General features: G+C 42.7%; 1 protein-coding gene across 1 annotated transcript; it reads left to right on the forward strand.

Annotated features, from left to right (window-relative positions):
• The first annotated feature begins 41,817 nt into the window (after positions 1–41,817).
• LOC124616513 (trypsin-7-like) lies at positions 41,818–53,950 on the forward strand. Its single transcript, XM_047144826.1, has 2 exons — positions 41,818–42,201; positions 53,507–53,950. Exons 1-2 carry the CDS (start codon positions 41,818–41,820, stop codon positions 53,897–53,899), a joined length of 777 nt encoding a protein of 258 aa, XP_047000782.1. The 3' UTR covers positions 53,900–53,950.
• Positions 53,951–72,089: the final 18,139 nt, after the last annotated feature.

A 72,089-nucleotide genomic window follows, 5' to 3' on the forward strand; every position in this document is an offset into this window, starting at 1 on the left:
ATATACATAATTTCAGAAGTTATAAAAACACAAGACAAAACCCTTAACCCACGGACGAACAGTGGTTTCTCTAAGAGAAAATTATATTGAAAATCATACGTTAAAACACGATATCACTAAACTCACATATCATACAAGGTTCTAAACTATGGAGTAATAAATCTGAAAACGTAAGGGTGCACTGAAATGATGAGTGGATTGAGGGCAAAAGTGAACGCTACATACTAAGGTTTTACTTGCGAGGGTGTAGAGAAAAATCGTATGACATACTAACTGAAACTGTCTATCAAACATAATAGTTAAACTAATTTATTACAAAATTGAAGGTGGTCCAAAATCCAGTTCCTTCTTGTGTCTATTGTCGTCTACAAGATCTCATTGAGAAAGCTTGTAAAGAGGTTTATAGACAGAAAATGATAGCATAGGTTGTTATTTTTTACTAGCAAGCCTTACATTCCATAAGAAGCATTGACAACAAAACAAGTAGTTAATTAATGTCGCTGACTGCCTTCCGAATGGTTCGGGTAATTTATTGTTACGAGCTCGGTACAAAAAATTCACTGCAAAAAATATTCAAGTTGGGTAAGGAAACCTAAAGCAAATAAAGAAAGACTAGGCACTGCGTATTACAGAATAACATCAACGTTCACGCTAATACACGAAGATAATCCACCAACATGTTAGTATTCTGAATTTTGTAAGAACATATTCCTCTTTAAGACAATCAGTACTTTGACAAGTCTTCACCAACAGCATATTCAAAAAGAGATTCTTCAGGAGTTGATCTGTTACAGAGAGCTAAAACACGGAAATGCTGATCACTTTAACCTTGAGGCCGAGCATTACAGGATGAAAAAAAAAGAAATTGCAAAGTGCGTCTGTTTGCGTTCAAGCATCAGTTACTCCAGAGCTAGTGCGAATAAGGCTGGGTGTACAAGTGATATGTATAAAGAAACTCATAACAGCGGCGATAATTAACGCTATCAAATGGTTCAAATGGCTGTTAGCACTATGGGACTTAACATCTCAAGTCATCAGTCCCCTAGAACTTAGAACTACTTAAACCTAACTACCTTAGGACATCAGACACATCCATGCCCGAGGCAGGATTCGAACCTGCGACCGTAGCAGTCGCGCGGTGCCAGACTGAAGCGCCTAGAACCGCACGGTCACCAGCGGCCGACAATTAACGCTACCCAATTCGAAAAAGCCTTAAGACCAATTACAGACACCATCGTTGATTAAGGGCCGGAATATCTCAGTATGAAACACAATGTAGAAACAAAGAGATTAATAGAAGCAAGACGTGCCATTTTTTCATCTTGGCTTCACGCTCATGGTGATCCTCGCTGGAATCGAACCGTCTCCACGAGCCTGTATTCATTTGTCCACAATGAATACAATACTTGAGCATGTGTATGGGAATGATTAAATCTCATATCCACATTGCTGGAAAGTAAAATAGACAAAAGTGTTACCTTGTCTGATGTCTGCAAATTTACTGGCTACCACGTGAATGGTTTGTGCCTCACTATTTTATGAAGTTCACCCTTATCTCATGCCACGTTGTTCTTAAAATTAGAGGTAATTCACTTCTGGCACTATTCATCTAGCATAAGTTCTACAAGATGGCAATAGCCGGTTCACCCTCTAGCTAAGCAAAACATGAATAAAGGAAGTGACCGGAGAGAAATGATTGACTACCATCAGTGTCTAATGTGAATATATTAAATCTAAAACAAAATGAAAGCACAAAATGATAGTGTCCTAGAGAGAATCATGGACATATTTGACCTTACAACACAGTCTTAAAAACTGCAAATCTCAATCAGATACCATGTATAAGACCAATCTTCTGTTTCTGGTTTAAATTAGGATGAAGGAATTAGACACACAATCGACTAAAATAAACCTTAAACATGAGCTGTAACCAACTCTCCGATGCAGAATGCTTAGTCGCCTATTATAGCTTATACAACTGTATATAGATACGTGTACGCGAGAACAGGCGCGCTTTAGGATACTAGATCGCCCCCCTATCATTTACCTCATCCTTTACTACAGAATTTGTCCGTATAAATTGACTTGAAATTGTTTTAACGATAAGCTAATGCGTCGCACAACACTTCAACAACGCAAACAGTAATTTCATCATAGCAATCTTTCCTTCAGATATGGCACCAATACAAAGGAGGTCACATCTGTCATGGATATACTACACGCCTCTGCAGCACAAGCATTACTACCAGAGCGAATGAAGAAAGAAGAGTAATGGTTGACATCCTTTTTGAACCCTAGAACATGACCAGCACTGAGGTAGGATGATGGTGGTCCACTCACCAGAGACAATGTTTCCGATGCGATGTTTATGCAAAGGATCTACTGACGTACCAAAATCGAATTTTAATGAAACTGACAAACTTAAAATCATAGAGATAGCTATACACTACATATTACAGATTTTCATAAAGACGAAATACGTGGTGAGAAAACGAGAGATCCAACAACAGGTACCTTTTAAGTTACATCATTACTAGTAAATGTTATGTCACTCGCGATGAATACATTAAATTGATGAATGAAACCGAGTTTTAAAACAGTGATTAAAATGTAAGGATAGTACCAAATGGCTAATTATGTACAATTGTTTCTCATGATACATAATTTGTACTTCTGAAGAATACTAACATAAAATCGTTCAGTAAAGTGTAAGAGATATGTGTTAAGAAATGTAAAGTTGTGCTTGAAGCGCTGTGAATCCTACTAAGACAACATTAATAAATATTCAATCATAACACATCAAGCTACATAAATACTGAATGGTAATTGCTGCAGAAAGAGTGAATTACAATACCGACTGGGAAAAATCATTCATATCTTTCAAAGACGTAGAAAAAATAGTGGTAGGTAATGAAACTATCCCAAAAATTATACATGTGAACTGAACATCAACGTCAAAATAAAGGAACATTCAAAGGACTAATTTTGTTTCCAATTTTAATTGATATGTACACCTGACGAAATACATTCAATAACACTCTGCCGGCCGCTGTGACCTAGCGGTTCTCGGCGCTTCAGTCCGGAACCGCGCTGCTGCAACGGTCGAAGGTTCGAATCCAGCCTCGGGCATGGATGTGTGTGATGTCTTTAGGTTAGTTAGGTTTAAGTAGTTGTAAGTTCTTGGGGACTGATGACTTCAGATGTTAGGTCCCATAGTGCCTAGAGCCATTTGAACCATTTGAATAATACCACAAATCATAACACCAAAGTAAAGAAATAGCCGAATCTTCTCAGAGAGGGAGAGAGAGAGCTAACTTTTTTTCGTAAATGTGGGTATGTCAGTGAATACACTAAACAGCAAAAGTATCAGTTCTGAGGCAGTGACACAACACTTTTGTTAAACGAGGGAGGATATAGATGTATGTCTTGGAAATCATTGGCATGGTAAATTGACTGTAGACACATGGAATATTGCACAACAATATTGATTCGCAGCTGAGCAAAAGAGGTAGACCACATCCACAAAATCAGGTTTTCTGTTTGGCGCGAGCTGCATCCAGCGAACTATAAAAATCCTTAAGCTACGTTTTCCTAGCTGCGTGAATTTGTCGCAGCGTGCTGCGGAATACGCTAGCATCTTCTGCTGTACGATGCCGGTCTCAGGGCGTTGTTTGGAACGTTTTCCGAGGCGCGGAGGGGTGCTCGTCAAAACTTAAAAAAGCAATTTTTTTCAGATTTTGGCAACTGCACCTGATAGGGAGAATTACCTCCTGATACCTTTTTTCTTAATGAAAACTTTTTGCTATTGAAATAGATAAATATTTAACATTTTAAGAAAATATTGATTTTTCGGAGTACTCGATATTTATTACGCCATATATCCTACACAAAGTGCCGTGCAACAACACAACTTTATAGTTGCCTTCAGTAGTAAATGTCGATAACATTTTCAAGTTCTGGTCAATAACGTCGGTAATAGTGAAGTAAATGTAAATTTCGTGTGACTAGGGCCTCCCGTCGGGTAGACCGTTCGCCGGGTGCAAGTGTTTCGATATGACGCCACTCTGGCGACTTGCGCGTCGATGGGGATTAGATGATGACGATTTAGACAACACAACACCCAGTCCTTGAGCGGAGAAAATCTCCGACCCAGCCGGGAATCGAACCATGGCTCTTAGGATTGACATTCTATCGCGCTGACCACTCAGCTATTGTGGGTGGACAATAGTGAAGTAATAAATTAAAATGTAACGTCTGACGCGAAACTTTTACCAAACCAACGTCCAAATTCCGGTTACACTTTTTGTAGGGGGGGGGGGGGGGGGTGAAAGCGAGATAAGTTTCGCGAAAGTTTGAAATAATTTTTACAGTTTGCTGGAAGAAGGTGGGTGCTATTGTTTCTCTAGACGAGAGCGGTTTCTTGCGGTTCACTGGCGGGGCGCTATTTCCTGCGCACTGCGAGGAGCTTTCTGCTAGGGTCGGGGCAGTGCAGCGTGACAGTAGCAGCGGAGACAATGAAGGCCAAACATTCACCGCAGTGCTCGAGTAAAAAAAAACTGTTAGTTTTGTAAGTCCCGAGCTACATGGAAGTTAGGGAACAGGAGGAGGACCGTAAGTTTTTGGAAAGAGTGCTTAGGAAGCGCAAAGCAGTGAGAGAAATGTTCTTGCATCGTGAAAAAGGAGCATATAAAATTTCAGTTTCAAAACATTTGCACAACGATGAGAAGTTTAGGGCATTTTTCAGACTCACACCCAACCAGTTTCATTATTTCCATTCGTTAATTGAAGACAAACTGAGAAGTAGTTCCTGTAACTGAGTGGCAAAACCGATTACAGCAGCAGAAAAATTCGCAGTTAGGTAAGATTCTCAGTAATAAATAACGTTAATGTAAATTGTTAGACGACGTGATGTAGTAATGATTGTTGTATCTACGGCTGTGCGATTCTTTCAGTAAGATCGATTGTTATAATACAGTTTGCACTACTTTGCTATTGTTCCAGTAAAGTAAATGCTAATCTGCCGAAATTCTGTTACGTGTGGTTTACACTGTTTCCGAGGGCAGCAAATGTGACTGAGGATGGGATAAAAATATTGACTCTGTAGTTTGAAAAAAACGTATTGCAGCAGAAAGAAAGAAAATAATACTACATGGTATACTATAGAAAGCATGTTCCATTTATTTTAGGTATCAAAGCTTGCAGCAGTGGCATTATTGTCGTAGTTTGTAGCGCCTTGCTCACTGTCAAGACTTGGGATGTAAGCAGGAAGGCTGTTTTTAGCGTACCGAAACGTGGTGCTGTTGCCCTATTCTTCATCTCTCTGGTTTGTGGTTTCTATGTCAATCACAATATTGCAAATCTGTTCCTTGGTTTCACATATAAGATCGGGTCTAAATTATTTTACTGTTGCTACCATGGATTTGAAGAATAAATCACTTTCGTTCTCAGTTACAGGCTCCATTAGCTTGTAGACAAATTTAGAAAAATATGTCGATATTCACATCTTTCTTTGACGACTTTCTGTAGCACGCTATCAATGACGAGTTTTGGTTTCTATGCTGCGGGTTTATGGACAAGTGGAGGAGAGCTGTTAGGTTCTTGAATGGTTCATTCGCCACTACAAAATGAAGCTGTGGTATCATCCTCTGGTTGGTGGCTTTTGCCTGCCTCTCTTCATTGGTCTCCATATACTCCGTGTAGACAATGGAAAACGTTTTCCTTTCATCCTCCAAGCTAATATGGAAACGAAGTCTGTCCCAATACAAGGCTCTTTTCATCGTGGTTGCTGATAAATTTGTGGCAGACATTTCTAGTTTCCTATATTTCCTAAAATGATCTCGGATGTTTATCCATCGCCCTTTGCCCTGAGCACCTGAAACCACAACCGTTAACGATCTTGAAAAGAGTGAACACTTAAAGTACGTCTAAATACGTTCTATTCATAACGTTAGCATTGTTCCTCAATTTCAGAAATGTTGTTATGTATTCAATTTTGTGTCAGTTTCTAATACAAGTGTTTACTTTTCATCCAAACTAATTTACTTCCATAATTTTTTCAGGTGTCTTGGAACTGGGGAATCTACCAAGTCTCTACAATTCTCACAGCGCATTTCAGTGTCTACAATAAGTACATTTGAGGAACTCGAACAAACGTTGTTACCTAAATTTTTACCTCCTCCTGATCAGATAGACTGGGGGAGGAAGCCAGAAGAATTGTGGACTCGGAAATTTCCTAATGCTGCTGCCGCACTTGATGGTAAACACTTTAGGACTGTACCACCTAAAAAAACGGGAACTCTATATTACAACTACTTAGGCTACTTTGAAGTAGTTCTCCTAGCCATGTTGGATGCGAATTACATGCCGGCCGGGGTGGCCGAGCGGTTCTAGGCGCTACAGTGTGGAACCGCGCGACCGCTACGGTCGCAGGTTCGAATCCTGCCTCGGGCATGGATGTGTGTGATGTCCTTAGGTTAGTTAGGTTTAAATAGTTCTAAGTTCTAGGGGACTGTTGACCTCAGAAGTTAAGTCCCGTAGTGCTCAGAGCCATTTGAACCATTTTGATGCGAATTACAAGTTTCTTGTCGTTGAAATAGGCTCTTATAGCAAAGAGGGAGACGCCGGAGTATTTAGTAAATCGGAAAAAATTGGAAATTTGTGGTAAGATCCTGTGGGACCAAACTGCTAAGGTCATCGGTCCATAAGCTTAAACAGTACTTTCTCTATCTTAAACTAACTTATGCTAAGGGCAACACACACATCCATGCCCGAGGGAGGGCTCGAACCACCGACGGAGGGAGCCACGCGAACCGTGACGAGGCGTCCGAGACCGCACTGCTAACCCGCGCAGCCAGTAAATTGGAAGTTGGGAGTCTAGTAAAAAATGAATCAATTTTCCTTCCACCACTGGTATTGGCACAATCATACCTGCTGTTGCCTCATGTCACACTTTGCGACGAGGCCTTCAGATCAGATGAACAAATGATGAAACCTTACTGCAAACAACAAACGCTAGAAGATGCAGTTAAGCAAAACATGAAGAGTTTCTGAGAACACTTTTGGTATCATGTATTACACGTTCAGAGATTTCTTTACGCCTGTAAATATTAAAGTTCAATCTGTAGAAAAAGTCATTTCAGTTTGTTGCTGCTTGCACAACTATCTTAGAGAGGAATACCAGTACGCACAAACCTCATAAAGCACAACTATCAGAAGTTAATGAACTGCCTAAGACAACTCAAGTATCCTTGGCCGGAGTTGCTGGTTACGCCGAAGCTGAGGGATTCAGTGTGAGAAGCACATTCACTGATTACTTCAATGGACCGAATTTCATCGACGTTTACAGTATTGATCACAATAACAACATTCAACTCATGATAACTATGGTTAAAAATCAGTACGAATATACACTACTGGCCGTTAAAATTGCTACGCCAAGAAGAAATGCAGATGATAAACGGGTATTCATTGGACAAATATATTGTACTAGAACTGACATGTGATTACATTTTCACCCAGTTTGGGTGCATAGATCCTGAGAAATCAGTACCCAGAACAACCACCTCTGGCCGTAATAACGGCCTTGATATGCCTGAGCATTGAGTCAAACAGAGCTTCGATGGCGTGTACAGGTACAGCCGCCCATGCAGCTTCAACACGATACCGCAGTTCATCAAGAGTAGTGACTGGCGTATTGTTACGACGCAGTTGCTCGGCCACCATTGACCAGACGTTTTCAATTGGTGAGAGATCTGGAGAATGTGCTGGCCCGGGCAGCAGTCGAACATTTTCTGTATCCAGAAAGGCCCGTACAGGACCTGAAACATGCGGTCGTGCATTATGCTGCTGAAATGTAGGGTTTCGCAGGGACAGAATGAAGCTTAGGGCCACGGGTCGTAACACATCTGAAATGTAGCGTCCACTGTTCATAGTGCCTTCAATGCGAACAAGAGGTGACCGAGACGTTTAACCAATGGCACCCCATACCATAACGCCGAGTGATACACCAGTATGACGATGACGAATACACACTTCCAATGTGCGTTCACCGCGATGTCGACAAACATGGATGCGGCCATCATGAGCTTTAAACAGAACCTGGATTCATCCGAAAATATGACCTTTTGCCATTCGTGCACCCAGGTTCGTCGTTGAATACACCATCACACGCGCTCCTGTCTGTTATGCAGCGTCAAGGGTAACCGCAGCCATGGTCTCCGAGCTGATAGTCCATGCTGCTGCAATGCACCGTCAAGGGTAACCGCAGCCATGGTCTCCGAGCTGATAGTCCATGCTGCTGCAAACGTCGTCGAACTGTTCGTGCAGATGGTTGTTGTCTTGCAAACCTCCCAATCTGTTGACTCATGGATCGAGACGTGGCTGCACGATCCGTTACAGCCATGCGGATAAGATGCCTGTAATCTCGACTGCTAGTTATACGAGGCCGTTGGGATCCAGCAGGGTGGTTCGTATTAACCTCCTGAACCCACCAATTCCATATTCTGCTAACAGCCATTGGATCTCGACCAACGCGAGCAACAGTGTCGCGATACGATAAACCGCAATCGAGGTAGGCTGCAATCCGATCTGTATCAAAGTCGGCTACGTGCTGATACGCATTTCTCTTCCTTACACGAGGCATCACAACAACGTTTCACCAGGCAACGCAGGTCAACTGCTGTTTGTCTGTGAGAGATCGGTTGGAATCTTTCCTCATGTCAGCACGTTGTAGGTGTCGCCACCGGCGCCAAACTTGTGTGAATGCTCTGAAAAGCTAATCATTTGCATATCACAGCATCTTCTTCCTATCGGTTAAATTTCGCGCCTGTAGCACGTCGTCTTCGTGGTGCAGCAATTTTAATGGCCAGTAGTGTATTTATAAATGTCTTACATTGGACATAATTAAAGACATTTCTGCTTACTTGTCCTATTCATTTTTCTTCCGATTTATCCCCACTCCGCGTCGGTCATATTCCACAAAAATCTGCTTTCGGAAACAAATTCGATAAGTTGCTCATCCTCTGAGTCAGAGAAGCGGTCAGCCTATATTTCTGATGGTTGTTTCTATAAAACTCTGTTAAAAATTGTGTGTTGTTGTCTGTGCACGAGAAACAGTGCAGCTGTCGTCTCACTGCTGCCCAGTTCGATTACCCTGACTCCTCCGGCCAAGTAAATCGCTGCTACGTGAGCGACAGACTCTTCCGAAGCACACAAGCGTTACTCGCAGGCGGAGCCCGCTGCGACACTGCGTTGTCCGCACCCTAGGAAAAGTCTCGTATGTTTGCACTGTGCGAGTGGGCAACTGGGTCTCGCACACGTTTTACGCAGCACACTGCTGGAAATTCCCGCAGCTAAGAAAACGCAGCTGTATGGTCTCGGCTCTAAAAAACCGTCGCTTTCCATTAAATAAAATGGAAATGTCGTGTGGCTAGGGCCTCCCGTCTAAACGTATCCTTCTCAGCTGTGAGGAGGCTCATTCCGTTTTCTTCAAGCCTTGATCTGCAGGTCGGAAATTCTGTGTGAGTTGTTGAAATAACTGATGGCGATGATTATCAGATCTCATCGTCTCAATTCAGTCAAACTTGAAAGATATGATGCCAAGGCTGTCGTTATTTCGTCAGCTACCGTTAGCTAAAATAAGATAACCTTTGATTCAATGGCGTGCTCTAGATGACATTGGCTAAGGTTATATTTCAAAACAAATCAGTGAGAAACATTATCTCGATAACATCTGAAGCGATTAGTTACCATGTACCACCTTATCTCTTTCTGACAAAAGCTATTAATTTGTCAAGTACCAAATACTTACGTCCATACAGACGGAGAGAAATGCAAGACCTCAAGTACAAGGCCACTCCATTGAGAAGAGATGTGACAGGTAGTTCATTAGTGTACGAGTATATGATAACAAGTTCAGACCAAGTGAGACACCCATGTAATCCTGTGATAGACTCTCTCAAGCAGCTGTCGTATTTTATTTCAGTTCCTCAGTGGTTCTTGCAGCTTTAGGAGAAAGAGTAAATTCCCACCTCACCATGTATCAGGCGTGTTCAGCTGGTGTGAGGTCTGATGATCTTGTCGGTCAGGACATATGTTGTTCATGACGGAAAGAGAACGCTGCCTCGCAGTAGGCACATGTGGACGTGCACTGTCCTGCTGAAAAGGCACGTGACGTTCCAGTCGAAGAAATGGCAATTACACGGGGGTAACAACCTATGTAAAGTTACCAGCCCTCGTTACACTTCACCCTCAAGAAATACTCATTGTGACTACGAGCTGCACCCGATGCCCCATTCTGCCCCCTATGATCACACACACACACACACACACACACACACACACACACACCACGACGCCTGGAGTGTGACCTGTGTGTCGTGAACGAATCCACTCCAGCATAATTTACATCTTACAAGTGTATGTCCATCACTCAATTATAGACACAACCTGCTCTCATCACTGAAGATAACAACCCTCCAATCGACTATTTCACGACACCAGAGTAGCCATGCTTGGTGGTGTCGTGGTGTCAATGGTAATCTGGGCAGAGGTACAACTGATCTTAGTCCTGCAGCATGTGAATGGTTTCTGTTGGTCCTTTGTGACACGCCAAGTACAATATGAGCCGAGACTGTTCTTTCCTGGATGATGTTCGGGCGACCACTGGTGTTCCTAAAATATGCCGATCCCGACGGGCGTCTGTACTATGCAGGTATCCAGAGCCTGGTCTACGGATGTTGGAATGCTTCACAGACTAAGGCTGAAGGTAGCGACAAACCGTCGATACATTGTGCAACAACCGGTCGACACGCCTCATCCAGCTTAGTGCAGGTCAATAGTGCGACCCTGTCCAACAGTCTGAAGTTGTCCAACACGAGTGCATACTCTTCCGCGGAACATGGTTGAACCGCAGAATGAATGTTGCACACAATGCTCGCCTCTAAACTCACTACAGTCAGTCACTGCGTGCAGAATCAAACCAGAGGGTGGACAGGTAGGCCTATAGCGAGCCATCTGGCCGCCGATGGCCGTGAGAAATAAATCAGTAACACTACAGCCCCTCAGTACGCACTTATAAGGTTGGTGCATGATTCGCAGCGTTTTTCCATATTTAATAAACGCAAGAGGTGAACATAACAAAGAATTTAGTCATAAATAATATACATATTCTCCTTCAATATTTACAACAGTCTTCAAACGCTAGAGCAGCTTTTCGATTCCGCGACTGCACAAATCATGTGGTTTTGAGGCGAAGAACTCGTCGAGACGTGTTCGGAGACCATTTTAGTTCGTGAAGGAACTTCCCTGAAGGTTGTTTGATAGAGATCGGAAAAAGTAAAAATGTGAGGGTGCAAAATCAGGAGAATAAGGTGGCTGCGGAATGACTTCCCAGCCAAACTCTAGTGTAGTGCTTTTTGTCAGTCTAGCAGAATGCGGGTGAGGCGTGGAGTAGCGTCACTTCACGCATTCTTCCTGGTCGTTCTTTAAGTACTTCTGCAGACATCTCGGGTGTTGCCAATAAATATGAGCGTTGATGGTTACACCTCGGGGAAGCAATTCGTTGTACACCACACCGTGGCTGTTCCACTACATGTATAACATAACATTTGTGGATGAGCGCTGGCCTTTGTACATAAAGTTTCTGCTTTATTTGGGATCCTACCATTCCATTACTCCCATATGTTACATATAGAGACCATATCTCGTCACCAGTAACGATCCAGGAAAGCAATAGTTGCTGTTGTTCACCAGCCATGTGATGAGGAGCAAGCGGATATGGACATATGGCCGTACACTGATTTTTGTGATTATCCCATACACCTGTTTTTGGAACCTTCCCCAGTGAATGTAAACGTCTCACGATGGTAGAATGATCAAAGTTCACTTCATTTGCCAATTCTCGAGTACACTGTGGTGAATCATTGAGGATAAATAACGATCTTCATCAAACCCCAAGGTTCCTTAAAATGAGGAAACCGTCTTCTTGCTATAGTCTGTCCAACGTCGTTATCGTTATAAATGGCACAAATGTTTCATCTTCCGCTGCTTCCCTTCCTCTGCTGAACTCAGACAAAGAAATACGACAACAAAGTATCTCCACTAGGCACACCATTTTCTAGCGCCCACAGCTCGAAATGACAAAACAACAATACACCAAACTCAAATAGCAACAGTGAACTACAGAAAAATAGAAGTCGACAAACAAACGCACAGCAACCGGAGCAGCAGCATGCAAAACAAAAACGCTTCGAACTTATGTACAAATCTTAATAAGTTATTAGTATTGAAAATGCTACAGGTCATATCACGCATCCTAGTGGCCCACCAAATGCTACTTTCGTTTCTGTAGAACAATGGCTACACAGCATAATACTTGTTTCCCATAATTTATTAATTCGTAATACACTCTAAGACAGAAGAAAACGACTCACCAAGAAAGAATTATCCGAATGCGATGGATATCGGTAGGTGTGATGTACACGTAGAAACAAACAAATGATAAAAATTTCAGAAAACTGAATGATTTATTCAAAATAAAGTGCTTCGCAAATTGAGTAGGCCAGTCCCACGCTCGTGCCTTATCAGATAGTTATTTGGCTTGGCATGATTCAAAGAGTTGTCGCAAGTCTTGGTGAGGGATACTGTACTAAATTCTGTCCATTTGGCGTAATAGATAGTGAAAATCCCGAATGGGTTGCACGGCCTTTCCCATAATGCTCAAAACGTCATCGGTTAGGGGGAGTAGGGTTTCGCAAGCACGAAGACAAGCGGGCATTATCTTGCTGAAATGTAGGTCCAGGACGTCTTACTGTGAAGGGCAACAAAACGACGTAGGAAATGTCGCCGGTGATAACCAAAGGGGCACTGCTATGAAACTAAATGGCATCCCAAACTAATGGTTGTCGAGTCATATGGCTGGCGACAGTCGAGGTAGTATATCGCCGCTGTCAGATGCGTCTCCTGACACGTGTTCTCTGTTCATTGGCGCTCAGTTTGAATCGGCACTCAACCCTGAAGGGATGTGTACTCCAGGTCGAACGTACACGCTGGCTTCTTGGCATACAGAGGGTGATGAAAGTCGGCGCAGGGGGTGCCGTGAACTCAGCCTCCGTCCCGTGATCAGCCTTTTAATGGTCCTCTTGGTCGCTGAAGCATCGGTTGATGATAGTGATGAATCTGAGACTATGACTGTCTCTCTGTGACTGTTAGGTTGTCACTTCCGTCGCCTCTACAGGTCGACCTCTTCCTTCCTGAGGCTGGGTTCGGCCATGGTACACCCATTAATGCCAGTATCGTCGAACAGCAGCATCGCTGCTTTTCAGATGTCGAGCGATGCGCCTCTTACCGCAACCGGCTTCTTTTAGCCCACTACACGTCCTCTCTCAAATGCTGATATCTGCTAATACGAGTAGTAGCGCCCATGCGCCTGCTGTCTGCGAGGCATGGTTAATGTCCAGGTATTAGCGCCCATGCGCCTGCTGTCTGCGAGGCATGGTTAATGTCCAGTTGAGTACGAGGAATTAATTTCGATATGACTTGGGGCCAAGGTATCGATATGTCTCCTGATTACTACCTCTTCCAGCTTAAGAAACTGCATAACTGATTTGCGTAACTCCTTAGTGTTGCCTCGTTATTGCTTTTTTTTTTCAAGCGTGTGTATTCCATCTGCCTTCGAGATTTCCTTTTATACGTCTTTTTATTGCAGTTCACATTGCTCCCAATGAGAAGTTCACTTAGGTGTCATGTTCAGTGCTTTGGTGTCTAGTTTTAGTTTCTATATTTGTTACGTCCTTGTGCTAGAAGTTCAAATAATTTCCCAACAGAACTTAGCTTACAGTATCTATATTAATGTGTTCATTAATATCCCTATATTGTTTTTGGAGGATATACCATACTTCGTTGTGTGTTCCATAATGTTCTGATTCCACAGTTTTAGTGTATCGCTTCCCGTAATCGTCCTTTTATTTTTCGGATATGCGCCTTCACCCTGTTACGAATGGTCTCATGCTCTATACACTCGCCAAGGCTTTGACTGAATTTCTTCTTCGGAATATCTAATTCCTTAATATCTAGCTTAATGGATGGTATTCTGTACGTTGTGCTGCCATGTATTACATTTACTCTTCTCGAATATAAAGCGTCTCGTACTGTCTCTTGTGTATTCGATCTGCCTTCTACCCATCCCCGGTAGCTGAGAGGTGCCGGCACGGCAGCTCCCCGTCTTCGGTCAGACCTGGCGTGTCTCTGTAATAAAAAAGATCAACAACGAACTTCATTGGATGTCATGTGATGTGCGCTTCGACCAAATACAACGAAAAAAAGAAAGTGGTCAGCGTGACAGAATGTCAATCCCAAAGGCCCGTGTTCGATTCCCGTCTGGGTCGGAGATTTTTTCCGCCTAGGGACTGGGTGTTGTGTTGTCCTAATTATCATCATTTCGTCCCCATCGACGAGCAAGTCGCCGAAGTGGCGTCAAATCGAAAGACTTTTACCCAGCGAACGGTCTACCCGACGGGAGGCCCTAGTCACACGACATTTATTTTTATTTATCTACCTTCTACATCTTGTTCCTTTACTCATGGTTACTGAAAATTTTCTGCTTTCGTATATTTTGACACAGCTTCTTAGTACCCGCATTCTCCACCACATCCGTTTTAATCCTTTCGTCAGAGAGCGTCTTAATCTTTTTCTTTTTCGGTCTAAGTTTCAGGTTCAATTTACAAATCACCAGCCCATGATCCTACCAAGAAGAGGCCAAGAAACATAGAACCAGAAAAGGTTCTGTCAAGAAAACGCAATTATATTTTTGCTTCACTGTGGCTGAGTACTGAACAGTCATCCTTCTTACCTTGATAGAGGAGATTTACGCTTTGTAGTACCTAGTATCATGGAGATGATTCCACGATGCCCCTGTCCGTCCTTCTTCACGGTGTTTTCCGTACATTCCTCTCTTCACCGATTTTACAGAGGACGTACTCACTCCATACCTTAACAGTTCACGTGCTTGTCAACATTCTTCTTTAGCATAACATTTAACACCCATCAATTCTCTTCTGGTTTCCCCAGTCCATAATTCACTATCTTACAATGCTGTGCCCCAACTGTACATTCTCAGAAACTTTTCCTGGAATGAAGGCCTATGACTGACACCGATAGACTTCTCTTGGGCATTATTCCGTCTTTACATGAGCTAGTCTGCTCCTTATGTCGTTCATGCTTGGTCGTCATAGCTTATTTCGCTTTCAACGTAGCAGAGTTTACTAACATCGTCTACTTTACTGTCAGGCCATGTTTCGTACTCATTAGACTGTTCATGCCATTCGATATGTATTTTAATGCCAAAATGTCATCACCGAATGTTATCGTTCATATTCTTTCAACCTGAATTGCAGTCCCAATCTTGAACTTTTCTTTTATATTTGTAAATACTTATAAACATTGAGCAGCGAAAAACTGCATCTCTGTCTTAAACCCATATAAAACGTGCACTTCGTTCTTGGTCTTCCTCTTTTATTGTTCCCATTTTGTTCTTACACATAATGAATGTCTTCTGTCTTTCATACAACTTATTGCTATTTGTCTCAGAATTTCGAACATCTCCCACCGTTTTAAATTATCGAACATTTTATGAGTCTAAACATCCTCTGAATGTATCTTAATTTATTTTTTTGAACGTAATTTTTCATTGACAAGTGAGCATCCACCATCATGTTCTGTCCCTCAGAATCAAACTCTACAACGCGACACCTGAAATCGTCTCCAGTACCAGAAACACCCAGGTGAGAAAGAAAGCATTCTAAAGATTCATCTCTGGCGTCAGACGCTATCGTGCATCTCAGTAAACGTAATCCTGTGGCAGTCTCATGCGGAGAGATTTGCAAAATACAATAGCAGTGAAAATCTAATCACTTAACCAAAAGAACGATTGGATACAAACACATTTTATTTGACTATCAGTCTAAAACTTTCCCGTAGTTCAACGTTATTGCACTACTTAAATGGGCTGTCGAAGCCTGCTAGTGTAACCGCGGAAAAAGAGACAAGTGTGAAATGCTAATAGGATAATTTACATTGTAGCAATGTAATTATAGTGTTGTTTTTCCCAAACCCGATTCATTTGCAGTAGCTCAAAATCACTTGTACTTAATAGAAGAGGATTGAAACTAACTTCATAACACACATTTTATGTTACTGTTTCCCTGATCTTTTAATTTTTATACGAAAGTGATTCTGTATGTTTCACCAAATTTGGGCTGTTTATACATCAGTGATTTTGTTCTAGTAAAACTGTGTGCGTTCATACAAAACTAATATTTTGACAAACGGCATTTATTGCTAATTCCATTCTGAATATTATCGAACATACAGATTATCAGTATACATTAATAGGTGGTTTTGGCATACAACCTCTTACCTACATGTAGTAGGAGACACACTAAATATACTTACACACAACGACAGTTTTCAAAGGACTCGTCCCTGCCTTAGGCTTGATAATCTTAAACAGTGGGAAGCCTGTGTTTTCATCTGTCTTAAAGCTATAAGCTTCAACCACGTGTGGCAACCATTGTGATGGCTGTTCACATAATGCTTCAGTATTGCCTTATCCACCATCTCTGATCCATCATTTACAGTCAGATGTAACGCATTTGTTGTTAATTTGCGAATACTGTGGTCGTAATATAGCCACCCCCCGCTGAGATTTAACCAAATCGCCGTAAAATGTGCATACCAGTCATTTAAAATGGCTAATTTGCTTCGCTTAACATTTCTACTGGAACACACTGACGAGTCAACTCGAACCACTGTGATTATGGTAAACATTTTGTCGCATGTTGTTACACGTCCTGTTTATGTGTACATCAGCAATAATGCCCAGGTGTAGGCCGTTCTATCATTCCTCAACCCTCCTTGCTCGATAACACGTGATCATCTGCATGTTTTAATACTTTCTTTCTTAATGAGACTGAATTTAGTTCTTCAGCATAATATCAAAAGATTCATATTAAACTATGGCTTTATTGAAGATATCTTCATTCGTTGTCAACAGCTTGCATATTTTAAGAGTCAACAACGGTACAACCCTTTATCTTTAACACTCAAGGCATGCTATGGGGCACTCTAAGTCCTTGTGATTCTTAGCAGATTTACAGATTGCTTCAAAATCTAACTAGTTTCAGCACCCGCCACATTAATCTACTACATGGATTCTTTACCGTGATAACCAATGAAATCATGTGTGACCCATTACCATACACGTAACATTGGAAGTGCATCACTGCATGTACGAGGCTCAGGATTTCCTACTCTGCGGTAGACTGTTCCTCACTACTCGATGTGAAGAATAGGCGACTAGATGTTCCATCCCCTCTACTCCTTAACACACCATCCAGCACATGATTACTTGCATTACAAGATAATGTGAGCTCGTTTTAGAAATTTAGAAAGGTCAGTACGACGTTAGTCAACAACCCATTTAGTTTTCCAGATTCACCTTCATGTCCTCATATCCAGTGGATCTTTACACCTCTTTTCAGTAAATGTTTGAGCAGTCATGATGTTTCTGTAAGTTACGCGATAAATTGGTTATAGTAATTTGAATATCCTAAAAATGACTTTAACTCCGTTTCTATCTGAGGAATATGGAAACAAGGCGTGGCATTCACAAGTCTAGTATATATCTGTTCACAATTATAACTAATTTAATGCCCTAAATAACTCACCTTCCATAGTACAAATCTACACTTCTCCATATTGAGAGTCAAGTGAGCTGTGCATAACCTCCAAAACAACTCCCGTAATGAGAGTTTCACTCTGCGCTGATATGAAACTTCCTGGCAGATTAAAACTGTGTGCCGGACCGAGACTCGAACTCGGGACCTTTGCCTTTCGCGGGCAAGTGCTCTACCAACTGAGCTACCCACAGCTTTACTTCTGCCAGAGCACTTGCCCGCGAAAGGCAAAGGTCCCGAGTTCCAGTCCCGGTCCGGCACACAGTTTTAATCTGTCAGGTAGTTTCAACTCCCGTAATTGTTGTGCACTGTCTTCCATACCTTCCACAAAAACAATTATGTCATACAAAGGTGGCATACTTTGTCTTGATTTCAGTCGTCCTTTAACTCCGTCCAACAAATGCTGCAATGTAGGTAGCGCTTTCTTTAACTCAAATGGTAAACGAAAATACAGCTATTTTTCTCAAGGAATCATACATTCCATGCTCGAGTAGTCGTCTGGTGAAACTTTTGCCTATTTATGATGGAAAAATACCGACAATGCCCGCAGTTATCCTAAGTTCCTATTATATTTTATTGGCTGTGTGTCCATAACCGTTCGAATACTGAGGTATATATATAGTTGGAGTGAAACAGATATGCCTTCATTCTGTTTGTCCACTTTTTGATAAATCACGACTTGTGGAGCCAATGGGCTGGTAGTTTCCTCAATACTCCTGTCCTGTAACTAACGATTAATGGCCTCCTCCACCACTGAAGAAGTACATGATACGGTTTATGGTGCACAGGAGATTCGTCAATAGTTAGGATTCCATGTTGTATCTGGCGAAGAACCATGAAGATTAGGAATATCCTCAGGTTCTAATAAGAACTCTTCCATCACGAATTTGTTGGTTAGTGGTTGGTTAGTTGGTTGATCTAGGGGACGGGACCAAACTGCAAGGTCACCGGTCCCATCAGATTAGGGAAGAATGGAGAAATGAGTCGGCCCCGTCCCTTTTCAGAGGAACCATCCCGGAATGTGCCTGATGCAATTTAGGGAAATCACGGAAAACCTAAATCAGGATGGCCAGACGCGGGCCTGAGCCGTCGTCCTTCCCTAATTTGTCCGTTCCTACTAAACTTGCCACTTCCTTCCATAACGCGGTTACATTTATAGCTCCCTAATGGCTAGGGTTTGAATTCATCTCATTCGGATAATCTTCATCTGAAATATCCACAATGACATTTTTGTCATATGTAGATGTCGTTGGACACCGTGGCTGTTATATAAAATGAATTGTTGATGGTGTGCAGCAGACAGTCAAAATTTTATTTTAGGTTACTTTATTCTAAAAGTACCGTCTCCGGTTTCGACTTTTTTACAAGTAGCCATCAAACGGTTTCTTCATGCTTTCATCAATACAGATCATACACTATTTTCCTGTGAGTTGCCCTAGAATAAACAATAATTTAAAAATTACAAACGTGTAACCAAAATGGTTGCACTACACATTTGTGCTGAACTGCAACTTACGTGACTTGTCCACCGGTGCATTTGTATTAGCAGATGGCCATTTTACGTAGGTTGTATTCCAACACAAATATGTAGCGCGACCATTGGTTACACCTTTGTAATTTGTAAATTACTGTCTATCCTAGGGCAGTTCACAAGAAACCAGTGTACAGCCTGTATTGATGAAAGCACGAAAAAGCCGTCTGATAATGAATTGTAAACATTTCGAAGACGTAGCACAATTTTTTGAATAATATAATCTAAAATCATTTTTATGCTCCACACTGGCAACAAACAACCCATTAGGCAAATCAAAGTCTTCATCCCAAAAATTACCTATACCAACCGGCACTATCTGCTCACTGTCAGCCTCCAACACGCCTGCAGTACTACTGTGCATAAAACACAGTGCATTACCTAATTCAGCATTTTCTCCCAGCGGCTCACACACACGTAACAAATTGACTTGTTTTTTCCCATGTCACACATTCAACTCATACTCTCTACCCCGTATACAGTCGGGTTCCCACATTTTCCCACTCTGTGGCTGACCGTAATCCCCCTCATAAGTGGACCAAACGACCACGTTGGTAACATTTGAGGTCAGCAAAAAGAATACTTCTTCCGTATCCACGCAGATTGCTACACCCACAGTCCGCCACCGTAGGTGCGTGGACAGCGCGCCGGCTTGTCGTGCCGAGGGTCCCGGGATCGATTCTCGGCTGGGTTGGAGATTTTATCCGCTCAGTGTCTGGGTGTTTATGTTTGTCATCATCATCATCATTCCATCCTCATCGACAAGCAAGTAGCCGAAGAGGTGTCATCTCAAAAGACGTATACCCGCCAGGAGGCCCTCGCCACACGGCATTTAATTTCACTACTCACATATCTTCTAAAGTCGTTGCTACTCATATGGTTCCAGTTAAGTCCTTCACTACAGGCAGAACTATTCTCGACACGTCAGGTGCTAACAATTGCAAAAACGTATCTAACGCTGTTTGCTTTGTTTCTAACATCGTATGGGTAGTAACGTTGATTTGGCCTGTTCTGTCACCCAAACATGCAATGAATTCGTCTTTTCCTTGTAACACGGCTTTAATTGCTCCAGATGCTACCTATAACAATTTTTTCTATATTAATGCGCTAAGCCTTCTCTGAGCATTCAAATGTTTTAGCATTCATTACGACTTCATGGTATATCACATACGTTTTTGCTTCTCCTGCCACATGTACTTTTGCTGTGTGTAACAATTTACTCTCTGATCTACAACCCAGCTGTGCTGTTGCCGACAGCCAACGAATTGTACGTCCTCTTCTGCCTTGAAACTTGCCGGCGGATTAAAACTATGTGCCGGACAGAGACTCGGACTCGGGACCTTTGCATTTCGCGGGCAAGTGATCTACCGGCTGAGTTACCCAAGCACGACTCAGGACCCGTCCTCACAGCTTCACTGCCTTATCCGAAGAAAGATAGGCACTACTATTATCTTGGAGGGGTGCAGATGACCTGGACGAGCAACTGCCTACAGTGAAAGCATCTGACTGCCCAAGCAAGTGTATGTTATCACTCATTTTAGCCACTTGATCCAGCAACGACGGAATTGCTTTCTGAGTAGCTATCATCTGCTCCCCTGATCTACCGGCTATAAATCCTTTATCCATAATAGTAAGACAAAACATATTAGGACAAACACCGGTAAATACTCAATAACACCGTAGCATTTTTCAGCACTACTTAATCTTTGTGTCTCAACATCAGTCACTGGCACTCACTTGATTATTTGGCGTAAGGTTAAGGTCTTCTTCCAGTCAAATAAAACTATGAAGTACATGACTGGGCGTAGATGACACTATTTACCAGAAAATTATATTATGCACAACTAACTGTGCAAGCAGTCGCACACGTTGAAATGTTAATGGATGCGGAGATCCGGGAACGGTAAACTACTCAGCACAGAGTTAGCACAAGAACCTAACAACATCATAAATTAATGTCAGTTGGTAACCTGAGCACCTTTATTTACGGAATACCATTACTGCAGTGTAATGCATCCAGCATCAAAGTGTTACAAAGCCACTAACAAGGTACAATATGAAGGAATCATTGAAATACGCTCAGAAGCAGATTAAGCCACTTATCAAAATTATGATAAAAATCATCAGCAGTGCAAAACGTTTAGGGGCACCAATAAGGGACACTATCAAATAATATATTTATGTGTACCCAAAAGCAGCTCAGATCACCTTTCAGGAATTGTTTTAAAAACACCAATAATGCAAAATAGTTCCAGATGCGCTAGTAAGTATCAACTCCAAGAATTATATAAATACACCGAGAAATAGGTTAGGGCATCTATCAATGCCTTTAAAACATTAGTAAAGTAAAACAGATTAAATTAGAGACCAGAGTTTATCGGAGTAGAACGCCAAGGGCTCGTCATCGGAAGTCAGTGACCATCCCACCAATTTTACATGGATAGAATACAATGAGGTTTTAGAACTCTAAAATAGAAAATCAACGACGTTACCATACATGTAATTGTATCTCGATGGAAATACACATAATTTTAGGTAAGGTACTAGTTCAGTCATTTTTTCCCTTTTACCGTTTAGGGTCTAAGAACGCAAACGAATTTACCAAATAAAATGCAGAGGATTAAGCACCAAAGGAGCCTAATGTAAGGTACCGCCTGGACAGTGTGTGGTTACAGTTATCAGAAATGCCCAGAGTACACAGACGCCACCACTGCCACTCCTTTTGGGAATTTTAAGCAAGGGAACACTTATATTTTGAAGCAGCCGAACTCCCACGAGCAGTGCCAACATTTACTGACATCAACATGACATCATTCACTTTGTCCCCTATTAGCAAAGAAAGTCGCGATATGATGTAGCGCAGATGATACTGATACATAGCGCAGTTAATAGAGGAATAAAATATACATACACAAAAACAATTGTAGCTGCTGTAGACTATTAGGAGAGGAGGTATCAGTTATCAAAGCTATGATCAGAAATATCTAGTCTATTACACAAATAGATTATTTCAGACAAATAGTCAATAGTATTTGTATTGTATGTCGGTTAGATCGTCAGCGAGAGCAGCACCGCTAGTTCCTGCTTCTAAAAAGGCGAGTAGACCTTTCGCTTGTTACATATTTTTACTAGCCTCAAACAGTAGCGACTGCAGTAATGGATTGTTGTGTACAGATGCGAGCTGAGCTGGCGACCCGTCGCTCACAGCTTCAGGCTGCTTTGGCTTCCGTCACACAGCTTGAGGCTGCTGCCAAGGGGCGTGACATTTGGGGGGGGGGGGGGGGGGGGGAATCGGATGCGGGGATGCGAGGGACGTCGAGCACGTCCCACGTGTCCTCCGATCGTTCCACTGCTGTGACCTCCCCGGGTACTGCCAGCACTGAGGTTGACCTCTCATCCGTGGTCGAGTGGGAGATCATTCAAAAGTCTGGCAGGGGCCGATCGTAAGGCCTCCCCGGTTCGTTTGACGAACAGGTTTCGGGCGTTATCTGCGGCTGACGATGTCTCTGAGCCGGATGCAGTCGTCACCCTGTTCCAGAGGAAGCTTCTCGACCTGCAAGGTCTGGGCAGTCACAGAGGGGCGGGTTTGCTCGTAGTTGGGAGCTCCAACGTTAGGCGCGTAATGGGGCCCCTTAGGAACATGGCTGCCAAGGAAGGGAAGGAAGCCAGTGTGCACTCCGTGTGCATTCCATGGGGAGACATTCCGGATGTGGAAAGGGTGCTTCCGGATGCCATGAATAGTACAAGGTGCAGCCAGCTGTAGGTAGTGGCACATGTCGGAACCAATGACGTGTGTCGCTTTGGATCGGAGCAGAGTCTGTCCGGCTTCGGGCGGCTAGCGGAAATGGTAAAAACTACTAGTCTTGCTTCCGAGATTAAGGCGGAGCTCACCATCTGCAGCATCGTCGATAGAACCGACTGTGGTCCTTTGGTGCAGAACCGAGTGGAGTGTCTGAATCAGAGGCTCAGGCACTTGTGTGACCGTGTAGGCTGCAGATTCCTTGACTTGTGCCATCGGGTGGTGGGTTTCCGGGCTCCGCTTAATAGGTCAGGAGTCCACTTTACACAGAAGGCGGCTACACGGGTAGCGGGGGCTGTGTGGAGGGGACTGGGCGGTTTTTAGGTTAGAGGGTATCAGGAAACCACAGAAGGGGCATCCGTCTAAAAGTGGGCAGGTAAAACACAGTAAGGTAGTTGTAGATTGGTATGGTAGTTGTAAATTGTCGTAGCTCTGTTAGGAAAGAACCAGAGCTCCAAACCCTAATAGAAAGCACTGACGCTCAAATAGTTGTAGGTACAGAGAGCTGGATAAAGCCGGAAATAAGTTCAGCCGAAATGTTTTCAAATGATCTAACAGTGTTCAGAAAGGATAGATTAAATAGAGTTGATGGTGGAGTATTTATTGCTGTCAGAGGTAGTTTGCATGGTAGCGAAATTGAAGTACATAGTTCATGTGAAATAGTATCGGTAGAGGTTATACCTGACAATCGGACTAAACTATTAATTGGATAGTTTTACCAACCCGCCGACTCAGAAGACATAGTTGCTGAACAGTTCAAAAACAACATGAGTCTCATTTCAAATAAGTACCCCGCTCATACAATTATTGTCGGTGGTGACTTCAATCTACCCTCGATATGCTGGAATAATTATACGTTTAAAGCCGGCGGCGGGCATAAAACATCATCCGAAATTGTACTGAATGCTTTCTCAGAAAATTATTTTGAACAATTAGTTCATGAACCCAGTAGTAGCGTAAATGGTTGCGAAAGCATACTTGACCATTTAGAGAAAAATAATCCAGGACAAATAGTGAGTGTTGTGACGAATACAGAGATTAACGACCACAAGGCAGTTGCTGCTAGGCTGAATACCGTAACACCTACAACCATCACAAAGAAACGCGAAGTACATCTATTTAAAAAAGCTGATAAAAATGCTCTTAACGCCTTTTTAAGAGCCAGTCTTCACTCTTTCCGATCTGATCATGTAAATGTAGAAAAGTTGTGGAATGTCTTCAAAGCGATAGTATCAACAGCAATGGAGAGATATATACCACATAAATTAATAACTGATGGTACTGATCCCCATGGTACACGAAACGGGTCAGCTCGTTGTTGCAGAAGCAACGAAAAAAGCATGCCAAATATAAAAGAACGCAAAATCCTCAAGATTGGCAAAGTTTTACAGAAGTTCGAAATATAGCGGGAACTTCAATGCGAGATGCTTTTAATAATTTCTACAACGAAATTCTGTTCCCAAATCTGGCAGAAAACCCGAAGAGGTTCTGGTCATACATAAAGCACACCAGTTGCAAGACGCAACCAATACCTTCACTGCGCTATAACAACGGTGAAGTCACTGATGACAGTGCCACTAAAGCAGAGTTATTAAAAACGGTTTTCCGAAACTTCCTTCACCAAAGAAGATAATGTAAATATTCCTGAATTCCAATCAGGAACAACTACAAAGATGAGAAACATAGAACTAGATATCCTCGGAGTAACGAAGCAGCTTAAATCACTTAATAAAGGCAAGGCCTCCGGTCCAGATTGTATACCAGTCAGGTTCCTCTCAGAGTATGCTGATAAAACAGCTCCATATTTAGCAATTATATACAACCACTCGCTCACAGAAAGACCTAAAGACTGGAAAATTGCTCAAGTCACACCAATACCCAAAAAGGGAAGTATGAGTAATCCGATGAATTACAGGCCTATATCACTAACGTCGATTTGCAGTAGGGTCTTAGAACATATACTGTATTCGAACATTAAGAACTACCATGGAAAAAACGATTTATTGACATTTAGTCAGCACGGATTCAGAAAATATCCTTCTTGTGAAACACAAATAGCTCTTTATACTCATGAAGCAATAGGTGATATCGACAGGGGATGTCAAATTGATTCCACATTTTTAGATTTCCAGAAGGCTTTCGAAACCGTTCCTCACAAGCGTCTTCTAACCAAACTGCGAGCCTATGGAGTATCGCCTCAGTTGAGCGACTGGATTCGTGATTTCCTGTCAGAAAGGTCCCAGTTCGTAGTAACAGACGGAAAGTCATCGAGTAAAACAGAAGTTATATCCAGCGTTCCCCAATGAAGTGTTATAGGCCCTCTATTGTTCTTGATCTATTTTAACGACATAGGAGACAATCTGAGTAGCCGTCTTAGGTTGTTTGCCGATGATACTGTCATTTACAGTCTTGTAAAGTCATCAGATTATCAAAAGGACTTTAAAAATGATTAAGATAAGATATCTGTATGGTTCGAGAAGTGGCAATTGACCCTGAATAAAGAAAAGTGTGAAGTTATTGACTTGAGTACTAAAAGAAATCAGCTAAATTTCGATTACGCGATAAGTCACACAAATGTGAGGGCTGTAAATTCATCTAAATACTTATGGATAACAATTACAAATAACGTAAATTGGAACGATCACATAGATAATATTGTGGGTAGACCAAACCAAAGACCGCGATTCATTGGCAGAACACTTAGAAGGCGCAACTGCTTACACTACGTTTGCCGCCCTATTCTGGAGTATTGCTGTGCATCAGGTGTGACTGACGGATGACATCGAAGGGCAGCCCGTTTTGTATTATCGCGAAGTAGGGGAAATAGGGTCACAAACATGATACATGAATTGGAGTGGCAGTCATTAAAACACAGGCGTTTTTCGTTGCTACGGGATCTTCTCATGAAATATCAATCACCAGTTTTCTCCTCCGATTGGTAAAACATCCTGTTGGCACCCACCTACATAGGAAGAAATGATTATCACAATAAAATAAGAGAAATTATGGCCCGCTCAGAAAAATTTAAGTGCTCGTTTTTCCCGCGAGACGTTCGAGAGTGGAACGGTAGAGAGACAGCCTGAAGGTGGTTCATTGAACCCTCTGCCAAGTACTTTATTGTGAATAGCAGAGTAATCACGTAGATGTAGATGTAGATAACAGACTTTCCTGTCTTGACTACACTAACGGAAGCAAAAAATAAGCAAGTCAGCAGTAACAGCATGGTCAATGCATCGACATTTATAACAGTGCATATTTGATGAGAGTAGGTTGGTCATGGAAACACTCTTCCGTTAATCCTTCTTCGAAACAGTACTCCAAGAGTGTATTCTGCTATTAATACTTCTTCGCAACAGTACCACAAGGGTGAGTAGAATACATTAGGGAAGTCTTTGGTGTAGCCGTATTAAAAAAAAAAAATGCAAGTTACATTAAGTTGCAGGAACGTGCACCAAAGAACCGGAAGCACACAAAAGATGTAGTATGTAAGAAGTGGCCTCTATATCGTATGTTAATGTCATTTCTAGAAGATACAATCTGTGATAAGTTTGACAAAATTTTTGTGTGGAGACTTTGCTGGAATCAGCTTTTTAATGAATTCAGCGTCTTCGGGAATAGTGAGTTTTATAGTTCGGCATCTGTATTGCCTGTCCGGAAGTCAACCGAAAGACATGCTTTAGTTTTTTCATCTACATCCAGCCAATAAATTTTTGTGGAAAGACTTTTGAATCCCTCTTCGTCATAATAACAAATCTGGTACTGGTGTCTTTATTTTCAGTAAATTTGTATTCATATTTGCAGGTAATGTAAAATGTCTACATTTCACTCAGGTGACAAAAGTCATGGGGTACCTCCTAACGTAGTGTCGGACCTCTTTTCCCGGCGTAATTCAGGCAACCGACTGATCTCAGTTAGCAGCTGAAAGTCCGCTGCAGAAGTATTGAGCCATTCTGTCTCTATAGCCGTCCTTATTTGCGGAACTGTTCTCGTTGCAGGAATTTGTATACGAATCGGCCTATCGATTACGTCCGATATCGGGCGATCTGGGTGGCCAAATAATTAGGTCGACTTGTCCAAAATGTTCTTCTAACCAATCGTATAAACCTGTGGCCGTGTGCCTTTTAGCATTGTCATCCATAAAATCTCCGCTGTTGTTTAGCAACACGAAGTCCATGAATGGCAGCAAATGATCTCCAAATAGCCGAACGTAACCACTCCCAGTCAATGATCGGTTCAGCAGGACCAGATGACACAGTCCACTCCATGTAAACACAGTTACCAGCTTTCCCACTTCCTTGTTGATAACTTCGGTCCGTGGCTTCATGGGGTCTGTACCACATTCAAAATTTTCCATCAACGCCTACCAACTGAAACCGGGACTCATTTGACCAGGCCACGGTTTCCCAGTCGTCCAGTGCCCAATCGATATTGTCACGAGCCCAGCACAGGGGCAGGCAGCGCCGTGCTGTTAGCAAAAGCACTCGCGTCGGTCGTCTGCTGCCATAGTCCACTAACGTCACGTTTTGCCGCATTGTCCTAACGGAAGCGTTTGTCCCACGTCCCATGTAGATTTCTGCGAATATTACGTGTAGTGTTGCTTATCTGCTAGCCAGAGGTAACTGTACGAAAGCCGGCAGGTGTGGCCGAGCGGTTCTAGGCGCTACAGTCTGGAACTGCGGCTGTTCTAGGTCGCGCGGTTCGAATCCTGGCTCGGGCATGGGTGTGTGTGATGTCCTTAGGTTAGTTAGGTTTAAGTAGTTCTAAGTTCTAGGGGACTGATGGCCTCATATGGTAAGTCCCAAATTGCTCAGAGCCATTTTTGAACTGTACGAAAACAACACCGCTGCTTTAGGACGTTGACGCCGTCGGCCACTGCGTTGCCTGTGGTGAGAGGTATGTTGCCTGAAATTCGTTATTCTCGGCACGTTCTGTGGATCTCGGAATACTAAGTTCCCTAACAATATCCTAATACGTCTAGCTCCAACTATCATTCAGCGTTCTAATTCGCGCCGTGCAGCCTTAGCCACGTCGGAGACCTTACCACATGAATCACCTAAGTACAAATGACAGCTCCGCCAATGCACTGCCCTTTTATACCTACCGCCATCTGCGCGTGTGTGTATCGCTATCCCATGACTTTGTCACTTCAGTGTATATGGTGTTGGTAAGCCGGGAAACCGGATCTTCTGGTTATGGAATATCGAAACTTTTTTGTGATGTAGTTTCCTTAGCTGCCATGCGAATGCAGTGGCAAATGTAGCCCTTGTGTGGTTTGCAGTTATTGGACACGGTAATCTCGTGAGATTTCTAGTCCTGTTGTTTGTGTTGTATGTTGATGGTGTTGGCTATTTGCGCAGTCGCTTTCCTAGACGACAGGAAAGTTCCAGGCACAAGGTTTTACCGTAGGGAAGTTTTATTTATACTTGCTTAAATAGTTGTTTGGGTAACAGGCAGAGATTTTTCTGGTCCAGTTTATAAATGTGTTTTGCAACAATTGTAAAGAATCAATGAGTGCGGTCGCACTCTTTTCTAAGGTGGGGATACCGACTGGTTTTGCGCAAGGAGTCGGTGCCATGAAACTTAAACTTAGCGGCTTTACTAGCTTTGCTGCGGCCCATCAAGTCGCGGTTCTTGCAACACACGTCATGTTTTTCGGCGTGCATTCAGCATTAGCGCCGCTCAGAGGCTTCCTGCTGCAATGCTACACAGCGGAAGTGTAGTCGGCACTGTGGCAATGGAACCGTCGACGTCCTTTGGAGGCCACCATTGTGTCCGTCTGGAAACTGCTATCTTGAGGTGTGTCACAGGGAGCTGTGTACAGGGCGCACGGCCGAGGTTGTCTCTATCGGCGGGCCGGCCTTGGATGTAACGTTCAGCTGTTGAAAGCAAAGTAAGCATTGTTCGCGCCCGCCCGGTTGACCGTGCGATATAACGCACGGCTTTCCGGGCCGGAAGGAGCGCCTGGTCCCCGGCACGAATCCACCCTGCTGATTCGTGTTGATGTCCGGTGAACCGACCAGTCTGTGGATGGTTTTTAGGCGGATTTCCATCTGCCTCGGCGAATGCGGCTGGTTCCCCTTATTCCGCCTCTGTTACACTATGTCGGCGATTGTTGCGCAAACAAGTTCTCCATGTACGCGTACACCACCTTTAATCTACGACGCAAACATAGGGGCTACACTCGTCTGGTGTGAGACGTTCCCTTGGGGGGGGGGGGGGGGGGTCCACCGGGGGCCGAACCGCACAATAACCCTGGGTTCGGTGTGGGGCGGTGGAGGGGTGAAGTGGACTGCCGTAGTCGTCGTGGGGTTGTGGACCACTGCTGCTGCGGCGGGGACGGAGGCACTCCGTCGTTTCTAGGTCCCCGGTTAACATACAATACAATACAATACAAGTATAGTTTATCGATCGCCATCAAGCTATCAAGATCTAGGGAGAGACTAGAACATGAGCAATCTAGAGACAGACAGCGTGTTTGCAGAATCCAAATGGTCAATGGGAAAGCTGTAGTTGGACATCATATACTGAGAGGATGGATAGTGCAATTTTTCCGGTGTCCAGAAGAAGACGGCGGCCCAAAGCCATAGACTAGAAATGGTGGAGACTTTAGTTACTGAGGAATTGTGAAGACCGAGGTCTGTTTGTGAGGCGTTGATAGGTGTTGGCAGCGTAAATAATTAAGGCCTCAAATTCTGATGTCTGTTTCTTGATTGGTGCCCGCTATTTTGTTTCCTGAGTGAGCCGGATTATTGTTTAGGAAAAATTTAATCTGCCTAGAATAAGTTTTGTCTATTATTACTATTATTGGCTGTGTCCTGCTTATGCAAGAAATATTGCAATGAAGAGCCAAAGAAACGGGCACACTTGCATAATATCGTGTAGGGCCCTCGCGAGCACGCAGAAGTGCCGTTACACGACGGAGCGTGGCCTCGACTAATGTCTGACGTAGTGCTGGAGGGAAATGACGCCATGAATTCTGCAGAGATCTCAAGAAATCTGTAAGAGTACGAGGGGGTGGAGCTCTTCTGAACAGCACGCTGCAAGGCATCCTAGATTTGTTTAATAATGCACACGTTAGTGGAGTTCGGATGCTAGCGAAAGTATTTAAACTCAGAAGAGTGTTCCTGGAGCCACTCTTTGGTTGTGTGGGGTGTCCCATTGTCCTGCTGGAATTGCCGATGTCCGTCGGAATGCTCAGTCGATATGAATTGGTGCAGGTGATCAGTCAGGATACTTACGTACGTGTCACCTGTCAGAGTCGTACCTAGCCGTATCAGGGGTCCGATAGCACTCCACTAGCACACGCCCCTCACCATTACAGAGCCTCCACCAGCTTGAACAGTTCCCTACAGGGTCCATGGACTCATGACGTTGTTTGCATACCCCTACACATCCATCCACTCGATACAGTTTGAAACGAGATTCGTCCGAGCAGACTATGTTTTTAGTCATCAACAATACAATGTCAGTGCTGACGGGCCCAGGCGGGGTCTAAAGCTGTGTGTCGTGCAGTCGTCAGGGGTATACCAGTAGGCCTTCGGCTGCGAAATCCTGTATCGATGATGTTTTTAGAATGGTTCGCACGCTGGCACTTGTTGATGGTCCATCATTGAAGTGAGCAGCAAGTTGCGGAATGATTGCATTTCTGTCACGTCGAACGATTCTCTGCAGTCGTCGGTGGTCCTGTTCTTGTGGGATCTTTTTTCGTCCGCAGCGATGTCGGAGATTTGATGTTTTACCGGATTCCTGGTATTCACGGTCCACTCGTGAAATGGGTGTACGGGAAAACTCCCACTTCGTCGGTACCTCGGAGCTATTGTGCACCATTGCTCGTGCGCCGACTATAACACCAAGTCCAGACTCACTTAAATCTTGATAACCTGTCATTATAGCACCAGCAGCCAAACTAATACCTGCACTAGACACTTGTTGCTTTATACGAGCGTTGCCGATCGCAGTGCCGTATTCTGTCTGTTTACATATCTCTGTATTTGAATACGCATGTCTATACCAGTTTCTTTGGCGCTTCAGTGTATTTGGCAGAATATTCCTTTCTTTAATATTAGATTGAAGGTGATTTTTTTGTTGGTGTCGTCTGAGCTCTTGCATTGTAAAGCAGTATTTTTACTCAAACATGATTTCCAAAGGAATTGACGTTCGCACAAATCTTAGCTCATACTACACCACGCAAAAAAATGCGCTACATACTGTGACAAGTGGTTTCAGAAGAAAGTATGAAAAAGAGCAACGTCGTGAGTCAGCATACAGCATGATCGTCGTAGTGGTGAGTGGAGACGAACTATTTCTTTTTTCTGGTTCCCATCTGTGCGAGTTGCAATGATGGTACACGTAGATGGAGAGCTGGTTTCAAATTGCGCTTCGAAAAAGCTGTCCCAAGTAAAGATTCATGGGAATATAGAGAGAACACCAGACAGTTGTGTGGTACATTCGTGTCGATATGTTTTGGGTAACCTGGCGGCGATCCTTTGATTTGAGGTTCTTTGGCACACCGCTAGCATGTGCTATTTTGGAGTGGACGGTTTGGAGACATCGTTCAAACCCAAAACAGAAGAGATTACCTTGAGCCGTACATTCTGGGCAGTCTGCTAGCAGCTATCAGTACAGGGGCGAATGTTACCTTGTTAAGATCTACAAGTTTTACTGTCTGGAAGTGGCCACGTGGTGGGTAACCACATATAATCTCGCCGACTCCTCAGTGGCATTTACTGTATGTTCAGAGCATTTCCATTGGGGAAGGCTGCTTCTAATTCCACTGGAAGAGCACTTTACTGAATTGCTGCGAGACCATTGTAGCTGCTACCATCATAAAACGAAAGTTAATGCTGAGGTCCCTTCTGCCTTATTGCATCATACAAGAGGTTTCACGGTAGTTGTCACAGAGAATAGAATAAAAGTAGTTTTTTTACTGACAAGAAAGAACAAAACTTTGTAACGTTTTAGGTGCTGTGCTGTAACGGTACTGAAAGGAGAGGGAGGAGTCAATGGGGCGGTAATTGGTTGCCCCTCTCTATTAAAGCGCTGCAGTTACTTGTCGCTCAGCAAGCAGCGCATTGATCACTATAAGTCAGATGTTTGTGTTTGCTGTCAGAGTAGATCAGATTAGCTTTACATTGATGAAGTGTGTTTACAGACTTAGTATTTCATTCTGGACAATGAGACAAACAGTAATTGTGTAACTGTCGGTGGGCTACTTTTGTATAGTAGAAGATTTAACTATATGAGAAGAGCGTGTTATTTATGAAAACATAAAGCAACAGATGACAGGAGAGATCGCTGCAGTAGCAGAGTTTACTACTCTTTTAATAGATGAAGAGGTATGAGATGAAAATGCAGTAGATGAAGAGGCGTCAGATGAGGAAAATGGTAGTGCTGTGAGGCATGAAGCAGTGTCACTAGTAGCTGATTTCCAGGGAACCAGCGGTTCATCTTATCAACCATTATATCCAAGATAACGAACGAAATTTCCAGAAGGATATCTGGCTGATCCGTACAAGATATGAACACAACAACCAAGGGAAAAAGACGAAAATTTTTACCCTCGCTGTCTGGGTGAGCAACTGGTATGACACGAAGCCTGAAAAATACAGAAGTGCTAGTACAGGCAAGGAAAATAGAGAACAAAAGTGTGGCACAAAATCTTGTGAACAGGCTAAAGAAACGTTTTCATCAAACGCAAAAATGCCGCATGAATCGTGAATTACGTGATAATTTTATAAGAATGAGACAGGAAAAAGCAATAACACATGACAGCATATTGAGATCTCGTCACTGAAAATAAAGAAGATAGCTTACCGTCCGAATTCGCTAAATTTCATAGATTCCTACTGTTGGGTAAAGAAATTTAAATGTAGGAATAAGACTGTCGCAAAATTATCCACAAAGTTAGCAAGCGGTTGGCTGAAGGGGATGCCGAAATTTAAAGAAAAGCTTATAACTTTCTGAGAGAAATCAGCTCTCTCATTGAAGAAAAACGTCTATCTTCCCACGAAGTAATTAGTGCCGACCAATCAAGATTTGATGAAGATTTACACTGTGGACGGACTATGGCAGTGAAGAGGAGCATACCTGTCTTTGTTGTGGATGGATCCGTAGGGGCAAGTAGACATTCTTATATGATAATTGCTGGGATTTTTACGGTTGGTACTCTGTTACACCGTTTATTCTATATCCTCGTATCGGAGCCCACCAGTCGTTTTCTTGAAAATATGAATACAAATACGCTTAAAATCAAGGCACCGGTAGCAGATTTGTTAATATGACGAAGAGGGATTTGAAAGTCTTTACATAAAAGTTTGTTGGCTGGATGTAGATAAAAAACTAAAGCCTATCTTTTTGTTGACTCCTGGACAAGCAATAGAGATAATGAACTATGAATGTCCACCATTCCCGAAGACGTTGAATTCATCAAAAAGCTGATTCTACCAAAGTGCCCACACAAAAATGTTGTCAAACTTATCACAGATTGTATCTTCTAGCAATGACATTAACATACGACACAGAGACCACTTCTTATACATTACATCTTGTGTATACTTTCGGTTTTTTCGTGCACGTTTCTCCAACTTAATCAAACTAGCATTTTTCAATGCGCCCACACCGAAGACTTCCCTTGTGTATTATAAATACTCTTGTGAAGAAGGATTAACGAAAGAAGACACTCTTGGAGTACTGATTCGAAGAAGGATTAACGGAAGAGTGTTTCCATGACCAACTTACTCTCATCAAATATGCACTGTTAGAAATGTCTATGCTTTGACATGCTGTTATTGCTGACTTGCTTATATTTTGCTTCCGTTAGTGTGCTCAAGCGAGGAAACTCTGTTATAGAGTGTACCATATAATACAGATCCATATAATACAAATCCGTTAGCGCAGCCAATCTAGAAAACTCTGCTATAGAGTGTTCCATATAATACAAATTTTATTTACTATGTCTCTGAAATAATCTATTTGTGTAATAAATCATTACTACTTAGATATTTCTGATCGTAACTTTGACAACTGATACCTCCTCTCCCAATAGTCTACAGCAGCTACAATTGTTTTGGTGTATGTATATTTTATTACTCGATTAACTGCGCTTTGTATGAGTATAATTTGCACTACGACATATCGCGAACATTCTTTGCTAATAGGGGACAAAGTGAATGATGTCATGTTGATGTCAGTAAATGCTGGCACCGATCGTGGGAGTTCGGCTCCCTCAAAATATGAGTGTTCCCTTGCTTAAAATTCCCAAAAGGAGTGGCAGTGGTGGCGTCTGTGTACTTTGGGCATTTCTGATAACTGTAACCACACACTGTCCAGGCGGCACCTTACATTAGGCTCTTTTGGTGCTTAATCCTCTGCATTTTATTTGGTAAATTCGTTTGCGTTCTTAGACCCTAAACGGTAAAAGGGAAAAAATGACTGAACTAGTACCTTACCTAAAGTTTTGTGTATTTCCATCGAGATACAATTATATGTATGGTAACGTCGTTGCTCTTCTGTTTTGGAGCTCTGAAACCTAATTGCATTCTATCTATGTAAAATTGGTGGGATGGTCACTGGCTCCCGATGCCGAGCCCTTGGCGTTCTTCCCCGATAAAAACTGGTCTGCAATTTAATCTATTTTACTTTCCTGATGTTTTAAAGAAATTGATAAATGAGCTAACTTATTTTTCGGCGTATTTAAGTAATTCTTGATGCTGATACTAGCGCCTCTGGAACTATTTTGTATTATTGGTTTTTTTTAAAATAGTTTCTGAAAGGTGATCTGAGCTGCTTTTGGGTACACGTAAATATATTCTTTGATAGTGTCCCTTATTGGTGCCCCTAAACGTTTTGCATTTCTGGTGATTTTTACCATAATTTTGATAAGTGGCTTAATCTGCTTCTGAGCGTATTTCAATAATTCCTCCATATTGTGCCTTGTTAGTGCCTTTGCAACACTTTTATGATGGATGCGTTACACTGCAGTAATGGTATTCCCTAAATAAAGGTGCTCAGGTTACCAACTGACATAAATTCACGATATTGTTTGGTTCTTGTGCTAACTCTTGGGCTGAGTAGTTTATCGTTCCTGAATCTCCGCATCCATTAACATTTCAACGTGTGCGGCTGTGTGCCCAATTAGTTGTGCACAATATAATTTTCTAGTAAATAGTGTCATCTACGCCCAATCACGTACTTCAAAGTTTTATTTGAGTGGAAGAAGACTTGAACTTTACGCCGAATAATCAAGTGAGTGCGAGTGACTGATGTTGGGACACAAAGATTATGTAGTGATGCTACGGTGTTATTGAGTACTTACTGGTGTCTGTCCTAATATGTTTTGTCTTAATATTACAGATAAAGGATTTATAACCCGTAGATCAGGGTAGTAGGTGATAGCTACTCAGAAAGCAATTCCGTCGTTGCTGGATCAAGAGGCTTGGGCAGTCAAATGCTTTCAGAGTAGACAGATGGTCGTCTTCGTCATCTGCACCCCTTGCCTAGCTTAGCCTATCTTTCTTCGGATAAGGCACTGAAGCTGTGAGGACGTGTCGTGCTTGGATATCTCAGCCGGTAGATCACTTGACCGCGTAAGGCAAACGTCCCGAGTTCGAGTCTCGGTCCGGCACATAGTTTTAATCTGCCAGGAATTTTCAGTGCTGGAGAAGACGTACAATTAGTTGGCTGTTGGCCATAGCACAGCTGGGTTGTAGATCAGAGTGAAAATTGCCACACACAGGCAAAGTACATGTGGTAGGAGAAGCAAAAACGTATGTGATATACCATGAGGTCGTAATAAATGCTAAAACATTTGAAATGCTCAGAAAAGACTTAGCGCATTAATACAGAAAAAAATTGTTATAGGTAGTATCTGGAGCAATTAAAGCTGTGTTACAAGGAAAAGACGAATTCGTCGCATGTTTGGGTGACAACACACGGCAAATCAACGTTACTACCCATACGGTGTTAGAAACAGAGCAAACTGCGTTAGATACGTTTTTGCAACTATTAGCACCTGACGTGTCGAGAAAAGTTCTTCCTGAGGTTAAGGACTTAACTGGAGCCACAGGAGTAGTAACGACTTTAGAAGATATGGGCTAGTGAAATGAAATTTCGTGTGGCGGGGTGGCTCTGAGCACTATGGGGGACACCCGCTGTGGTCATCAGTCCCATAGAACTACTTAAACCTAACTAACCTAAGGACATCACACACGTCCATGCCCGAGGCAGGATTTGAACCTGCGACCGTAGCAGCAGCGCGGCTCCGGACTGGAGCGCCTAGAACCGCACGGCCACCGCTGCCGGCAAACGTGTGTGGCGGGGGCCTCCCAGCGGGTAGACGTGATCGCGTGGTTCAAGTCTTTTGAGGTGACACCACTTCGGCTACTTGCTTGTCGATGAGGATGGAATGATGATGATGATGACGACACAAACACCCAGTCCTTGAGCGGAGAAAATCTCCAACCCAGCCAGGAATTGAACCCGGGACCCTCGGCATGACAAGCCGGCGCGCTGTCCACGTAGCTACGATGGCGGACTATGGGCGTAGTAATCCGAGTGGATACGGAAGAAGTATTCTTTTTGCTGACCTCAAATGTTACCAACGTGGTCGTTTGGTCCACTTATGAGGGGGATTACGGTCAGCCACAGAGTGGGAAAACGTGGGAAGCCAACTGTAGACAGGATAAAGGGTATGAGTGGAATGTGTGAAATGGGAATAACCAACTGTGAAACGGAAATGGGAGCTTCATGACTGCTGAGCAACACAACATTTTGTTGGGTGAACTGTCGGAGTTACATATAGCAATGCTCGACCTCCTAGGAGAGATGAGATTAAACAGTATAAGTTACGTCAAGTAGTAATGACAATCATTCATTGGGTTCGACAATAATAATTTATCAGTATGGGGCAAAACATTCCCAGGAATAAATGGAAGTTTCTCCTCTTATAGGCGATGATTACTGTGTGTTTTAGGATTATATTTCCTACATGAACGTCATGCTGAAATGAACCTTGTAAAACTTTATTCAGATCACAATTTTAACAGAGAGGACAAATGAAACCTACGCATTTAACATATTAGGAACTTCAGTCCTACGTTTGCCTTTGCTTTTTTTCCTGTACAGATACGAGAAGGAAAATGTAAGGAACTCCTGCACATATTCACGGATTTTGGTACTGTTTTCACTAGTAGATCGAGTCATGAGGAATCTCTCAGCGCACAACTATGCTATACAAGTCGTCCAGCCGTAGATACAAAGTGCTACCAACGCTAAGCCGCGGCAGCTAGTTGGTTTTAATGTAAATCATTGAATTAATTGCCTTATAGAAAGAGAATTAGTACATCCGGTCATACCAGGTGAAATTCAGAATTGCGCAGGATCACCCAGATCGTGCAGACGACCAATATTTAGGTTCACTAATTGAAGCTACGGAGAACGGACAATTTCCAGTTTACATTGCACTAGTCACCGATGGCACCGGCGTCCACTACACCCTTATTACTCTCTCAGATTGATTTCAGAAAAGATAAATTAAAACCATTATTTGTGTCAGTCGCTTTTATTTTCTCACACGACTTGTTAACGTAAGTTTTTTTGAGTAATCTGCCTTCTGATTGGTTTGATGTGGCCCACCACGAATTCTTCTCCTGTCCCAACCACATCATCTCAGAGTAGCACTTGCATCCTACGTCCTCAATTATTTGCTGGATGTATTCCAATCTCTGTTTTCCTCTACAGTTTTTGCCCTCTACTGTTCCCTCTAATACCATGGAAGTCATTCCCTCATGTCTTAACACATGTCCTATCATCCTGTCTCTTCTGTTTGTCAGTGTTTTCCACATACTTATTTCTTCTCCGATTCAGCTCAGAACCTCCTCATTCCTTACCTATCAGAGCAACTAATTCTCAACATTCGTCTGTAGCATCACATCTCGAATGCCTCGATTGTCTTCTGTTCTTGTTTCCCCACAGTCCATGTATGAATACCATACAATGCTGTGCCCAAAACGTCCTTTCTCAGGAATTTTTCCCTCAAAAAAAAAAAAAAAATGGTTCAAATGGCTTTGAGCACTATGGGACTTAACATCTTAGGTCATCAATCACCTAGAACTTAGAAGTACTTAAACCTAATTAACCTAAGGACATCACACACATCCATGCCCGAGGCAGGAGTCGAACCTGCGACCGTAGCAGTCCCGCGGTTCCGGACTGCAGCGTCTAGAGCCGCACGGCCACCGCGGCCGGCTTTTTCCTCAAATTGAGGCCTATGTTTGCTACTAGTAAACGTGTCTTGGCCATGAATGCTCCCTTTGCCAATGCTTTTGATATGTTCCTTGCTCCGTCCGTATTTGGTTATGTTGTGCCTAGGTAGTAGAGTTTAGTTAGCTCTTCTTGACCATCAGTCCTAATGTTAAGTTCTCGCTGTTCTGATTTCCGTTCTTCTCATTACTTTCGTCTTTCTTCGACTTATTCTCAGTCCATATTCTGTACTGATTCGACTGTTCATTCCATTCAGCAGATCATATAATTCTTCTGCACATTAGCAATGTCATTAGGGAATCGTTCTTGCAGTCTTCGGAATTTTGTGGATGATATTTTTCCGAATGTCAGATTGTATGTCACCCGACTCATACATTCTAAACATCAACTTCAATCCTGATTTTGGCGAAACTTCCCCCCATGGTTTTAGAAATCTGATGGAATGTTGTATACCCCTTCTGCCTTATTTGATCTGAAGAACTCTAAGCTCTCTTAAGATCTGATTCTAATACTGGATCCCCTCACTCTCCTGAATCGACTCCTGTCTCTTCTATAACATGAGATAAATCGTCCCCTCATAGAGGCCTTCAGTGTACTCTTTCCACCTACCCACTCTCTCCTCTGTATTTAACAATGGAATTTGCGTTGCACTCTTAATCATACTTTGCTTTGAATTTCACCAGAAAGTTATTTTGAATTTCCTATATTCTGAGTCAGTTCTTCCAACAATAACTTCTTCTTCGATTTCTTCACATTTTCTACGCAGCCGTTTCGTCTTAGCTTCCCCGCACTTCGCTGTTGTTTCATTCCTTAGCGACTTGCATTTCTTTAATCCTGAATTTCACTGGACATTTTTATATGTCATTCTTTCATGGATCAACAGAAGTATTTCTTCAATTAGCCATGACTTGTTCGCAGTTACCTTCTTTCTACCTAAGTTTTTCTCTCCAACGTCTGTGATTTTCCTTTTTAGAGAAGTCCATTCCCCTTCAAGTTTACTGGCAACAGAGTTACTCCTTATTGCTGCATCTATAGCATTACAAAACTTCGAGTGGATCTCGTTATTTCATAGTGGCTTCGTACCCCACTTTTTCATATTCATCCTTCTTGATTAACCTCTTAAATTTCAGCCTACTCCTCATCATTATGCATATTGATGTGAGGCTATATCTGCCTCTGGGTACGCCTTGCAATCTAGTATCTGATTTCGCAATCTCTGTCTGAACATGATGTAATCTAACTGAATCTTGCCATATCACCGGGCCTTTTTCAAGTACATCTCCTCCTCTTGTGATTCTCGAACAGAGTATTCACTGTGACTAGCTGAAATTTATTTCATATCTCAGTTGATTACAGATCTCAGTTAGTCTTTCTCCTCTCATTCCTTGTCCGAAGCCCATATTCTCCCGTGAACTTTTCTTCTAGTCCTTCCTCTACAACTGATTTCTTGTATCTGCATCTCTTTATCTACAGCTTACGGCGTCGGCATTTATACCTGAACTATCGTTTCCGGTGTTGGTTTGATTTATTCTAATAAGAGCAACCCTATCAGTTAGCTATTCACAGCGAAACACTTTCTGCGCTATCTTCCTATTCATAACGAATCCTACTCGCTTTATATCATTTTCTGCTCCTGTTCGTATTACCCAATACTCATCTGACCAGAAATCCTCGTCTTCACTCCATTTCACTTCATTGACACCTACTATATATAGATTGAGCCATTGCATTTGCCTTTTCAGATTTTCTAGCTTCCGTTCAACGTTCAAGCTTTCAACAATCCACACCCCGACTCGTTAACTTAACAGTGTCACATATTGACGGTGTAATGACTTGTACATTGTTAAGCTTAATGCGACTGGAAGCCAGTTAGGACACTGCTGCATGATAAATCAGAGACACAATGCAGACAGCAGGCAAAGTAGTAGCGTTTATGGCACCAGAGGTCACCAGTAACGATAGAGCCCGGCAAATGCGCAAACGCCCTTGGCACCTATTCCTGGGGAGAAATTTCACTTCGGAGAATTATCTGGTAACTTCATCCACAGCCTAGATGCTGTTGTCAGACGACGCAGTAGAAGATGGTAAAAAAAAGGTACGTCTTGCAGTCTGAGCGAGCTTGATACTTGTCCCTGAGAATGGCAACGTCATTAAGTTTGTATTAGTCAGAGCGTTACACCAGCGATCCCCACTCATAAAAGGCCTCTGGGTGGAACCATGTGACGTAAACCACTGTTGTTGGTGACCATAAGAGCAAGGAAAGTGACATTTAGCATTCATTTGAACTATATTTCAACCAAATTTTGAGTTTGTTAATGCAAATTCTAAAAACATCCCTACCCTCAGTGTAGGAGAAGGAGAGGAACCTGGATGTGCTTGATCAGGGACGCCCGGGAGATGCAGAGCCACTCGTCAAATTGGCCTGTAAAGTTCCGGAGGATTGGTGGACCGGCTATAGGAATGGAGAAATAGTGCGTCCCCAAGTGCATTAAATCTCTTGTTTTTGTATTGAGAGGGAGTTCTCAGTGAGATCATAGGGACACCAATTCCATATCGCTCGTTATAAGCCTTGGTACCCTCCAAAAAGTCTTGCCGGCCGAGCGGTTCTAGGCGCTTCAGTGTGGATCCGCGCGACCACTACGGTCGCAGGTTCGAATCCTGCCTCGGGCATGGATGAGTGTGATGTGCTTAGGTTAGTTAGGTTTAAGTAGTTCTAAGTCCTAGGGGACTGATGACCTCAGAACTTAAGTCCCATGGTGCTCAGAGCCCTTTGAGCCCTGCTGAGCTGCTCTCAGAGTTTGTACTTAAATGCTGCTACCGGTTCCTGCTTCTGTTAGCGATCAACCCATTGCCTCAGAGGCTGACTTCTGTTGTGCAACCTGTTGCACCCTTGCTTATTCTAATATGGGGAATTAACCTTCAGTGTAGTAATTAATCTTGTCACTAATAGGTAGTGTTACTCAGGCCACTGAGCCTCCTGTTGCGAGCATCCTATCGAGTCCCAAAATCCTGGCCGCTATTAGGTGCCTTGTGGCAGCGTTTGCACTGATCCATATGATAAATCTGCCTTCACGGGAAGTTCGTCTTTCTGCACTTGCTCCTAACCGTTCGTAAATTACAGACCGGCCAGTGATATAATGTCTTCACTCTATCCTGTGTTAGGATACGCCAGTCCGCTATAAACAGGCACAGTTCCCAACCACAGTCTAATATGGACAACCCGAATGGTTGCTACAGGATTCAGATACATGTTTCTACTGACAAGAATCTGTAATCGAGAATGCATCGTCAATGCTTCTAACGCTTTCGAAACTTAAACTGCTCATCATCTGGGATGAAGAGACACTTCCTGTCTTGCAAAATTGTGACACCGTTCACCGACCGATAAAACTCTCCAAGTAGACACTTCATAGCCGAGCAATTTGGAGGACAGAGATAACAGTAGGGAGTGGGCAGCTATATATGGAGTGCACATTCGCCGAGACTTTAGACCCGCTATGGCAGGCATCCAGGTCGCAGTGCTGTGCCTGCTGCTGGCTGTGCAGCTGCAGCTGGTGGAGCCACGGGCGCTGCGGATCAGGTCGCGGATTCACGGCCGCATCATCGGCGGCTCCGAAGCCAGCATCACCGACTACCCGTGGACTCTGGCCCTGCTGTACGGCGGCTACCAGCAGTGCGGCGCCTCCATAATCGGAACCGAGTGGGCCCTCACGGCCGCCCACTGCGTCAGCTATTACAGAGCGCCGTACCAGTCGCTGTACACCGTGCGCGCCGGATCCTCCAACCGTAACAGTGGCGGCACAGTGTTGGACGTTGCCGAGGTCTACGAACACGAACAGCACGACAGCAGCTCTGGTGACTACGACATCGCGGTCATGCGGGTGAGTGTTCGTTTAGACTTTTTTTTTTTTTTTTTTGCCGTCACGCTTCAGACGTTTTTGAACCGATCCACCACGAATTCCTCTCCTGACCCAACGTCTTCGCCTCAGAGCAACCCTTGCTTCCCACGTCCAGTTTCTGTCTTCACCTTCACCGTCGCATTCGGGAGGACGACGGATCAATCCCGCGTCCGGCCATCCTGATTTAGGTTTTCCGTGATTTCCCTTAATCGCTCCAGGCAAATGCCGGGATGGTTCCTTTGAAATGGCACGGCCGGCTTCCTTCCCCGTCCTTCCCTAATCCGATGAGACCGATGACCTCGCTGTCTGGTCTCCTCCCCCAAACAATCCAATCCAATCCTTTACCATTTACTCCTGCCTCTAGTACCAAGGAAATTATTCCCTGATGTTTAAATCTATCCATGCATGAGATAAAATATATTAGCAGGAAATTTTCCTTCATGTCCTACAGCAAACCAATATACAAACATGACACAAATGCAAGTAAAATATTTTTTTAAATATCCAAAACAGCATAAATTAAGGTTTTTCTTTGTATTTTCTTTCCCCTTTCTTCAGTCCAAACATTTTACAAATATGGAAAAAGTAAACTGTATATGCGTATACACATACAAAATGGCAATATTAATGTGATTAACATTTGTGTAGTATGTGGTTTGAAAAAAAATATTTTTATTGGTACTCTACAACTGTTTCACAAACGCAAGAAAATTATAATAATACAATATCTTCTTTCAAGAAAAAATGTGCTTTTGCTAGTAAATAGATCATTACAGTACATTATTTTTATGAGTTTCAGAAGAATTATTTTCCACAAAACATAAATACATTGCACTACAGGCGTACATGCCCCTTATCTTGGAATTGCAGCCAGGTTTCCTGCAGTTTCAGGCCTTCCTAGCCTCAACAAATTTCGGTAGTTGGCAAACCTTTTAAATCGTAGCTTCTGAAACAGGTTGCAACAGAGCTCTTCTTGGCTTTTTCTTCATTTTTTTCTGCATCATCTACATTTCACTGTTTGAAGAATTCACTGTACAAGGTCGTCCTTGTCTCCTAGCTACTGGCGCGACATCTTAATGTTCTAATTCTTTACCAGTTAGTTTCATCAAGATCAGCAGCACAAACTTCAATCAAAAACGAGAATTCGTTACTTGCGCAATCAGATAGTTCCCATTGGCGTTACTGAAAAGAACTTCTAACTGATTATCACTTAACATTTCATATACTGCTGTAGGGTACTGAAATAACAGCTCTTTAGGCATTCTATTATCGAAGACCAAGTTGAAATTAGCAAATGTGCATTGTGTCCTGAGATCCACATATGACGATCTCCAGGAAATATGTTATTTCATAATAAATAACAAAATTTATTTAAATCAGAAATAATTCTCAACAGCTCGAAAAGATAGCGAAGTGTTAGGGGAAAACAAACAGATTCTCTTCTAATATTTATGCAAAATAATTTTACATACACTTTCGAACTGTAGTAGTAACCATTTTCTGCACACTTCCAGCTGTAAATTAACACACAAATCGCATCTAAGCTGCTGCGCCCTAGTTTTAAAACTATGAACCAGAAGGCCCACAATCGAGGACCATCTTTCTATAATTGGAAAGATACGCCTAATAACGGCGAAAAAACTGTTGCGAAAGTCTACATGTGTCGAACGAGAAAACGAAGAGGTTTACACACGTACTACCATCCTGTCCCACTTTGACAATGTTGTCCATAAGTTCTTTTCGTCACCGATTACACGAGGAACCTCCACGTTCCTTACCTTGCCAGTCAACATAATTTTCAACTTTCATCTTCAGCACTGCACACAGCCGTTTTAATCCAAGCACTTCGTTATTTGATCTTCGAATCTTACTGTCCACTCTTTGTTCCCGAACATATTGCGTATTACCCCCATACCCTACAACAAATTCCTATTTTTCTCAGAATTTTCAACAACCTGCAACATTTTACATTTTCCAACGTCTTTTCCAGGTCTGCACATCATATGAACGTTTCTTGAGTTTTCTTCAGTCTTGTTTCCGTTGTTGTTGTTGTTGTGGTCTTCAGTCCTGAGACTGGTTTGATGCAGCTCTCCATGCTATTCTATTCTGCGCGAGCTTCTTCATCTCCCAGTACCTACTGCCCTCCACTACTAAATTGATGATCCCTTGATGCCTCTAGACATGTTCTACCAACCGATCCCTTCTTCTAATCAAGTTGTGCCACAAACTCCTCTTCTACCCAATTCCATTCAATACCTCCTCATTAGTTATGTGATCTATCCATCTAATCTTCAACATTCTTCTCTAGAAACACATTTCGAAAGCTTCTATTCTCTTCTTGTCCAAACTGTTTCACTTCAATACATGGTTAAACTCCATACAAATACTATCAGAAAAGACTTCCTGACACTTAAATCTAGACTCGATGTTAACATATTTCTCTTCTTCAGGAACGCTTTCCTTGCCATTGCCAGTCTACATTTATCTCATCTCTATTTCGACCAACATCCGTTATTTTGCTCCCCATATAGCAAACCTACTACTTTAAGTGTCTCACTTCCATCAGCATCACCCGACTTAGTTCGACTACATTCCATTATCCTCGTTTCGCTTTTGTTGGTGATCATCTTATATCCTCCTTTCAAGACACTGTCCGTTCCGTTCAACTGCTCTACCGAGTCCTTCATTGTCTCTGATAGAATTACAATGTCATTAGTAAAGCTCAACGTTTTATTTCTTCTCCATGGATTTTAATACCTACTCCGAATTTTTCTTTTATTCCCTTTACTGCTTGCTCAATATACAGATTGAATAACATTGGGGGGAAGCTACAACCCTGTCTCACTCCCTTCCCAACCACTGCTTCCCTTTCATGTCCCTCGACTCTTATAACTGCCTTCTGGTTTCTGTACAAATTGTAAATAGCCTTTCGCTCCCTGTGTTTTGCCCCTGCCACCTTCAGAATTTGAAAGCGAGTATTCCATTCAACATTGTCAAAAGCTTTCTCTAAGTCTACAAATTCTAGAAATGTAGGTTGCCTTTCCTTAATCTACACTCCTGGAAATTGAAATAAGAACACCGTGAATTCATTGTCCCAGGAAGGGGAAACTTTATTGACACATTCCTGGGGTCAGATACATCACATGATCACACTGACAGAACCACAGGCACATAGACACAGGCAACAGAGCATGCACAATGTCGGCACTAGTATAGTGTATATCCACCTTTCGCAGCAATGCAGGCTGCTATTCTCCCATGGAGACGATCGTAGAGATGCTGGATGTAGTCCTGTGGAACGGCTTGCCATGCCATTTCCACCTGGCGCCTCAGTTGGACCAGCGTTCGTGCTGGACGTGCAGACCGCGTGAGACGACGCTTCATCCAGTCCCAAACATGCTCAATGGGGGACAGATCCGGAGATCTTGCTGGCCAGGGTAGTTGACTTACACCTTACAGAGCACGTTGGGTGGCACGGGATACATGCGGACGTGCATTGTCCTGTTGGAACAGCAAGTTCCCTTGCCGGTCTAGGAATGGTAGAACGATGGGTTCGATGACGGTTTGGATGTACCGTGCACTATTCAGTGTCCTCTCGACGATCACCAGTGGTGTACGGCCAGTGTAGGAGATCGCTCCCCACACCATGATGCCGGGTGTTGGCCCTGTGTGCCTCGGTCGTATGCAGTACTGATTGTGGCGCTCACCTGCACGGCGCCAAACACGCATACGACCATCATTGGCACCAAGGCAGAAGCGACTCTCATCGCTGAAGACGACACGTCTCCATTCGTCCCTCCATTCACGCCTGCCGCGACACCACTGGAGGCGGGCTGCACGATGTTGGGGCGTGAGCGGAAGACGGCCTAACGGTGTGCGGGACCGTAGCCCAGCTTCATGGAGACGGTTGCGAATGGTCCTCGCCGATACCCCAGGAGCAACAGTGTCCCTAATTTGCTGGGAAGTGGCGGTGCGGTCCCCTACGGCACTGCGTAGGATCCTACGGTCTTGGCGTGCCTCCGTGCGTCGCTGCGGTCCGGTCCCAGGTCGACGGGCACGTGCACCTTCCGCCGACCACTGGCGACAACATCGATGTACTGTGGAGACCTCACGCCCCACGTGTTGAGCAATTCGGCGGTACGTCCACCCGGCCTCCTGCATGCCCACTATACGCCCTCGCTCAAAGTCCGTCAACTGCACATACGGTTCACGTCCACGCTGTCGCGGCATGTTACCAGTGTTAAAGACTGCGATGGAGCTCCGTATGCCACGGCAAACTGGCTGACACTGACGGCGGCGGTGCACAAATGCTGCGCAGCTAGCGCCATTCGACGGCCAACACCGCGGTTCCTGGTGTGTCCGCTGTGCCGTGCGTGTGATCATTGCTTGTACAGCCCTCTCGCAGTGTCCGGAGCAAGTATGGTGGGTCTGACACACCGGTGTCAATGTGTTCTTATTTCCAGGAGTGTATTTTCTATGATAAGTCGTGGAGTCAGTATTGCATCACGTGTTCCAATATTTCTACGGAATCCAAAATGATCTTACCCGAGGTCGGCTTCTACTAGTTTTTCCATTCGTCTGTAAAGAATTCGTGTCAGTATTTTGCAACCGTGACAGGTAACTGATAGTTCGGTAATTTTTTCATCTGTCAACGCTTGCTTTCTTTGGGATTGGAATTATTGTATTCTTATCGAAGTCTGAAGATATTTCGCTGTCTCACACACCTTGCTCGCCAGATGGTAGAGTTTTGTCAGAACTGGCTCTCCCAAGGCTGTCAGTAGTTCTAACGGTATGTTGTCTACTTCCAGGGCCTTGTTTGGACTCAGGTCTTTCAGTGCTCTATCAATCCCTTCACGCAGCATCATATCTCCCATTTCATCTCCATCTACATCCTCTTCCATTTCCATAATATTGTCCTCAAGCACATCGCCCTTTTATAGACCCTCTATATACTCATTCCAACTTTCTGCTTTCTCTTCTTTGCTTAGAACTGGGTTTCCATCTGAGCTCATACAAGTGGTTCTCTTTTCTCCATACGTCGCTTTAATTTTCCTGTAGGCAGTATCCATCGTACCCCTAGTGAGATAAGCCTCTACATCCTTACATTTGTCCTCCAGCCATCCCTGGTTAGCCATTTTGCTCTTCCTGTCGATCTCATTTTTGAGACGTTTGTATTCCTATTTGCCTGCTTCATTTACTGCACTTTTATATTTTCTCCTTACATCAATTAAATTCAATATTTCTTCTGTTACCCAAGGATTTGTACTATCCCTCGTCTTTTTACCTACTTGACCCCCTGCTGCCTTCACTACTTCATCCCCCAAAGCTACCCATTCTTCTACTACTGTATTTCCTTCCCCCATTCCTGTCAATTGGTCTCTTATGCTCTCCCTGAACCTCTGTACAACCTCTGGTTTAGTCAGTTTATCCAGGTCCCATCTCCTTAAATTCCCACTTTTTTGCAGTTTTTTCAGTTTTAATCTACAGTTCGTAACCAATAGATTGTGCTCAGAGTCCGCATCTGCCCCTGGAAATGTCTTACAATTTAAAACCTGGTTCCTAAATCTCTGTCTTACCATTATATATTCTATCTGATACCTTCTAGTATCTCCAGGCTTCTTCCATGTATACAACCTTTCATGATTCTTGAACCAAGTGTTAGCTATGATTAAGTTATGTCTGTGCAAAATTCTACCAGGCAGCTTACTCTTTCATTTCTTACTCCCAATCCATATTCATCTACTACGTTCCTATCTCTCCCTTTCCCTACTATCGAATTCCAGTCACCCATGACTATTACGTTATCGTCTTCCTTCACTTTCTGAATAATTTCTTTTATCTCATCTCACGTTTCCTCAATTTATTCGTCATCTGCTAGTTGGCATATAAACTTGTACTACTGTAGTAGGCGTGGGCTTCGTGTCTATCTTGGCGTCAATAATGCGTTCACTATGCTGTTTGTAGTACCTTACTCTCACTCCTATTTTTTTATTCATTATTAAAACTACTCCTGCATTACCCCTATTATATTTTGTAACCCTGTATTCACCTGACCAAAAGGCTTGTTCCTCCTTCCATCGAAATTCACCAATTTCCACTATATCTATCTTTAACCTATCCATTTCCCTTTTTAAATTTTCTAATCTACCTGCCCGATTAATGGATTTGACATTCCACGCCCCGATCCGTAGAACGCCAGTTTTCTTTCTCCTGATAACGACATCCTCTTGAGTAGTCCCCGCGCGGTGATCCGAATGGGGGATTATTTTACCTTCGGAATACTGTTCCCAAAAGAACGCCATCATCATTTATCTATACAGTAAAGCTGCATGCCCTCGGGAAAAATTACGGCTGTAGTGTCCCCTTGCTTTCAGCCGTTCGCAGTACCAGCACTACAAGACCATTTTGGTTAGTGTTAGAAGGCCAGATCAGACAATCATCCAGACTGTTGCCCCTGCAACTACTGAAAAGACTACTGCCCCTCTTCAGACACCACACGTTTGTTTGTCCTCTCAATACACAGCCCACCGTTGCGGTTGCACCTACGGTACGGCTATCTGTATCGCTGAGGCACGCAAACCTCCCCACCAACGGCAAGGTCCATGGTTCATTGGGGTGGGTGGGGGGGGGGGGGGGGGTTGGTTCCGTTATCAAGCGAAATTTCGAGACTGCCTCTCTGGTGCCTTTACTTTTCTTGGAGTAATACCTACCTTTAATTTTCTTTCTGTGTGTTTGTCTCGTCAGAAACTGAGATGCATGAGCTGTTTAAATAAATCTGCGAAATTTGTTGCACTTATCTACTCTTGTTACCTTCGGAATTGTGTGGATAGTAGTTATCGGTAAGTCTGATGATATCTCGTCTACCTCTTACATCTCACATACCAACTACAACGAATTTTTGGCACTTTCCTTTCTGATTACAGAGAATCCAATGGAACATTATCTGCCTGTTCTAACTCAATTGATTTCAAGTCTTCTGTAGCTATTTATATCCAGACTTTAATACTAGAGCCCTGTCTCTTCAGTGTCAAATGCAGATTCCTCTTCTCTCACGCCAACCGACTACTCCTCCTCATATATGTCTTCAACGTACTTTTGCCACCCATCCGCTTTCTCCTCTGTGTTTACCAATGAGATTCCCATTCCGCTCTTAATGTCACGACGCTCGCTTCTCATCTCACCGAAGGTTGTTTAGAATTTTCTATATGCTGAATCAGTCCTTCTGTTAAAATGATATACAAGAATCTACGTAGTTCACACCGAAATGGCCCACTTTCAATTTGCTACCAACACGAAATGCAAAGAAATAAATTTGTTTCCTTCTCAAAAATAAGTTACATGTCAGGTTAAACTCTTAAACATATGTTACATCAAAGGAAAACTCTTCGAAGTGAGCCCCTGCTGTGGCGTGAGGCTCTAGCCTGAATTCAGTTTCCATACAGGTCTTCTGCAACCTGTGCAGAGGGATGTTACCAACGGCTTCCACACTCCGAACACGGACGGTTTGAAGACTGCAGTGGGGACCATCTTGTCCTTCACGCAGGCCCAGCGTTATAAATCGATCGGTGTGATGTCAGGAGAACGTGGAGGCCAATTTATTGGTCAGTGACGACCAGTCCAGTGTCCTAGAAATGTTCGATTCAGATTTTTCCGAATATCAAACGACGAGTGTAGTGGAGCTCCATCTTGTTCGAACCAGAGGTTTCTGTAACACGTCTTGCAATTAGGGAAAAGCAGACGTCCGTAACTGGTCTAGGTACGTCATTTCTGCGACAGTCTCCTCTACAAAGTAGAACTATCCAACTGTCTTAACGCACATGAACCCACACGAAATACTCACTTTCGGATTACCTTTCAGTTTTTCCCTGATACTGTGTGGATTATGTAACCCCCAAATGCTAACGTCATCCTTAAAGCAGATTCAAAGACATGGAAAACGTAATACTGGACAAGAAACCAGAATATCGGCTGATTCGGAGAAACATCTTACATGCAAATGCATATCGCCATTACTTGTCATCGTGCTTTACGATCTGCAAACTCTGCCCCTTGTACAGACGGAATCACTTTTTCAGGATCCTATGAATAGTGGAACGTTACATTTGAAGCTCCCATGAAGCCTAAGGAATTATTATACGTGAACGTCTATGGAATGCTTCCTGAAAATTCTCAGCTTGTTCTTCAGAGACTCGCCGACTGCCTGCGTGCCGCTTCAGTACGGCACCAGTGACCGCAAACTGTCTATGAAATTCCTTTTTCCTAATGCCATGTGGCGATACTTCCTTATAAACGGAGCCAAACTTCCTTTTTTACCAAACAATAAAATTAAATTCTGCATACCAAAGCGGATTTTGTAACCTCCTGATAAGATGCCATTTTCACTTGGACGGACAACAATGAAGCAATTAAAACGCGCCAAACGTTGACAAAAATTAGGCAGCAACTTTAGGTTCTACTGCACCAAACAGACAAGGCACACCTAAAACAATGAAAGAAGTACAGTTTTTAAACCGCTACAAAACAAATGGTATCTCAGTGTAGATTCCATGTACTTAACCGGAATTAACTGAAACTCAGTATAGCGACAATACGGCCAAAACCAGTCCTTTGCATTTTCTGTTCAACAAATTGTTGCTCTTACAGTTACACCTGCTGTACATTTCTCCGTATCTGTGTAAGAAATGTATACCAATATATCGTGTTTCAAATATGCAGCAAGGAAAAGAAATGGAGCAAAACGCGTCGAAAACAGCCTTTCCCTGTCGAGGATAAAACCACACAGTTGGTACTGCTGTCATTTATTAACAGTGATTGTGATAAATTCCGCAGTTCTTGTTACGGCATCTGCCCAAAAACGTTAAGTACCTTTAAGCTGATCATCCAGAATCCTCAGTAACAATAGCACGAAAAGGTAACCAATATCAAGTTCAAAACCGTCTTTTCTACGAAGAGAAATTAAAGCAGCAAAAGGAACACCAGACTTAAGGAAGAGCTTCGTTAAAGAAATTATCTAAAAAAGTTATTCACAAGTAGAAGAACAATGCTTCTCCGGTAGCAAACATTTTTAAGTGATCAGGTTGAAAGATTTTCTCCTCCAAGGCTTCTCATTATACTGGATGGAAGGAAGGAAGGAAGATTGAGTTTAACGTCCCATCAATATCTATGTTATTAGAGACGGATCACAAGCACGGATTGTGTCAGGGATGGGGAAGGAAATCGGCCGTGCCCTTTCAAAGGAACTATGCCGGTATTTCCCTGGTGCAGTTTAGGTAAATCACGGAAAACGTAAATCTGGATGGCCGGACGCGGGTTTGAACCGTCATCCTCCCGAATGCGGGTCCTGTGTTCAAACCACTGCTGCATGCCAACTACTGTTCCACCTCGACCTTATTACCCTGGTTTCCTCAGCTATCGTCTTACTACAGAGACATAATCATTACATATTATATACTGTGAATGCATTATTCATCCTAGTTTTGGTCGTATACGAACCAACCAAGTACGACCGATCCCTATGTCAACCTCTGCCTGAGGCGTCATCAGCTGCGATGTGGAAAGGCATGTCGTCAGTACACCGCCACCCTGTCGTTGTCGTATTTCTTGACCTGCATGCATTAACACAGTCATACTTCTATTAAAGATATGTTAATGAAGCAACGTATTGCAGAAAACACACATAACGGGCACGCAAAGAACAGTATCCTGTGTTCATGTTTACTGTATAACCTAAGCTTGGCCGGCCGGTGTGGCCGAGCGGTTCTAGGCGATACAGCCTGGAACCACGAGACCGCTGCGGTCGCAGGTTCGAATCCTGCCTCGGGCATGGATGTGTGTGATGTCCCTAGGTTAGTTAGGTTTAAGTAGTTCTAAGTTCTAGGGGACTGATGACCTCAGAAGTTGAGTCCCATAGTGCTCAGAGCCAATTGAACCATTTGAACCTAAGCTTGCCTGTACCTACTACCAAACACATGCATTTCTGAATAAATACGAAGGTAGCAGCGAAAGAATCACAAAAGTGATTGCACAGTAAAAGAAGATGACTTTGCAGATCCTTGCATCTAGGGCAACACAAACTGTTAGATAGTATCCTGAAATAGAAACAGCAGTTATGCAGCCAGAAAACACTGCTGTTTTCAAGAAAAGAAGTTTTCATATTACTGTGGTAGGAAACATATGCTGTTCGAGAACAGATACAGCTACCAGAACAGTATAACGTTTAATTTCCTTTAAGATTCATATGTAGCAGCGAACATTCAAAAAATCGACAGTATTTGGAACGTGGCTCTAGTACAGCAACGGTTAAAGAACAGCAGGTATAAAGGGCAGTCAACCAGATGCTAAAAAAGATGGTTTCCACATGACATTGACCATTGTTTCTAGGGATCTAAGCCCGTCTTCTTCAGAAGAACAGACAATTTTACATTAGCAATTCACTCAGTAAATCCTGTCTCCAAATGGCATTTATCGCCAACTGTCTGTATGTTCACACGTAAAAATTATTGACCCTAGAATCAAGGGCTCGTCACATCAGTAAGAACTGTCACTTAGAGTAACAGACTAAGTCAGTGTAAAATGCGTTATGACAGGTGGTAGGCCCATCACGCTCTTGGCTGCGAGAACGCCTCATTGTGCTATACCACGTAGCAACACATTCAACCACCGACGGCGCAATGTTGTATTGCCGGGTGCTGCGTCAGCCGTAATAGAATATCCGGCTACTAGACTGTATCGGTGCAATGAAGGCTTTCACGACCGGATGGTACTGTTGTTGATAATCCTTCCGGGTTATATGGCCCTGGTCCATGGAATACTTCTATTCATAACGTTTCGTCCAATACTACGTTGGACATCCTCAGAGGTATGGCTGGTCCTGGAGTAGGCAGGACTCACCAGGACCAGCCATACCTCTGAGGATGTCCAACGTAGTATTGAACGAAACGTTAGGAATAGAAGTATTCCATGGACCACGGCCATATAACCCGGAAGAATTATCAACAACACTGTATCAGTGGCTGGCCCGTCATGTAGCCACTAACATGGTCTGGTACTCTAAGTGACTGTTTTTACTGATGTGACAAGCCCTTGATTCTAAGGGCCTTAATTTTACGTGTGGACGTGCAGACAGTAGCCGGTAAAAACTACAATTTACTTCAACTAGTTGACTGTCCTTTATTCCTGCTAGAAATCGTTGGTACTATTTGGTTTTACCAAAGGCTTTCTCTAAATCTAGATATGCTGTAATCATTGAACTGCCTTCCACCACCCTACCATAAGTTTAATTTTGCAGATTGACGGTTCATTCCCACTGGGCGCCAACATTTCGGTCGTCAACCTCCCAGAGGACGGATATGACCCGCCAGCTGGCCTCGCTGTCACAGTAGCCGGCTGGGGGTTTACGGAGACGGACGATCCCCTCATCCTGCAGAAAGTAGACATCAGCGTCAGGGACCGCTCCGCGTGTGAGTTCCCGAACGTCGGACGCGAAGTAACTCCGCGCATGCTGTGCGCTGGAGAGACGGGAAAGAGCGTGTGCTATGGCGATTCTGGGAGTGCCCTGGTGAGCGGTAGCACGCAGGTGGGCATCGTGTCGTGGGGGAGCGGTTACTGCAACCTTGGTGGCGCCGTCTACGTCAACGTGGGCAACCTACGATCCTGGATAACCGGGATCTCAGGCATCTGACAGCGATGACAGGAAAGACTGAAACTACCCTAGACAGAGCTAGATTTTTACTCATACTTACAAAATAGAAATGTTACAATGATTTTCGAACAAAACTATACCTTCGTCAAACTTATTAGGCTACTGAATAAAAAGCATTTTTGCTACCTACTGGCATTAATAAAATAAGTTTTCTTGTTGAGTTGTTAATTTTAACTATCTTCCAAAACCTCTCCTGCAATAATAAATGTTCAAATGTCCATCATGAAATTGCAATTTCCTGTTCTCCAGTTCAGTTTTTACTTTCATGGTAATCATATTGGAGTGTGAGCCAGATACGACGCCTGCTGCCCTTACAGGGACCGCCCTACCCACTAAGAACCATTTCGGTCTTAAAGACAGGAACTGATAGAGTATCCACAGCAGGCCACATCAGACTTTATTGTATTTTCAGACTCCTGTCATTACCATTACAACATGACAACAGCACCGCATTCACAACGTATTGTCAGCATGTCTGGGTGTAGATGTTATTGCCGGTGGTGACGGAAAGGCTACAAAACGGTTGCAACATAACAAACTTTCAGAATGAGATTTCCACTCTGCAGCGGAGTTCGCGCTGATATGAAACTTCCTGGCAGATGAAAACTGTGTGCCGGACCGAGACTCGAACTCGGGACCTTTGCCTCTCGCGGGCAAGTGCTCTACTAAGTGAACTACCCAAGCACGACTCACGCCCCGTCCTCACAGCTTTACTTCTGCCAGTACCACGTCTCCTACCTCCAAACTTTACAGAAGCTCTCCTGCGAACATTGCAGAACTAAACTCCTGAAAGAAAGGATATTGCGGAGACATGGCTTAGCCACAGCCTGGGGGATGTTTCCAGAATGAGATTTCCAATCTGCAGCGGAGTGTCCGCTGATATGAAACTTCCTGGCAGATTAAAACTGTGTGCTGGACCGAGACTCGAACTCGGGACCTTTGCCTTTCGCGGGCAATTGCTCTACCAACCGGTAGCTGCGTAGCTCAGAGTGGATGTTTCATAACACATTTTGTTTAATCATATTCAATTGATTCCTGAGGCGTATTTACCCCTGCGATAGTGAAGAAGGTGAGACTCAAAACGTCTCAGAAACATGAACTGTAGGTGATTAACGTATCACATACCCCACTTCGCACAGTGCTAAGGTGCTATTCCAATACTGGAGAGCAGATGCGGCTCTAGAAGGGAACTAACAAGGGGCTGAGACGTTGATTACTATTTGTATCAGGGAGAGAGCCGTACTACAGTGATCCGTGCAGCTATTGTAGCTTAAGTACCAATGTAGCGCAACTATTAGCCCACCTATTCGTTACGCAGGGAATCTGGGTTCGATTCCGGCACTGCATCAAATTTCAGTTCCTTGCTGCACCCATATCATCATCGTATATTTCATCTAGCATAGATTCTTCAGTGACAGTTATATTGTTCCCCATCTTATGTTCCACAGCGTACGAATGGTGTCCTACTTGAACTGCAGGAAGCTTTCACAACCGGTCAAGCGATATGTGGGGAGCCACTGATACAGTCCATCAGCCGGACACTGTATTACGGCTGGCACAGCGCCCTGAAATCGACATTCTGCCGTCGGTGGTTAAATATGTTGCCACGTGGTATAGCACAACGAGGCTTTGTCGCTGACAAGTACGTGACGAGGCCCACCACATGTCATAACGCAACCACTCGAGAGCACAAGGCAGAGCCTCCAGTGGAACTGTATTCGTCCGACTAGTTGGACGGTGTTATACGACCGCACGCTGCATACTAATTCCAAGGCATGTAGCAGGAGTAGGCCGCGTCCACTGCAAACGACCAAGGCGGCCGCATATGGCCCTACCCGGCTGGCTGTCGGACAGATCCCAGTGAAATAGGATTAGTCGCACGTGGATGGTGCAAGTGAGCGCATAATGTTGCTAGTGTCTGCATTCACTTGCCCACTGTGGACGTAGAGAAGCTTATAAGTCTTGTGACTGAGACCAAATTACTGTGGAATGTCCAAGGCCACCGTAACTTAGAGAGGAATGTGTTACTGAATGCTGTAAAGAACACTAGTGTGGAAGGTAAGCGGAAACGCTAATTACGACGTAGCAAAAACAGTTATTGTGCGATCAGATTTTATGAATATGTGATACCCAATGTGCCGTGTACATTCAGTAAAACAGTTGAAAAATTCTGAAAAATGTATTTAAAATCAAAATTGAGAAGCACACTTTCAACCTTACGCTGACCGTGTGCAACTAGTATTATTTAATGTACACAACCCTCCTTCAATAGTGAACTCCCACTGAGCAAAAGAGCAACATAAATTTATATCCGCATTGACACCGCGTTTCTCGCCGACAGAAGCACACCTATTTTAGGCTTATGTTAGCTGACAAGTGAATGCAGCTGCTGGTTCTTCGCCCTGCTTGTGAATTACGACGTTGTGCAACCGGTGTTTAGATTTTAGTGCAATGTCAACAATATCGGGCTTACAAACTGCAATACTTTTTGTAGTAATATCAGTTTGCAGTCATTTTTCCAAACGCACATCCTTTAGAAAGCCACCTCTTCAAAGTAGTTTGCATTGGTGCAAGTTTTGACACTAGGAATGACAGACAGATATTCAGCGATCACAGGGCCTGCAGACCACGCGCTGCTTCCACAAACTGCCTCCATTCCTGTTTTGTTCCCGGTTCCTCCAGGTGTCTTCAGTTCCAAGGGCTGCTAGGTCCTTCGCCAGGTCGTCCATCCAGCGCTGCTTTGGTCATCCAATGAGGCGTTCGATGGTTGGTTTTCCTACTACTGCCATCTTCGCCTGTCTTCCATCTGGCATACGGGCTACAAGGCCCATCCATTGAATTCTTTCGCCCTTTATCTTCTGTAGGATAGTTGGTTGTCGGACCAGAAGGTAGATTTCCTCGTTTTTCCTCCTCTTCCATTTTCCGTCATCTGAAACTGTTCCCCTTATCTTCCTCATTACTCTTCTTTCAAATATTACTAGATTTTCCCTTTCTCGCTTAGTCATGCTCCATGTTTCTGAACCGTACATTACTGCTGGGCATATCATTGTGTTGTAGGTTTTCATCTTAGTGTTCACTGAGATCGATTTAGAGCCAAGCGTCTCTCTGAGGAAATGCATCCATTTTGTTCCCACTGCTGTTCTTTCCTCGATGTCCATTTTTTTGTTGTTGTCCGTGGTAAACCAAGATCCCAAGTATCTGAACTGGTCTACTCTCTTGAACTTCTTGCCATCTATCTCAAGAAATTCTACCTGAACTTGTCTTCTTCCTAATTGCATGAACTCTGAATTTGTCTCGATTCACTTTGAGCCCTAACATGTGTGCATAATTGTCCATTTTCTGGTACATTTATTTCAACTCTTGCTTTGATTCACTTAATAGTACTACGTCATCTGCATATGCGAAACAATTGAAGTTACCGTCTATCTCTACTCCAGCCGTCTCCTGTTGCCTACACTCTTGTATTACTTTCTCTAAGATGACATTGAACAGAACACATGAGAGAGCATCCCCTTGCAGGGGCCTGTCTCAACTCGAATGTTTCTGATGTGGCTCCTCGGAAACGTACTGCTGCCTTTAACCCTTACATACAAGCTTGCACCATTCTCCTAGCTTCTCAGGGATTCTGAAGTCCCGCATGGCATTGTATAGGCTATTCCTGTGCGTGCTGTCACATGCACGTTGAAAATCCTTGAACAGGCTGTAGATATCTTTATCATATTCCCAATGTTTCTCAAACAGTTGTCTTAGTGTGAAAATGTGACCCATGGTCGAAAGCCAGCTTGGTACTCTTGTATGTCGTTCTCTATAAATGGTTGCAATTTTCTGAGGATAATTATGGACAGCACCTTATACGTTACTTTCAACAAGCTGATTCATCTATAGTTACCGCATTCCATTTTGCTTCCCTTCTTGTATATTGGGCATATTATAGCCAATTTCCATTCTTCTGGCAGTGTCTCCTTCTCCCATATCAACTGAATCAGTTTATATATCTCTAAGTGTAAGCTCTCACCTCCCTCCTCGATTAATTCTGATGTTATACCACCCTCCCATGGGGTCTTTGTTGTTTCTGAGTGCTTTGATTGCGATTTTCACATCTTCTTCACTAACTTATCGTTCTTCTTCATCTTTCCTTTCCTCCGCAGTGTTTGCAGGTAATATCCTATTTGCTCTGGGTGATTCAACAGTTCTGAGAAATATTCTTTCCATCTTTCTACAATTCTTTTCTTGTCATTTATCAAGTTGCCGTTTTTATCTCTAATGGAGGAAGTTGGGGTTTGAAAACAACGTTTCCGATTTTTTATGTATTGGAAGAAATGTCTTGAGTTCTTGTTTTGGCTCTCTGCCTCAACTTGCTCTAGCAATAGTTCTAGGAATGGTCTCATTATTTACATTTTCAGTTTAGTTGCCTCGCGACTCACTGATTGGCGGTCGTGTGTATTATGTTACCCGGCTTGAATGGACAGCCCAATCAGTGAACAGTAGTCGTACGATCATACGGTCAACCTGTTAGTCGAACGAATACGGCCCCACTGGATATCGAGGGTTAAATCTCCTCGCTCAATCGATACGTCAGTCTTTCGGTATCGTGCAATAACCTGGTCCAGTCTCCGGTCATTGTTAGAATGTACGGCTAAGTGACACCAGCCTCGTCGAGCAGTGTCAGCGTCTAGGCTACCCAAAGTTGTGGGTCCGGGGTCTGAACGGTATCCATCGAGCAGTGGCCGCCAAGTGGGCGCAATTGCCTCTCTCCAGCAGATCTACGAAATTGCTGGATTAGATATGGAGACTGCGCACTTCCTACCAGCTTCATAGAGCATGAGCTATACTTGGTGCCACCTGGATCGGTCTTGAAGCACGTTGCGTCAGAACGGTCACTGCCTACACCACCTGTGACAATCCCAGCATGTCGCCAGCCACAGACTAGTCGCCATCGGTGCCTAGCCCAGCGTCATTTAGATATTGCATCGAAGACACCAAATAATGAAGAATGAACATGATTAGTAGACGTTCTTCACTATACACTTGCCACACTACTGAAAAACCTGTACCACACTTTCCAGTACATGCAGCTGTGCAGCAGAAGCAGCCAACCGGTGAGACCACAGCTCCATTTTAAGCGAAGAAATCACTCGTTTTTAACAGAAGAAATCACAAACATCCTTGATAAAATGTAAATATAAACTTTTAACAAATATGTTTTCACCTAAAGTTTGGTGCTTTTCTAATGTAGATTAACTAGAACTAGTTTGGGAATGACAAAACAGTGCAATCACTATACTCGAGGAACCCTTCAACGTAATTACGCACCGAGCGAGGTGGCGCAGTGGTCAGTACACTAGACTCGCATTCAGCAGGACGACGGTTCAATCCCTTGTCTGGCCATCCAGATTTAGGTTTTCCGTGACTACCCTTAATCACTCCACGCAAATGCCGGGATGGCTCCTTTGAAAGGGCACGGCTGCCATCCTTCCCTAATCCGATGAGTCCGATGACCTCGCTGTTAGATCCCTTCCCCCTAACAACTCAATCCCAAGCATAATTAACCCACAGAAATGTAACAATAATAGAATCAGGTAATTAATTTATGGCTCTCCACTACCATTTTCATGTTTGTTCCTTGATCGAGAACATAATGGCAGCTTTGTAATTTCTCCATATCAATTCATACTAATGGCGAGCGACTTATCTAGACGTATCAATCGTTGCGTATCAATCCACCTGCACATCATTACAGAGCCTCCACCAGCCTGAACAGTTCCTTGTTGACATGCAGGGTCCATGGATTCATGAAGTTGTCTCCACAGCCGTACACGTCCTCCAGCTCGATATAATTTGAAACAAGACTCATCCGACGAGGCGATGTTGACGGGCCCAGGAGAGGCAAAATATCAGAAATTTGTGGTGAGGACTGTGGGATCAAACTGCTGAGGTCATCGGTCCCAAGGTTTACGCACTACTAAATCTAACTTAAACTAACAGCAACCCATACACACTCATGCCCGACGGAGGAGTCGAGCCTCCGACGGGGGGAAGCCGCGCGAACCGTGGCAATGGCCTAAGACCAAATGGCTACCACGCGCGGCCCAGGCGAAGCATAAAGCTTTGTGTGGTGCAGTTATCAAGGGTTCACGAATGGGCTTTCGGCTCCGAAATCATATTTCGATGATGGTTCGTTAAATGGCTCGCACGCTGATACTTGTTGATGGCCAAGCATTGAAATCTTCATCAATCAGCAGAACGGTTTCCTTTGTGCCTCTTTGAACGATTCCCTTCAGACGTCGTTGGTCGCCCGCAGCTCGTGGTCTAGTAACTAACGCTGCTGCATCTGCATCACGGGGTCCCGGGTTAGATTACCGGCCAAGTGAAGATTATGTCTGCCTGCGGACTGGGTATTTGTGTTGTCCTCATCATTTCATCATCATCATTCGTGAAAGTGGATTGATTGGACTGTGTAAAGAATTGGACTGTGTAAAAATTGGGACTTTGCACGGGCGCGGATGACCGCGCAGTTGAGTGCCCACAAAACGAAACATCTTCATCATCGTCGTTGGTCCCCTTCTTGCAGGATCTTTTTCCAGCGGCAGCGATGTCGGAGATTTGGTGTTTTACCGGATTTTTGATGTTCACTGTATATTCGTGAAATGATCCTACAGGAAAATCCCCAATTCATCGCTACCTCGGAAATGACGTGTCCCTTCGCTCGTACTCCGACTATAACACCACCTGCCATTGTAGCAGCAGTAACCGATTAACAACTGCACCAGACACTTGTAGTCTTATAACGGCGTAGCTCAGTATTCTGTCCGTTTATATACCTCTGTATTGGAATACGCATCACCGTATCGGTTCCTTTGGCGCTTCAGGGTAGTAGGGGATAATTTATCAGTTTTGTCTTTTCATTTCCTTGGCGTTCTCCGGTATATTCACGGTATCGTCTTGTCGTACCTAATTTGGCTGTGTTAATGGTAGAGTGTGGTCGGACTACCCTTCTCTCGTCACCCCTTTCCCCCGCTGTGTGCCTCATCTGTCTGCAGCTGTAGTTAGCTCATGTGAAAGTGAGATTAACTCCTCGAAAAGTTTCGTAAATTACGTGACAGCTCAGAACTCCCACAGTCAGATGTGGGAAACCGTCGAAAAACCATGACGTGGTTACAGCTGGAGACGGTGGACAACCCCTAATCCCGAAAGCGGCGTGGTATAAAGTTCTTGGCTCTCCATTCAATACCTCCAGTTCCGTAAAATAGGTAAATAATCACTATTCATTATTGTGTATCTAACTTGCATATCTACCGTAAATAATTGAAGTAATCTATGAACCATGGCCCTTTTTGTACAGCTGGCTGTGGCTCTTCAGCACGTACTCTTTGTCTATTCCCATGATTATTTTATTGTACAGGCCGAGAGGCATTGTAAAGTTATTGAGAGGAAGTCGTTTTCCTATCTATGTTATTATTTTAATTTAGAGGAAACACTTTACTCCATATTTTACACAATTTTTTAATTTGGCCTCCTTTCACATTTCCGAGCTACCAGCTCACACGTGTAGTCTACAAGTAAACTGGGAAATAACCACCAACCTAATGTATCCTTTCGAACCTTGCCACGATTCACAACAATACTTTAATGTAACTGAAGCGGCAGATACATGGTAGGAGAGTGGAAAGGTATTGGGACAGCAAATAAAATATATTTTAACGAAGTTTATTAAAGACAAGCAAAATATTCACAAGAAGAAAAATACACCAATAATGAAATAACAGAGAACAAAGAATTATAAGCTTCAAATAATCTTTCATTAGCAGGATGTAGTGAGTAGAAACTTTTTTTTTAAAAAAAAAGAGAAGGAAGAAATATTCTTCCAGTCAAATGACAAGTGCCTTCCACAGTTGCAGTACAAATATGATATACATAAAATCCAATGAAATCACCATTACTCAAGAGTAGCAGCTAAATACTTTGGCAAACTTATCACCTGCTAAACTGGATTTTCTTTCAGTCATAAGTCGTCTGACTGGTCTGATGCGGCTCAGCACGAATTCCACCCCTGTGCCAACATCTTCATCTCTAGTACCATGGGAGCCACTCCCTCATGTGTTAACAGATGTCCTATCATCCTGTCCTCCATGTCAGTGATTTCCATATATACATTTCCTCTCTGATCTTGCACAGAACTTCCTCATTCCTTACCGTATCAGTCCAGCTAATTTTCAACATTCGTCTGTAGCACGACACCTCAAATGCTTCAATTCTCTCATGTTCCGGTTTCCACAAAATCTATGTTTCATGACCATACAATTCTGTGCTCCACAAGTACATTCTCTGAAATTTCCTCCCCGAATTGAGGCCTATGTGTGATACTAGCAGACTTCTCACAGCCAGGAACGCTCTTGTGATTCCTCCTTGCTCTGTCTGTCAATCGTTATTTTACTGCTTAGGTAGCAGAATTTCTTTACTTCATGTACTTCGTAATCATTAATATCAGTCCATATTTAGTACTCACTAGATTGTTCATTCCATTCAGCACTTCATGTAATTCTTCTTCAGTTTCACTCAGGATAGCAATGTCATCAGCGAATCATATCCTTGATATCCTGGAATTTTAATTCTACTCCTGATACTTCCATTTATCGTCATCATTTCTTCTTGAATGTTCAGACTGAACAGTCGGGATGGAAGGTTACATCCTTTTCATACACGGCTTTTTAATCCGAGCACTTGGTTCTTGGCCGTCCACTATTATTATTCCCTCTTGGCTCTTTTACATATTGTACATTACCCGTCTCTCCCTATGGCTTACCACTGTTTTTCTCAGAATTCCGAATAACTTGCACAATTTGACATTGTCAAACGATTTTTCCGAGTCGACAAATCCTACGAACGTGTCATGGTTTTTCTTTTGTATTGCTTCCATTGTCAACTGCGGTGTCAGAATTGCGTCTCTGGTGCCTTTGCCTTTCCTAAAGCCTAACTGATTGGCTTTTAACATATTCTCAATTTTCTTTTCCATTCTCCTGTGTTGATATGGTCAGCAACTTGGATGAATGAGCTATTATGCTGACTGTGCGATAATTGTCGCACTTGTCAGCTCTTGCAGTCTTCTGAACTCTGTGGATGATATTTTTCCGGAAGTTAACTCTCATGAGGAATCCACCATTACATCATGTAATGCAATTGGACCTAGGTTTCTGGGGAGCCCCAAAATTTGCGATGAAGAAGAGATGGAATATATTGCAAAGCTTTCCAAGCTTCAGTTCAAGAAGAAGTACTACTTTGGAACATTAAATGTAAATTCTCTTCCGAAAATTGGGAAACAAAAGGAATTAGAATTATTTCTGCAGAAGAACGATACACAAATTACAGTAGTCGAGGAAACACGATTCTTAGATGAGAATGTAGCTGATAAATAACATCATAGAATTTATAAAGGAAAACCAGCAGTGAGAACAATGGAAAACATGTTGATGTTTGGAACAGAACTTTATGTAATGAGAAAAATCGTAGAGAGTGTAACAGAATTTAGATCGAATTCAGAAAGAATATCCATGTTAACAATAAAGTGCAAGAATAAAAGTTACAGCCTCATAAACTGTCATGCACCTATAAACGCAGACAATTCTGGGATCTTTTAGAATCTGAAATTTCTATCATACCAAAATGGAATGCTGAATACTTCTTGGAGACCTCACTGGTCAAATTGGGAAGGAAAAGAAATTTAGGACTAGTGTAGGTGAATATCCAGCATACTCAAGAACAAACAGAAACGGTGAAAGACTGATCAATGTGTGTAAAATGTTCCAGTTCAAACTCATGCCCACACATCCGCAAACTAACAAGAAAAGCCAAAACTTGGATACATCCAAATCCAAACCTAGGTGAATTTCAACTGGATCACGTAGCCATATCTAAAAGATACATCACGGAAATTATGAATGTTAAAAGAGTCAGAAATGGGGAATTCGGCTCAGATCTTTTTCTCTCTAAGACAAAAATAAAATTTCTCCCATATAGATACAACACCACTACAGCTAATATAAAAAAGAAAATATATAAAAATTTAAAGAAGAAATTGAGACGAGTAAAGGATCTGATTGGTGGGGACTCCACATGCAAATAACTCAAGCAGCAGAGAAATCTTTAGGATTGTCCAAGAATAAAATGAAGACATGGTGGAATGAGATGTGTGAAGAAGCACTGATAGAAAGAGCACAAAAATGGAGAAAAAGGAGATTTTCGAAATAAGAGGAGGACTTTGAACAATTCCGACAAAGAAAAGAAACATAATAAATAACCTGGAAAATCACAAGAAAGTTTGAAAATTCTCAGCTTATTGAAAAAGAAAGAAATTTCAAAAAAATAGTACTAGAAATTTTTACCAAACTTTTAAATACATACTTCAAGGATATGAGGCACCAAGTATTAGTTTCAAAGACGAGAGTGGCAAAATGGGATTAAATAACGAAGAAAATTGTGAAATTTTAGCATAGATTTTTAAAAGCTGTTAAATGGTCCAGTTCAAGCATATAAATTCCATTGACATCTCAAAATCTAGAGGAATATTTCCCACCAAGAGCGTTAGAAATTTATGAATCCATCAAAACACTCTAAAACAATAAAGCAAGTGGTGAAGACTCCATTACAGCAGAATTATTGAAGTGGTCAGAACAAAAAATCGTAAACGATCTACAGCGGCTTTTTGAGAACATTTGGAAACTGAAAAACAGCATCAATTCACCGGCTACAAAAACGGGAGAAAAACAAATTGTCAATAATTCCAGAGATGTGTCACTTCTGCCAGTGGCATACAAAATATTATCAAATATTCTCCTGAACAGAGTGGTAGATACTGTAGACAAACAACTGGGAGAATATCAGGTTGGTTTTCGAAAGGCAAGATCCCGTGCAGAACAAATTTTTAACTTAAAGTCAAAATTCGCCATAGAATATTAACCAGCAAACCAATAATAGTGTCATTTACTGATTTCAAGAAAGCGAAACAATAGATTAGGTCATTACAGAATTTGGTGTTAAATCAAAATTACTGCATATAGTTTGTGAAACACTAACTGGTGCCATATCCAAAGTCAAATTTTTGGGAGGAGTATCTCAGGCATATGAAATAAAACCTGGTGTTAGACAAGGTGATGGTTTATCACCATTACTGTTTAATTGTATTCTAGAAAAAATTGTAACGTTCTGGAATTCGGAGCTAAAAATCACAAAATTGAACCAATAACTCTGGGAAGGAAAACAAATGAAATTAAGGTAAACTGCTTGGCTTTTGCGGATGATTTTGCAATACTTTCGGATAACCTGATAGATGCATTTATTCAAATAAACTTTCTGGAAAAAATAGTAAACAGAACTGGCCTCAAAATTTCAGCTGAAAAAACAAAACTCATGACACATAAAAAATGCGCCAACATTCATAGAAACACAAATACGAAAAGTAGAAAGAGTAGATAAATTTAAATATCTTGGAGAGACTATTCAACAGAATGGAGTCGAAAAGTCTTTAATAGATGTAAAAATTAACAGAATGGAAAGAGCATATGGTTTGGCCAAAAATATTTACAACAATAAATGCATATCTAGAAAAACAAAACTAAAACACTACACCACAGAGCCACGACCAGCATGATTATATGGATCTGAATGCGTATGATGAACTATACGATTGCCAGACTAGAGTTACTGGACAGATTGTATATTACAAAGTTAATGGGTGCAATTAAGACTGCGAAAGGGTGGAAAATAAGAATTAATGAGGAGATGTACAAAAATATAGAGAAAATATCTGAAGTAATGACCGAACGAAAATTAACCTTTTTCGGACACCTGTACCGAATGGATCGAAGTATACTAATAAAAAAATACTCCTACATTTCTGGAAGAAAAAAATCGACAATGGCATGGATTACAGAAGTATGGAAAGATCGTAGAAAGAAACAACATCAAAGACTCAGAAATATCAGAAAGAAACCGTTTTAAAATTAAAATACTACATTTGGAAGGCTTTCAAATCAGAAGAAATAAAAAATTGGGAACAACATGGACAGAAGAAAGGAAGAGAGTTAATGGGGGCAAAATGAGGGAGAACTGGAAAAATAGGAAACAAGAACAAAGGAAGAAGAGGAACTGAAGTTGTTAACGTGGTCCTAGTTCAGGGTGTATACGACCCGGGACAACTTGGAGATCTGGGAAAAACCCGGGAATTTTTTCATCCGGGAGAAAACCGGGAAGTATTCGGAATATTTTTAGAAATCCGGGAATTTTTCATTGTTTTAGTTTTCAGTTAAATTTTTGTATTTTTGACTGGTAAGAACTGATACTCTAAGAAAGCATGTTACAGTATCCCGCTACTGCAGAATAATACTCAACAATAAAACGTAAACGAGAGAAAAAAACGAAAATAGCTTAAATTGCAAAGGAAATACACCATATACAACAACGACATACAGTGCTCATGCAAGCGTCTGCCAATTGAAAATGTATCAAAGGCTTTAGGAAGACTATGCACTGCTTCATAACAACAAATTGTTTCCAATGAGCGTGAAGGCGCAACTGTTTACATTCGATTTGTTTTAGCAGTTACACGTAGGCACATGCGGAGTTCAGTCATATATGAGTAGTAGATTCTTCCGCTTCTGGCTACAGGAAGGTGCCTGTCATTCATATGATTTTGAAACGCTTCCCTGTTGGTTTTTGAACATTTTTGAACACTTTTTAAGTTGATTTCTGAATGAAACATCAGGTGATTCTTGAATGTGTGATGTCTGTGTCGGGAGAATCCTCGTCGCATCTAGAAGTAAATTTTCCGCAGACAAAAGGGGACGGGGCTATACGAGCTGAGCGGAGTAAAGCCGAAAGGGTGAATGCCAATCACTGTCTGATTATGTGGTTGATTGGGTTTGCGAATGATCAGTGTTGTTATAAGTACTAGCGAAATCCATAGATTTAGACTACCAGAATGGAAATAAACGACTGACAGGAATAACAGGTGAGAAAAATTACGGTATCCAAGAAAATGAAAGTTTGACAGAAAATTTTTGGCTAGATCGCTACACTAGTAAGGACCAGTAGTACAGTCCCCGACTAGCAGCCGCGTAAGTTCTATTCTGGAAGTAACGCGGAAAACGTCTTGTTCGAACACGTAATAACTCCTAACCGGAAAATAATCGCGGGATAACTAAACCTGTGATTCTGGCAGGGTTTGTAAAGTTAATCTTCGAACAAATTTTGACAGTGGTGGCAATAGCTACAAACTGATGATGAGAAGATTGTTTGTTAGAACGAGGAAGGAGAAGAAACGGGGATATCACACAAATCGAATGTTCAAATGTGTGTGAGATCTTATGGGACCTAACTGCTAAGGTCATCAGTCCCTAAGCTTACACGCTACTTAACCTAAATTATCCGAAGGACAAACACACACAACCATGCCCGAGGGAGGACTCGAACCTCCGCCGGGACCAGCCGCACAGTCCATGACTGCAGCGCCTAGACCGCTCGGTTAATCCCGCGCGGCTATCACACAAATTATGGAAGCATAAGACGATTCCAAATTTATATAAAAATTTCGTAATACTATTTTTCGATCTCATGCTCGAGAAGCTGATGCGTATAAATGAAATGTGAAACTATTTCCTAACGTACAGCTTTTTGCTTGTAGTAGGCCTAATAGGCATTTGATATTGGTACTTCGTGCATTATATTCTTTCGTGTTATAAAAATGGCCATTTGTGCCAAAACAATCTCGTTTATTTGGTGTGTTACAAAATTGCTACCATATTAAAAAGGCCTATTTTGTTTTACGTAGCAGACAGTGACGAAATAGATGTAATTAGATCGAGAAACCACACCAGTCTTGGGTATTATTTGTATTAACAGCTTTTTCAGTATTAGATAACGACATTTCGATTTTTCATGTAGCAAAACGTTTGACGAACTTTGATGAGGTAATAGATTCTTTCGCAGAAAGGAAAGCTCGCCATCTAAAGATTAGAGAGAAAAAAATGCTAGGAGCTAAGATTTGAAGAAATGTGTAATTTCTTGCTTATCTCTTGTCAGTATTGGTTTTATATATCCTATATTTAATTTTATGTCACATAAAACAGCAAGTTATTAACTAATAGGCAATAAAGAGTTCAGATTTTCTGAAGAGTTCTTGTTCTCTCCATTACAAATAATCCCATCCGCTCGCTATTAATTGCGAAATTTTTTTAAAGAGGGGCAGGCTGTCAAACCGGCCGACAGGGAGCAGCAGAGGCACCACAGGACATTTCAATTTCCATTCTCCTCAGTATAGTTTGGACGTGCGGTACTAAAATGCTTTATGAAGAGGCGTGGCAATGCACTTTGGCATACTTAAGATCAAATAATATGTCTTACATTTCCTCGGATACATATGTTTTATGTTTCAGCCTTTTCAGAAAGATGTGCGCTACAAGATGAACATATTTTGAAAATTCGATTTTTGTTTAGTATTGAGCCGGTTCGCAAATGTCGTAGATCCGGGGCTGAAACGCAGACCAGTCTGAGTTATAGTGGGTAGTCTCCAGGTGACCCGTGTTTACATTTAGAGATTTTACTGTTTCCCCTTCGTCTACTCTCACGTCAAATGATAACAAAACGGATATCTGTGACCGGGTGCTATCAAGTGAATTAAAACACATTCACATAATTACGGAAGGCTGAAATATGTCATTAGTTTCAGATTTTATTTTATTTCCACCTTTCTGACGGTCAAGAATTAATCGCCTTGAGGAACAATGAAATAATATTTGTCTGTTTGGTAAAGAAATTTGACTTTTGTTAAGCTTTTCCGCAGAGCCAGTCAATGTATTTGAGACGAAATGTTTAATTCCACAGTACTGGCTAGTTTCAACTGTTCGCTGCATTTTAAGTGCATGTTTTCATTTTCTAGCACGTATGGCATTATGCCATAATAAAGAACCAAACATGACATAGTACAGTACTGGTGCTCCAAGAAAATTTACATCCCGAAAACCACACTGAAAAGCTTAATATCAGGTCGAGGTCTACTTCATTGGGAATCTGGACATACGAATGTGCCCTTTAAGTATGCACTTTAAATGTGCACATTTTAATTCGGTTCACGAAATTCCGATACTCTTGCAGTATCCTCTGATGTCTTGTTTCTTTTATGACGTAATGTATGAACTTTCAATGTTTTACACGTACGTACATACGGGCTACCTACGTCATGGCAGCTACCCAAGCGCGGTGTCGCCTGTTATGTGCGCTCTCTGGCAACTGCTCAGAAGAACCTATTTCAAACAGGTCGCGGGAAAATATTGCGAATAGTGGTTTGAAAAGCAGTACTTTCAAAGTAAATATCCTTTTACGAAAGTTGAACTATGTGCAAGAATGTACCATGAATTTATTAAATCACAGAGCGTTTGACTCTCATTTAAAAACGACCCTTTGATGACGAGCCGTTTGGAAGGATTTCGAACCCTGAAGATCAGGCATTTATGTCATTATTAAAAATTTTACTGTCACATTTGTGTGATATATCTTTAAGTGTAACACGTGCCAAAAAGATCAACAGTATATGCGAAAGATTAGCTTCTCTTGCAGCTTGAGACCAATATTATACGTGAAAGCTTTGCTTCTCTTGTAGCAGAACTATGTATATTAATTTAAACTATTAACTTTCCCTGATTGTGCCTTCGTGCTACTTAACAGAGATGTTGCTGTTGGCTGACTACATCACGTGTCCTATGCTCTGAATATCCGCTGTCATCGGCTGGCGAGATGAGGTGACATGAGCTACTAACAGCTTACAAAAGGGCATTGATATATCGATTTCAATGATTCGGAAAGTAACATGCGGTGTTTGGTGGAGTTCCAATTTAATAGGAAAATACGCAGCGTACATGTTGATGCACATCAAAGATATTTCCAAAACGTGTCCTTATCCTGAGTTTCGTGCCGGCAAATTGTACGCCCGTGTATAGAACCTTAACCATTCAAAGAATTGATAAGGGAAAATATACTTTCACCCGCAGAAAGTGTATTTTTAACCAGTAAAACCGGGAATTTCTATTCCTTGTCTACGTATACACACTGTAGTTGGGCACTACTCCTGCACAAAGCCAATTAATCAGATGAAATATCATGGTACTCAACTTGAGCACAGAGAGTCCGGACAGTCCGGACACACGACTGCTAACAAATAGCAAGCCGCGCTAGGAAGTGCTGGAGAGCCGTCGGGAAGGCCGCAGCAAGCGAGGTCGCCGACACGGAAGGCTCTTCCCACAACTTGGCTGGTGCTGTCAAGCAAACATGGAACATAAACGTCTCACTGAATTACACCACAACTGATCGTTGTTGTTTACCCTCGGCGGCACTTGTAGAACCTTACCAATAAGATCATAAGCCCAAACAAATACGCTTCACTAAAAATTTAAATGTGTAAAAGAGAACTACTCAAATGGAGCTGTAAACTCTTGCAGGAAGGTATAAACAGGAACTCCCCAACGCCTTACCATTACCTGGAGGTCATAACACACAATACTTGAGGGGCTGGATAGTATTAATACGAGAGTGCCCACCAGTTTCTGAAACATAATGAAAACAACTATTAAAATTCAGGAGCAGTTTGTTCTCTTACGTAAAACTATTTAAAAACAAACGCAAAATTTAAAAAACTATATAATTCATGGGACCCCAATATAATTATACGTGAAAGCTGGGTGTAACACAGTGACACAAATCGACAACATAACATTAACTGGCCTGCGTATTGACATAAATTACTTCAAAAAATACAGAGAGCAGACAGGACAATAAAGTTTTTCGTAGATTCACAAAGAGTCAAACAACAATGGGGTACAAGGTGGCTCAATGAATCTAAACAGGAACATCAGCTCAAACAGCTTGGGGAAAGGGAAATCGGTGCGCAGAACTGAACAACCAGACATGCACGCATAGGCGAGCCAAATCTTTTCCATTCTGACCAGTCCTGGCGAAGAAGAGCGAACGACGAACCAGAGACGACGTCGTGGCGATTTGCACCTCATGTCCGTTGCTCCAAGCGCTGCCGCCGGGACTAGCTCCCCACTGAGCTATTCCGAGACCTCTGTCGATGCCGCTCTAGCGGCCAGTTTCGAAACCTAGCCGGGTCAGCGGTAACCGCAACAGAGAATAAAATGCGCCACCTGTTGAGACGCCAGCTAGAAACTATAGATGGAAGGTGAAATGAGCTGGCGTGGAGAAATCCTAAACAAAAAACTACAACTGGACAAAGAACTTTTCAGCTGCCACTAAGCTGGAACACCTCATGCAACTACACACAGCAGGGCTTTTGACGCTGAATATACTGAGACATCGTTCCTTCCCAGCGTTGTCATGGCGACCGACTCCTAAGATGTCGTCTTGTGTATTTTGTATATTGCTGAAGTTGACTCGGCCTCCTGGGGTCGATGTGTCCAATCAAGATGCTGTCTTCGTCTAATGTATGAAATCTTGCCGAATAAAATGTCATTTTTTTCGCAGATTTTCTGATTCCATGAATGCTGATGAATTGGTTCGCCATGCGCGTTGCCCTGCTGGGCATCTCACGTAGGATCTCTCAATGTAAGTGGGCAATGGACCATTCTATCACCTGTGCGATTAGGTTAAAATTTAGCATCGTGATTATCCACCTACTAGCCCAGCCGGATGAGCCTGTGTGGGTGAAGCAGTATTCTTGCACAAGAGGGCACGTCTGGTGGTGGGGTGTAATCTGTACAAACGCCACTCTAAGGCTTTCTGCAACGGCGTAGCAGAGAGGTAGGGCAGTCGGTGCTACAGAAAGAGAACTGGCTATATATTCTGGAAGCAAACGCCGTGGCCGTTGTGGAAGTGGGCGACATTTCTGTGGTGCACTGCTGGGGACCGGGCATTGTCTTTAGGCACAGATTGTCTCCTACGTAGCTTTTCCTTCTGGTGTTGAAAGTATGGACATCACTGTACTTCTCAAACTGTAACGGATTATTTATGACGAATTTCATTAGCTAATATATGTATTATGCCTAGCTCCTTGAAGAGTCCGAACGTGAACACTAAATATTACTCGTACTGCTCGTGAAATGAATGCTTCCTTTCTGTATGATGAATTACCCGACAAAATCATTCCATAAGATATCATTGAGTTTAT

The sequence above is a fragment of the Schistocerca americana genome, chromosome 5 (genome assembly GCF_021461395.2).
Source record: "Schistocerca americana isolate TAMUIC-IGC-003095 chromosome 5, iqSchAmer2.1, whole genome shotgun sequence".
Classification (NCBI taxonomy): domain Eukaryota; kingdom Metazoa; phylum Arthropoda; class Insecta; order Orthoptera; family Acrididae; genus Schistocerca; species Schistocerca americana.

Excerpts from the sequence above, each read along its gene's own strand:
- LOC124616513 (XM_047144826.1), top strand. The coding sequence starts at position 41,818 with ATGGCAGGCATCCAGGTCGCAGTGCTGTGCCTGCTGCTGGCTGTGCAG. Across the intron at positions 42,202-53,506 it reads ACGACATCGCGGTCATGCGG|ATTGACGGTTCATTCCCACT; the intron begins GTGAGTGTTCGT and ends TTAATTTTGCAG.